The sequence below is a fragment of the Ornithodoros turicata genome, chromosome 7 (genome assembly GCF_037126465.1).
Source record: "Ornithodoros turicata isolate Travis chromosome 7, ASM3712646v1, whole genome shotgun sequence".
Classification (NCBI taxonomy): domain Eukaryota; kingdom Metazoa; phylum Arthropoda; class Arachnida; order Ixodida; family Argasidae; genus Ornithodoros; species Ornithodoros turicata.
Window position 1 is genome coordinate 20,307,213 of NC_088207.1, and position 71,023 is coordinate 20,378,235.

Here is a 71,023-nt window from a genome sequence, read left to right on the forward strand (position 1 = left end):
TAGCTTTCTTGACTGCGGGTTTCTACTCACGTTACAAGTACTATCATTTAGGGCGATCATTGCGGAGCCACTGCTGCAGTTAAATTGCGCAGCAAACTCTCTAATGTGACGCAACGAAATATTCACCATGTGTTCTGCGGAAAGGGGGAAATTACCCCTGCTGGCACGATAGGCGCTCCCTCCAGATTCGCAGTTGTCGAGAGCATAATACAGAAAGAACAGCATATCAGATGAGAAATCTGGAAGCGCATTGAAACGGAAGTCGATTTTCCATATCCTGCGGGCATGCAACAGTTCTTGGAAGGCTTGGAATGCTAAGTGAAGAGCTACAGTTTGAGTCAATGCAACACGACCAGCTGATGTCATATCAATGGCCGATGGGGTGGTCGATGTATTTTGCATTTGGCGAACTTCTCGCTCGAAGCAGCTCATTAAGTCGTCCAAAGTTTGACGGGAGGCTTCTGTAAAGAGAAGCGGCGTGCCTTTTACGTAAATCCCGTCCTCGACCAGAACTTGTGCTAGTGCGCGATAAACCCGAACAGCCACGCGCGCCAGGTGAAACGTGAATAACGTGCTGCTGATAGGCACGGAAACATTGATAACGCCAATGGGCACGTAGACCCGCTGTCGTCCGCGGTCGTACTTGGCCTGGGTACTAAATGCAGATGGCACTGACGTCGACATGTGGCTGCTGTTTTTAAGTAAGATATTTTGAATTTCTTCTTGGCGCTTGGAACGCGACAGCTGATAGTAAAGGGCGAATGGTGTGCTGGCCGTAGCCACAGGATTGTTGGACGAACAGCTGCTCGAGTCCCAGTGTGGTGTGTAGTGAATAAGACGCCATTGTTTCACGCGGTATTGAATCAGGAGAGCTGAGAACTCATCTATCCAAGTCAGCTGAGATATTTTGTTGACAAATACTTCTTCCAACTGCATCATCCACTCACGCGAGACGACGTTTGAGCCGGTTGACACCAAGAACTCGTAATATGCCTTGGCGACGCAAGAAGGCAGAATGCGATCCACTGCTCGAAGACACAAGTATTCCCTACTATCGTAATCCTTAATTACGTATCCAGCAACGATCTTGCTGAAGAGTTGTCTTAAGCGTTGAAGTGTACCAGGAAAAAACGGGGCCATTTCGACCAAAAAGAGAAAACCTAGGTAATCCATTACGGACCTGGGTGTCATGTCTTTCAGTGCATCAGGAAGAACAACTTGAACGAAGTTTTGCGATCTCACTACAACTGGCGTTGATAGTCCTACCTCGTACACATTCTGGAACACCACCTTTAGCAGAGTTCGCATGCCCATCTCGAGGCTCTTCACTTGCACATAGAGTGGTTGAGGTCCCCCGTTATTCACGACGGTATTTTTAACGGCGTGTGCTATCCTCTGAAAAACTGTCAGCATCTCATCAGCTAAGCTTTCTTGAGAATCAGGATCGACACCAAAGGTGCCTGCAGTTTGCATAATAGCCTCTCTAAAGAGGGACACCACTTCGTGCTGGAGCTCCTCGCCCTCGGTGAATATTAATTTTGGTTCAGCGAGTTCAATCACCGCACGATGCAACTGGGTAGGGTCGACTCCAATTTGCACGCGGACCAGCCCAGCGATGCCAAGGTCGCGAACCAATTCGCCCGCAAACTGCCAGACTTCGTTCGTGCTTGTGTTGACATCACGTTTCCTGGGCCAGCTCCCGATAGTCCATCGCCCAAAGACATCACGCGCAGACGAAACAGAGCTGTCGGCGCTTGTGCTGTCCGTGCATTTTTCGAAAACTTGACGGGCTACCCTCACATCGTTTCTTGTAGAGTTGAGGAGAAAAGGAAGTGCCTGTGCTGCCATCTCCGACTCTATAAGCGTGTCTGGTGACACAACGGATCCCATCATGGATGAATCGTACGGGTGTTGGTTCGACCAAGCATCGCAGACATACGCGTAAAAATCGCCACACGGTTCCACCTGGCTGCTCAGAAGCGACTTCAAATATTCACCTTCCTGAGAACAGAGTGTGGTTGAGCAGTAATAAACAGACATTTTACTCGTTGACGCCGAACTCTTTGTTGTCAACAGCGGCTTCGTTTTAGCCCCCGATTCCGAAAACGTATCGACGGAGTAGAAAATGATCACGACGAGAAGCAGTATCAGAAACGCACCGCAGCAGAGCCCACATATGACCGTTTCATTGGCACCTTGTCGTTGTTCTACTTCCTCGCTGTGTTTCCTCTCCAGAAGGAGGCTGTCCAATGGTGCATCATGCAGAGACGTTGACAGGGAAGATGTGAGCTCGTCGCTATTCGTGGCCTGCGTCATACCCGCGTGCTCACCGTACTTGCCGCCGGAGTGTGTTATGTAGTCAGCCGTGGCCACTGAAGACGTCCGCGTGCTAAAGTGAGCCTCCCCTTCAACATCGGACGAGACGCTACTCCCATTCCGGTCCTTTATCGTATTCCTCGGAACTGTATGTTGATACTCTGCATCAACTAGTGGTGATTCCGAAAAAACTGCCACCTCCCGTCCAGTGACGTTACCCGTCACTTCTGGAACACCTCTGAGAAGTGTGTGTGTCTCAGTGTTTGCAAGGGCGCCTTCCTTTGATGTCACGCCAGGGACTTGGCTGTTCCTTTTGCCGGACGAGCTTGTGCTCTTAGCCGTGGTTCCGTTTGAATCGCCGAGACCTTCGTGTGTGAACGGGCGAGTACTTTTCCTACGGAATTTGCTGGCTCGTTTCATTTTTGAACTTTGCAAATGGTCTAAGCTTTTTTTCTCGTGCAAGCTTAATTTGCGGGAGCTACGTCGACGAGAAGATCTCTGAGGAGTTGCGGATAACGGAATCGGCGCAAACAGGTCGACGGTAGACCACGTGATTGGGACCACATGCGAGATGGGCGTTTTCCAAGTAAAATCTGAATGTTTCGCCGGAGGGTCTTCCCGACAACTAACCTGTGATTCTTCCACTTTCTGCCCTTGCGTTTTGCCGCTAGATGCTACGGATACAGCTTCATCGTACGCAGGGCTTTGAGGAAAGGAAAGAAGCAGAGTTTCACCGGCTAGGTCACCTGCGATATCTTCGAGTATTTGAGGTGTAACGCCTTCTACATCATCAAGTTCGAATGGCGTTCCTGTGATATCGCCGCTCTGATCGCGGTCATGTAATAGGCTTGTTGACTTACTAGGGGAGTCGCTAACATCGGGTGGACTAGCGGAAACGAGTGTTGTAGTGCTTTTCCTTTTGGGAACCACAGATGGTGGCGGTGTCGATTTCGATGGCCAGCAGCACAGCTTACAGCTACTCGCCTGTGTCTCGGTATCAACGACGACTTCAGATACTTCAGATGTTTTCATAGACCTCTGTACAGTGCTTGGCCTCCTCGTCGTTGATGTTTTCACAATACTAGAATCAGCAAGGCGCTTCGGTACCATGTTGTTCTTCGTAACAACATTCTCCGCTTTCAGCTGTTCACTGTCAGAATCAGGCAGCGACTTCGTACGTATCTGCCTCCTTGTTTCACCATTTTGTGCGACGGGAACTGTGAGATCGGTGGAAGGCGCATCAGGCTGGGAAGGGCAACAGCAAAGTCTCCTGCAAAATGCCTGGTCCTCCCTCTTCATCTTTTTCTCCTGAATGGCTGTTCCAGTAGCTCTCGAAGTGAGTAGGCTACTTGTAGGCTCCTTTCCGAGCTTCTTCCTCTGCTCCTTGAGGCCCGTAATTCGTCCTTGAGTTTGAAGGGATTCATCTAGCTCGTCCCTCCTATGTCCCACTTTGGAGTCTCGCCGCACGTCTGTACCATATTTCTGACTGTTCTCAGAAGCTGGACCACGGCCATGTGTGCCGCTGAATTTTGTTGGAGAGTGCGCTTCCTCGTCCGGAAACATTTCGTAAGCCACTATTTGCCTAGACTTCGGTTCGCTGAGACCTGTGTTGGATACAAGAGCGACATGGAAAAAACCTCGTGGTTCCCCGCATCCATGTGGTACATTTGAATCTGTGGTAGCCATCGCTCTTGAATTCATCGTTTTGCGTTCTAGAAACAGGTCGCCTCCAGTAGGTTCGACAGTGCTTACATTATCTGAAACCATTGTTTCCTTTGAATTGCAGGAGTCAAACGGTTGGGCGCTTTCGCGCTCGATGTGCCAAGGAGGGCGAACTTCGTCTTCCATGATTACTTTGACCTTTCGTTCATTACGCTTCTTGTTTGTCCTAGAATGAGGTGCCCGTAATCCGAGTAGCACACGAGTTGGGCTAACGCTCCCATCTGCGCTTATTACCACCTTCTGAGATGGGTCTTCAGTGGATTGTGTCTCAAACTGTAACAGTGACATATCTTCATTCCTTTTGTGTTCTCTTGTCCATGGCAGTGTAAGCGTGGATATGGTTCCTTTTACTGAAGTTGGTGTAGGCTCAGACTGTCGTCTTTCGCGTTTGTCTTGAAGTTGGTGGCACCTCGCGAGGGGAGCAGTATTAACTCCACTATAGTTCGCATCTTCCGTTGGGCCGTGAGGCACTAGGGTGTCCGACATTGGCGACTGACCGTTTGTTTCAATAAGCATACGTTGATGACGTACGATGTGCTCGAAGCAACTCAAGCATTCCAAGTGCTGTGGCTTCTTGCTCCGATGGCTCTGTGGGGTCCTCAAAAGTTCACTTGATTGCTCATTGTGCATGCCTTCCTTGGATATCCGCTTGTGAACATTGGAAGTCTTGTCTTCGAAACCAAGAGATTGGCAGCTAGAATGGTTCCACATAGCTAGGTGCTTCTTCTTCTTCTTCTTCTTCTTCTACCAATGAGATAATGGCCGTGAGCCACTAAGGTTCTTCTTCTTCGTCCCACGGAGTCTTCTTTCTCTCCTTCATCTATTTCTTCTTGGCTTTTTCTACTTCTTCTTCTTCAGCCACAAAGCAACACGACCACGAAGTGACATTTCTTCGTCTTCCATTTTAAGTGATCAGTCGCCCTCGGACTTGGAATGAAGCAGCTCAGGCAAAGTAAAGGACGCTGATGTCGTGTACGATTGGTCGTCAGAGGATTGGATTGGATCATAGGATTGGTCCCGCTCAAAACCCTGACCATCGAGCACCTGCGGAATTTTCTGCACATTCAGGTGTGAGCAACGAAAAACTCTGAAAACTGGGATCTCGGGGGAAAAATGATTGCTGATGAATTCCTTACGACAATAACAAGGCCGTCTGAGGCCTCTTCGAGTCCCATGCATATACAAACAGCCAGAACTGCCTACGTAAACGTACTCGTGTCCAAACATAAAAGAACACCAGAAATAGATTCAAAATTTACCATGGGTGAACCACAGCGAGCACTTGCAAAAGCATCAAGAAAGAAAACAGACCCAGGACATGAAAAAATTACTTATAAATCGCTGGACTTCGGACTAATATAAAAAAATATAATAAAACTTCGGACCAACCGCCATCGAGCAACTACTTGACATATAACGTATTGTAAAAAAAGGATGCTTGCCAAAGGAATGGAAAATGACCCAGGTCGTACCAATCCTCAAACCAAACAAAACACCCACAGATATTCAATCCTATCGACCTGTCAGCCTCACCAGTTGTTTAGGCATGGTGATGGAACGCCTGGTACTTTGCAGGCTACATTGGTGGCTGGAGAAGCACAACGTCCCCGGACGAACTCACAGGTTTCGAAAAAGGCCGCTGCTCTACGGACTCCGTTATGGATCTCGTCCCTGAGGTTCAACTCAACATGGCCCTGTCTTACATAACAGTGGCAGTTTACCTAGATCTCAAAACGAGCCTTTGATACGATCAGCCATCAACATGTGCGTTGGGGACTCTTAAACGCTGCATGAGAGGCCATGCATACGACTGAACATATGAGTACCTCACTGACAGAACTATAGAAATGGTTACAATAGAAGGGAAAACAAGTGCGATTACAATAAGTACCACAAAGAGGTGTCATCAGCCCTACTCTCTTCAACTTCGCCATGTATGAGCTGATAAAGCTTCTTCCTAAACGTGTTAAAATAACCATGTATGCAGATGATATATTGTCACGAAGCGAAATGGGTCGGCGAGTCGTCGAATAAACAGCGAACGGTTTATTAGACTACTTGGTAGCAAAACACAAGAGTGATAGCTCTCTGAACACAACTGAGTCCAAAGAATGAATGCTCCAGCTTGAAGCGCACAAGCATTTAAGCGTCGCGCCGAAAAGTCTAGAAACAGCACGTGCGTTTGCCAGAGAGCAGGCGATGTGTCTGGAAGCTTCTTGCTTCTTCTTCAGCATGCGCCGGGATGAGATGTACCGTTTCGTGCCTGCCCTGGAAGTTTCGCGATGATGATTCATGGCATTGCCCCCTCCGTAGACGGGGCATCGTCTCGATGCCGTTTTTTCTTCTTTTTTTTTTTTTCATGTTGTTTCCTTCCAGCCAGTCTTCAGCGCTACCTGCTGTAGTACGGCTTCAGTCGAACGACGTGAACTATTTCAGTCCTCGGGGGTCGTCGAGAGGGAACGCTGCCCTCAGGTACCACTTCGTAATCCAGGTCTCCAATGCGTCGGAGTACTTTGTAGGGACCGAAGTACCGCTTCAGTAGCTTCTCGCTCAGGCCACGTCGTCGAATCGGCGTCCAAACCCATACCAAGTCGCCTGGACTGAAGCGTACGTCTCGTCGGCGCAAATTGTATCTTCTTTCATCGACGCGTTGTTGTTGACCAATCCGTAGTCTGGCCAGCTGGCGGGCTTCTTCTGCTCGCTGTGTGAAGTCCAGAGCGTCGTTTTCCACATCACTGGGTTCGTGGGGCAGCATCGCGTCCAGCATAGTCGTTGCGTCATGGCCGTGTGCAAGGCGGAACGGTGTGAATCCCGTTGTTTCCTGCACAGCCGTGTTATAGGCGAACGTGACGTAAGGCAGTATTTCGTTCCATGTCTTGTGCTCGACGTCGACGTACAACGAAATCATGTCGGCAAGGGTTTTGTTTAGGCGTTCGGTGAGCCCGTTCGTCTGCGGATGGTACGCCGTTGTCCTCCGGTGAGCGGTGTGGCTGAGTCGAAGGATTTCTTGTGTTTAGGGGGTTCTAATGGACTGAATTCTGCAGGCAGACCAAGCTGTCGTCTGCTTTGTCGCAGTTGGTCTTCCATGCCGTTGGACAAGGAATGCCCGGCACCTCCACCAGAAATGTCACGAAGCGAAATAGGTCGGCGAGTCGTCGAATAAACAGCGAACGGTTTATTAGACTACTTGGTAGCAAAACACAAGAGTGATAGCTCTCTGAACACAACTGAGTCCAAAGAATGAATGCTCCAGCTTGGAGCGCACAAGCATTTAAGCGTCGCGCCGAAAAGTCTAGAAACAGCACGTGCGTTTGCCAGAGAGCAGGCGATGTGTCTGGAAGCTTCTTGCTTCTTCTTCAGCATGCGCCGGGATGAGATGTACCGTTTCGTGCCTGCCCTGGAAGTTTCGCGATGATGATTCGTGGCAATATGTATATATGGGTCTCAGGACGGTACATCAGTTACATCAAGACAACACTCGAACATGCTTTGGAAACCACCGCTTGTTTTCTAGAAGAACGTGCAATAGACCTCTGTCCAGAAAAGACGGTTTACATTGCCTACACCCATAAGAAACTAAAGGACTTCAGTCTGGAAAAGATGCGAACAGATCTAGAGGACACGTAGCCACAGATTTCTGGGAATAGTCCTACACGAGAACCTCTCTTGACCCCAGAAATAAATAAACTACAACGGAATACTAAGACATACTCAAACGTCGTGAGGATGCTGGCTCGCGTGAACCGAGGAAACGGAACAGCCATCCGAAACGTTCATCAGGCCGTGATAAAACAAACACTAGCCTTCAGCATCCCGCATTTTCATGGCATAACTCATAAACAAAGAAACTAAGCTTAATAACTTACTGGAAAAATCCTCGGGATTTGCCTCGGGCTACCAAGAACAGCCAGAACGCCAATAGTCCTGGTAGAAGCACGCGAAACTCCAGTTGATGCTCTACGGTATCAAAAGACACAACTTCACATTATCCGGCTACTCACAAGGCACACAGATCATCAACTACCTAAAAAAATAGAAGTCCGTTACAAAAGCCAAACAGCTAAGACACTTCTGGAGTTAAACACAACACTTCCCAAGAAGAGAGTCCATGTCATCAGACGCATTAATTTTCCTGTTCAACACCGGATAATCAAGTGTGCCCATATTTTGCATATATCCCGATGGATGAATAGGGAAACAGGATGCGAACTTACATTGACAGAAAAAGCCTCCGAAACGCTGCTGCACAGATTAGAAGAAAAGGAACTACAGAAAATCGCGCTTTTTTGGTGGGTCTTTACATTCATGGCAGAAGTAGCCGATTTTTTTTCTCAACGCATACACGAATACGTACAATTCTCACATGCAATAAAGCGGACATGTAGAGCTACCTATGAGTAAAGTTTCAAGCGCATGCAGCAATGCGTCTCTGACACAGGCGGCGTCGAGCAAAAATGTCACGTCTTGCCCCTTGTCTCATCTTGCCCCACCTTACTCTAATCCACCAGAAGGTTGCCACATGTACTCCGGTTCTGTTTCAATGTTGCATATCACATGCAAGAGCCGCGTATTTGTTTTTTCAATCCTATAACTTTCCTACATACACCCTCAGTTTAAGCTTGCAAAAAGTTTACTTGAATTGTCATCCTCTCAACCTTATAAAGACGTGAGCGAGTTTCTTGCAGTGTTTCTGTCGGTCAGCACTTACATTTGTACGCATTTCGGCTAAGCGCTTGTCCCATCCTGCAATTTGCAATACACACTGTCCAGTAATGCTCGGGATAAACCTTTCTGCGCCTATTTGTCTAGGTTTCATTTCGGCAATATCCTTTCCTATAGCTTGATGTTGTTGCCCCATCCAGTAGACCCCCTGAGTGCACCTAGGTGGTCTTGCGTGATGGTCATCATGAACCATAATACTTACGCTTTCTTCCTGGCTCTTTGTCACAATGGTAGAAGTGCAAGGGTGCAGGCGAGCTCTTTGTCACACTTTGTCACGCACAGCCTGAAGTTTCGACGACGTATGTAAAATTGTCTGTGGATTCCATTGCAGAACAAAAGCTGAGAAACATCGATGCAGTTTGCTGAAAGCTGGCTGGAAAAATCTGAAAACGCTCGCTGAAAGCCTGTTCGACGGATTTTTCTGAAGCCGAACGAAGTACCAAGGACGCCCAGAAGAAGATATCATAAATACAATTTGATATTATAGCGGTGCATTATATAGCGGTGCCTTTTGCTTTACCGTCTCTTTCTTCTCAATGCTGCTGGCGGTGACGGTGGTGGTGCCGTAGTCGGCCACGCTTTTGCGGGCAACTACAGGACTATGGCGAGGGGGGGGACCGTGCGTCCTGGGCGGACTTCATTAGGAACTGTGCCGACATTTGTTTTAAAGTGTCTATGGAAAACCCAGGAAAAACGCCCAGACAACACAGCCTGCGCCGCCCGTTTCCGAATATTCTCAAGGCGTTCCCGATAACACTATTATATTAATACATCTGTCCAATCTACGTTTGTGGATCAGGAACAGTATCTGCGAGGAAGAAGAATAAGCTAGAAATAAGCAGAAATAAATTATCCCCATCAGTCGGTGGTGATGGTGAAAGGGCCCGCCGTTGTCGACCTCACAGATGTGGGCAACGTCACGACTGACGCCCTGGCGAATGCGCGTCCTGGGCCGACTTCTAAGGGAACGGGTGGTGGTGGTGGTGAAAGGGCTCGCCGTTTCTAAAGTGGTGGTGGTGGTGGTGATAGGGCTTGCCGTTGTCGGCCTCACGTATGTGGGCAACGTCACGACTCACGCCCTGGGGGAATGTGCGTCCTGGGCCGACTTCTATGGGAACTGTGCCGACATATGTCTGAAAGCGTCTGAGGAAAACCCAGGAAAAACCCCAGACAGCACAGCCGGCACCGGGGTTCGAACCCGGGTACCTCCGTTTCTAAGGGAACTCATCCTCATCAATCATAGTACCTAATAGCTTAGCCTTGGCGAATCTCCCTTGGATAACGGCCAGCGTCTGAGGTGGAAGAAGAAGCTCGCGCGTAAATGTCGCTCGCGACTTCTTCGAGAATGAGCATGAGTGATGCGGAACGGAGCAGACTCTCTCGAAGACTCGCTTCAAGTATCGTCGTCTACGTACGAAGTATCGTCGCCGTCTAACGGTAGCTTTCGAAGGCGGCTCAGCTTTCTGAGATCATCTGTGCCGTCCACAGGAAGGCTACGTTGCCCTTTGAAGGCGGCTGCGCGCACTTCACTTCTTCCAGGGCAAGCAGGATCTGTCGAATTTAGAAGTATACAGTATGGGGACGAAGAAGCTGCGCTGCTAACTTCTCCTCATCCAGCTTGTAAAGCCACCATCAGGCGCCCACCCCGCTATGGCGGACCGCCCGCAGCAAATACACGGAGGAGAAATTTAGATGCTCATCGAGCTTTTGACGATACAGCAATGTTCCAAGTCGACCATGTTCGGGATTATGCACGCAGCAAGCTCGAGGGACGTTGGGGCACTACACGAAACGGTGAGTATAGCAATTTTGCAGCATTCGGGAGAAGCAACTCCGTTTGCTATCTGCGCAGAAACGTTTCTGATCACATCACAGACGGTATAAGAGTTCTCGAAAGCACATACACCAACGAAAGAAGCAGCGAAGCCGTGCAGGAGTCAAAGGAACTGTATGGTCGGTGTCCCCTATGCAACGCTACCCCAGCCTCAGTCCCGAAACCACCAAAAGAAACTGCAAAGGACCATGTGCACGCCACAGCACCGGAAGATCGCGATAGGCTGAGACACAGTTGTGGTGCAGGTGTGGCAAAAGGAAAAACGGGGAACATTGTTGGTTCAACATGCAATCGCTATACCGGCGCCGTATCCTCGAATGTTCCGGAAAGACCCATAGAAGACACCAGGGTAACCAACCCTCACGACGCGCAAGGCTCTGGAAGTGGTTCTTTTGAAACTGTGCGAGACCTCTATGTGAGACCGACAGCGAATGACGAATGCCGCTCTTTGTCGCCATTACACGCTGACGACAGCGATTCAGATACTTCTGACGAAATTAGTTACGGAGTATGTAGTTTTCAACCGGCGTCCGGTGACATTTCCGAAGGCATGCAAAGGCGAAAGAGAAAGGTGCCTCTGAGCCAACTACTGCGGCGTGTATTACGGTCTAACCACAAAGGTGAGGAGTGTGCTATAGGCGACTCGACGTCTCTAAAAGCATTCACGTACCAAAGAGACATGATGAGGGAAAGCAGCTTTCACAAAGGAAATGAATGGCCACGAACATCTAAAACAGCCCTCGCTTCCAATGACCAGAGGAACGGCTTCATCCAGACCCTACAGGATAACGCATGCACATATACAGGGGCCACGAGCGGGAGTGCCACATTGGACGAGAGTGTCAATAAACAGAAGACTAATCCCGCCGGAGGGACGTTACAGCCTTCGTCAAACCCTTGCACGAATTCCGGAACGCGTTTGAACAACACTACTTCACTAGGCCTTGCGTGTATCTCCTCTGGAACGTTTGAAGTCAACCCAGAGACCGCAGAACCATTTCAACAAGCTTCTACCACGGTTTCGAACAGTCGTGATAAACTGGAACCATTCAAGCCAGAAACCGCAGACGTGCAGCTATCACCCAATGTTGATCAACGTCATCCTCGAGTACGCGCCATCGTGAACTATAAGTTTATTTTCTGTGTCATAGCCCTTCTAGTATCCATTGCATTCCTTCTGTGCATACATCTCGTGGACATCCCCGAAGATTCAACATCTATCTCAAAGACAAAGCTGGAAATTAGAGTACACAATGGTACCCCAGAGACATCGGGCAACAAAACAATGGAGTCGCTGCAAAGGCGCAAGGAAGGATACGAATTGTGCACTGCGGCACTATGTCGCCGTGATGGATTTTACCTCAAAGCACTCTTCTCCTGGAATACAGATCCATGCGATAACTTTTATAGGTTCGTTTGCGGTCGCTGGAAGAGCACTGTCGCCGCACATAAACACGGAAACGACACTTCCGTTGCGGCACACGAGGATTCAATCCACATACTCGAGGAGAGGATGAAAGTCATAGTTCGTCGGACTAATAGCCTGGAAGAATTGTTTCCACTGCGGGACGTCTTCAACGAATGTATGGATACGAAAAAGCTTGAAGATGAAAACTGGAATCCCATGCTTGAGTTGCTTTGGCAGGTAGCCCTGGATGGTTTTCCGTTTTCTTCCACGACCAGGAATCAGACCTCACTCTGGACTGTCTCAGCAGTCACTCTCAGGATGACTGGCGTTGAAACGTTGTTCAGTGTACGTAAGATGAGGGACTCTTCAGGCAAGGAAGAAATGCTGCTCCTTGGGCCTCCTGCCGTTCTTTCTTCGAATGCTGGCAACCGAGAAGCAACATTGAGGTTCTACAGTTCTAGCGCTTACGCTGCTTTCACCGCACTAAAGAAGAATGCAAACCCGTGGGATTGTTCCCAAGAAGTGGCTGGTTTTGCGTCGGAACTCGAAGGCCTCGCTTACAACAACACTGTCCTTACGGCGTCTCATTCACATCGCATAGATACGTTGATGCACCATCCACACCTACATTCCTTTCTGAGAGGGATATTTACCGGCAGCCCTTCTGCAGACTCTGTCGGACACAATTCCAAGTTTGCCGTCGAATCTTCAGAATTCGTAAACGGACTGTTATCGCTGGTGCGTAGGACGGAAAGACATATTGCGCTAAATTACGTAGGTGTTCGCTTGATGGTGGAAATGTCTGCATTCGTCCCATCTTCTGGACTGCAACTCACTCACAGCTTGATCCATAGTATGTATAAAAGGAAACGAGCCTGGCTACCGAGATGGAAGCTTTGCTTGAGAGTCGCGGAAAAAGCGATACCGATGCTCTTTTTGCATGCAAGCCGACTCGTTCATCAATCGCACTTTATCATTGATTCTGTTCAGCATCACATCGCCGCAATGTCTGAAGAACTGGCTTCCTCTCTGGACAAAGTAGCAGTTTTTGACAAGTTATCGATGCTTCAGGCGAAGAAAATACTCAATCAATCTCGAATCGCAATATTTTATCCCCGATGGATAGAGAACAAAGAAAGGATACTTAAACTCGTCTCGGCAGTTCCTAAAGTCAACCGAGGTCAAGGACTGCTATCTTTCTACACACTGCGCGGTCATCATTTTCGCGAGAGTTTGCACGAGGATCCCGAGGACCAGTGGGTAGGCTCGGCGTTTGATACCGACTGCCGATATAATGGGTACACGGTTTACGTACCGGCCCTGTTGTACAACTTCTCACTAGTAAACGTAGCTGGTGACGAAACGTTCCAGTTACCACATGCCGGAGTACGTATTATGCGCTGCGTGTTAGAAATGATCCTGCACGGCGTCTTTTCTGAAAATGCGACCGACCTGTTACCTTGGTGGCCCGATCTCACGGGCTCTTTCTTGGGAGGCTACAAAACCTGCCTCCGCGAGTATGGTATAAAACCCAGGGAAGCCCTCCAAGTGTTGGCAGGCACTGCGGCAATAAAACCAGTCTTCGAAGCCTACAAAGCAGAAAAAGGAGCGGATATCCGATTTGAAAACTTTCAGACGTACAGTAGTGACCGTCTATTCTTCGTGTACTACGCTGTCGGCTTCTGCTCGGGAAATTCTACGGGTACCAACATCGCAGGATCCGATGACGTCGAATATCTGACGAATCTACCCCTCTGGAACAGCAGGTCATTCCAAGAAACATTTCGCTGCCCTGTGGGCTCCCGAATGAATCCTCGCAGCAAATGCGTTATTTGGCATGAATAAAATTGAATAAAATTTGAACATACACATTTCCTCGAGGCTATCGATGCATAGCTAATAGGGTAGTGTCGCTCTATCCTATTATCCGTTTCTCTATAGGAAAAGAAGTAAAATGTACAGTAGCTACGCCCAGAAGCTCTCCTTAGTCGCTGCTAACATTGTGTCCGCGTTTAGGTAGTGACCGAATACTAGCCCTCTGTTTCCGCTAGCACAGAGGAGGGTCTGGATCTGTTACAATCACTGTCCTCGTGTCTTGTGTTCATCGTTATTTTTCATTCCTTATTAATTTAGCCAGTGACAACCCGCGGAGCCCCCCTCCCCCGATATGAAAAGGATGAGGCGCACCAGGGCCTTAACGTGATCCTAGCAGCTGGTGTTTCACCCTACTACACCCTGCTTGTAGGCTTCTACCAACGCCATCTAGCCTACTTAATGGCTTTTCACGTTGATCTTAACGAAGCGAGTCGACCTAACGAGTTGTTGAGCTTGCGAAACAAGTCACTTTATCGACCTCGCAACCACTGCTCCAGTGCTTGCTACGAGCCCTCTCGTGTTGTGACGTCACCGCACTGAACGAATCTCTGGTGGTGATGGTGGTGGCGATGGTACTGCTTTGCGTAGTCGGCCACACCCAGGAGGGCAATCTCACGACTACCGCTGAAAGGATCCTGCATGCTGGGCCGACTTCACACGGAACGTAATAATTCGGGGCTCTACGTCGCCAGACAACCACGATCACGAGCGCGCAGGGAACTGTGTCGACATTTGTCTTAAATCCGTCTGAGGGAAACCCAGAGAAAACACCCTGACAACACAGCACAGTTGGTGGTGGTGTGGTGGTGATGGTGAAAGGGCTCCCCGTTGTCGGCCTCACATAGATGGGCAACGTCACGACTGACGCCCTGGGGGAATGTGCGTCCTGGGCCGACTTCAAAAGGAACTGCGCCGACATATGTCTGAAAGCGTCTTAAGAAAACCCACGATAAGGCACAGACAGCAGAGCCGGCACCGGGGCCCGAACCCGGGTACCTCCCATTCTCGACGTTACATGGGGCTCAATCTTGATGTGCACATAGCGATCGTTATAGCTATTTTTCAAAATTTGCGCGCTCATTCCGGCACGCGCATTGGCCGTCAACCGGGGAGCACGAGCGTTTAGCAAGCGTTACGGGATAGCGAAAAGTTCAAAATCTAGCCCCATATGGCCAGCACGCTAACCACTGAGCCACGCGAGCTGCTAACTCAGCACAGCACAGTCACAGCAGCCTGCGAGCGCGGCTGTTATTTCTCCGACGAATAGGTTACTTTCTTCTTCTTCTTCTTCTCCCCAGGAAGATGGCCGCGATCCGCAAGGGAGATTGGCCAGGACTAATTCAGTATGATATGAGTGTGACAGTGACACTAAGGGCTAGAACCGGTTGGAGCCGGCAACGAATGAGATGAGATTATCTGCGATGACGGGATTCCATTTTCCGGTATGGGACGCACCGAACGAGAGTAATGCGCATAATGAGAGAGGCACGCTAAAGGTTACTTTTCTTGTGTAGTCTCCCCTTTTTCTTCTTCGTCTTCCTCACAGACACTGGCCGTGATCCACAAAACACGTTGAACTTCACAAAGGGAGATTGGCTAGAATTATGTGGAATGCAAAGGAGTATGAAAAAGGAACAGACCTTCTTATGTTAGGGGATCTGGCATGATCGTCTTCTTTTGTTACGTTTGTTTTGTTGGTCGTGTGTTATACCAAGCGATATGCCTCCGGTTTGTCTTGCTACGTAAGTTTAATCCATAATAGCCTCCTATACCCGCGTAGAAAACAATTCGAAATGAATAGGATCAGTATATGCACGGTCGTCGGGCAATACGAGATCATGGGAAATTCTCCACCCGCTTCGACGATAGTATGAGGTACAGCTTGGGACAAAAGTTTACGGAACAGGGCAGCTGCGTATTTCTTCATCGGAGTGGCCTCCTGCTAGCTGTTAGGAAGAGATCGAATAAGGAACGGGTGGTCGGCTATTCCACCCATCTCTCAGTATGTGTGTCCACTGCGGTTTGCTACTAGGTTGTCGCTCCATTGGAGCAATGCGACACCTTCGGGTGCGTGGTGCACAGGTAACCTATCCCTCCAGCGTTAGCCGTGAAGCTGCCCGCCTGGGCACGGCCGACTACAGCAAGCAGATCCACCACCACCACGTGACGTAGGTGTCATACCCGAAAAATAAAAGTCCGCCAAACACAGGCGTGCTTTCAGCGGCCGTGACCAGCGGGGTTACGGTGAGCCACATTCCCCGCTTTGAAAACTGTGGCCCTATAGTTGTTGTGTGCCCCCGGAGTACCGCATTTCATTTGACTGACTCCAGGCACTGATGTTATATGCAATATTGTTCAAGAGTACAACGACAGTCAAGGCGAAAAGGCTGTATTGTGAAAGAAAGACGGAAGTCTCTGAAAAGGTTAGCCAGCTGTAGGACCTTTTCAGTAACTTCATTCTTTCATTGTTCTTAGGCACTTGAGGCTTTGTGTGGTGGGTGTCCTTTCTCCTGTGTTCCAGCCTGAGAACGTCACTTTCCATCGCTATATTGTATTCGAAAGATCGCGACTGCCGTACTTCCGCACGACCATGCACGAAGTACACACTCCTATAAAGATCCTCACCTGTAGAAAGAACACGAATATCGCGCCTCCCATTCCCAGATTAGATTGATGTAAAATCTATACCAGTCCACATTTAGAAGCGGGTATTCAAATTTTATTCTTCATAAAATTGTTCAAAGTAGGGGCGCACACTACCATTCTGCGTAGAACTTTATTTCATTCGATTGCACTTCATTTTCGTTTGCGTGGTGCGACACAGTGGTGCGACACTTCAGCACCCCCACCACTTCAATCATCATTACTTTCTCCACCAACCTTCCCCACATTCCCCACCCAAATTGTCACGGTCAAGTTATAGTACCGTTGGACGTCCTCATAGCCCTGGCCGATCTCCCTTGGGGCTAATGGCCATTCTCCGTGGGACGAAGAAGAAGAAGAAGTCGAGTGGGGGCGCGGAGGGTCCCGGAATCCGTTCTTCTAGGCTGGCGTTAGGCATCGCTTCCCAGGGCGATTTATTATAGCTCAATTCCTTACAATCATTTCGAAATTGTAGTGCAGCGGTAGCTATGTCGTCTGTCGGTGGCAGCAGCACAGGTGAGTAATATCACTGGAGTATAATTGGAGGTCAATAGGTGTGGATGGATTTGGTTCGATCACTCGCAAACCTAACAGATCAGCATGTCTCCGAACCAGGCAGCGATTCGTCGATGCTGCCGATCGATTGCTACCCATTTCGCCGGCCTCGGTGGATAAGTTCGAAGTGTATCCGCCTACTGATCCCGAGCTTGCGGGTTCGATCCTGGTCGAGGATGCCAGCAACTTTGTGACAGGGTACAAGTTGCTTAGACACGCCGTCTTCCGCGAGGGACGTTAAATAGGGTGCGCCGCGAGCCGACCTTTCGGCACACGTAAAAGAACCCTCAGGTAGGCAAAATTAATTCACAGACCGACCACTGTGGCGTCGCAGTTGTCTGAAGACGTAAAGCTACGAATTACTGCTTAAAAAATACGAATTATTATTATCTACCCATTTCTTGTGAGGTACATGTATGGCTTAACTGAACAAGCAGGATGTAATTGAAGATGACATCTTGTGCTATTCGAAATGTTCTCTATGTAATGTGCTCGGGTGTAGTTCCGTATCGGGACCACTCGTTTTTAAAAATTAGTGAAAGGGTTAGGAAGGTAAATAATGCATAGAAGTGGAAGAAGTTCATATACTGAATCTAAAATTATAAGAATTCTGTGGACTAGAAGTTTTTTATGTGCATTTCAACAACCTCATCTGATTCTCTTTTAGCGGAGGAGAAACACGTGAATGCTAAGCCTAGCTGATTGGAAACTTGCCGTCTTGCGCAGGCTGTCGAACCGAAACGTTCTGTTCCGGTTTTCGTTCCGGTTCTGTCATAAACGGCCCGGTACCGGTTCTGCTCCGGAGCAAAAAAAAAAAAAATAACGGTTCATATCGGTTTTAACCGATTCCGCTTCTGGTGGGCATATTCATTCTCAGAAAAAAAAACAATATTGCTAAATGTAAACCCGTCTATTCCGAATTGGTAATCAATATTAATAGGCAGCTGTGAAATTGGTGGCTCCTGGTTCCTGTAGGTGACTCTCTGTTCAAATAGGCTTCTTCCTTTCTTGAAGCGCATGATACAAACGGACTTGTTTGTCGTGATGTCATACGTAAAGTGCTTTCTTGCTGGATTGGTGCGATCGCATCCCATCCGAATGTCTGTGGCTGCTCTCTAGCCAGCAAGCACCGCCGCACGAGCACGACGCGCTCGACGGCTTAGTGTTCTTTTCTTCGTGTCCTGTCCACAAAAGAGTCGCCACTTCGCACGCGCTTGCCCTCGCGGATACGGTGCATATGGTTTCAGCTTCGCGACGGTAAAGCTTCGCTTTCGGTAGACTTCGCTGCTCTCAGACAAGGGACACGTTGCGCGACACTACCGATAGAGAAGCCGTTACGTACCCCCTTGAGTTGTTGTTTAGTTGAGGAGAGTTTGGGCGGATGAAATTAAAACGAACACTACGGCACGTTGGTAGAGAGTCACAACCGGGCACATGTACCTCTATGTGCACGAACGATAAAACGTTACAAAGGGAGCATAAGGGTCATAGTATACCGACATACATTCCACCGTAATCGTAACACTCGTAAAGTATCCATGACATGACTTCAGAACACACGACGTCAGTTTCATTCGCCTACTCGTAGTCCAAACCGGTGAAGTTTTTTCTTGGACCGAAAACCGCTAAATAAATTTTTCTGAGCGAAAAAAAAACGTATACGGTTTCGATTCCGTTCCGGTTCGCACCAAAATAGCGTTTCTTTTTCAGTTTTCGGTTCGCTCCGACACCCTGGTCTTGCGAAAGGTAGGGTCGTTGAAATGGGCTAAATCACCTCACTTTAGTGAGGTTAGGTACTACACATTAGGGGAATCTGGGGGGCGCCGCCCCCCCTCCCCCCTCTCCCAGGCACGCACTAGGTGGTGCGGGCGTCGAGACTGTGCCTCGGGTTAGGTCAGGAGGTCCTCAGCTAAGATGGCGGATCGCCATCAAGAAACCGGCGATAAAATTTAATTCTTATACGTTTCACGCAATGTACGAAGGTCATTCCTGTTTAATTTGCTTACTAATTAGCTCCTCTTTCACGTAAAAGCGTTTGATTTTTGTTTTTATTCTTTTTTCCGTTGAAAAAGTCAGTTGTCCCGATACGAAGCTACATCCACGTGCTCTACTATGGCCTCCTACACTCTTAAAAAAAGGGTGTACTTTAACTCCTTTTTTTTTTTGCCACATATATAACACCCTTTTGGAGAGTACAATTGCGCTCAAAAGTGTGTCTGCTCACTACCTCAAGGGAGTAGCATAACACCTTTCTCCCTACTGGAGAGTAATATTACTCCCCGGCAGGGAGAAGGTGTTATGCTACTCCCTTGAGGGAGTGAGGAGACACCCTTTTGAGCGTAATTGTACTCTCCATAAGGGTGTTATATATGTGTCAAGGAAAGGAGTTACACCCTTTTTTTTAAGAGTGTATAGCTCTACCCAGTGGACATAGCATGCTTCTAAAATATCATAGTGTGACGTGTTTCTAAGAAAAGCGGATGCCTTCCTATAGGCGCGTAGGCCACCCATTCCTTCATTTCCCGCAGAACAATGAACCAATGGATGGCCAGATACTTGAAAGAAACGACAATGATGCTCGTGCTCTGTTTGCGCAATGTGATGATGATGACTGGAGTTTTGATGGCGCACAAGCAACGATTGCGCAATATGTTGACATACGATAGACATGGCCAAGCGATGAAATACCCGATACTTCGGCTATTAAGCTTGATTGGCTCCTAACAGCACTGGCATTTGTGGTTGAACCTTTTATACTAATCTGCCCACGATGTCATCATATCAGAATTCATCGTCATAAAAACACACGCGTGACGTGTTTCACTCTTCAGTCATGAGGCGTTTTTGTAATACGTTGAATAATTCCTTTCAGATGCCGAGGAACAGCCTGGGTAAGTTTAAGCTGCGTTATGTACTCACAGCGATATAATGCCCTGCAGGTCATCGGTGCAAAACACGTTATTTTAAAGGTGTAACTGAATGATGTTTGGGGCATGTCGCAACCCTACTTGCCCTATCATGCGGTCTATCAGAGGCCACCGTTCAAAATATTTTCGCTGGACGGTGCCACGCCACCACAAAATTTAAATCCCGAAAATTTAAGGATCCCTCTCCGCTGAATTGGCGCGTGGGGTTTCCGGCGTACCATTTACTTTGGTGGCCTTCGTAGTCATAATTGCCCTAATGGGTTGATGACTTTCGTGATAAAAAGAATGCGCCAGTTTTATGTCTGAGACATATGTACACAAAAAAAAGTTTCAGTGAAGTTTAAATAGATGTCGAGGGCGTTTCTTCATTGACGTTATCGTTGTCCTCATGATTAAGATCTAGTTCTGCGAGGATGGGTGGTGGGTGATAGTAGAAGTAAGATACGTAGCTTTGAACATCGGTGATCGAGGAGCACTTCGTGAAAACCACGTCGATAGTAGTGACACCTAAGATGGTCGGTATCAGATGAAGGTAGATATAATCCAAAGTCGTGTTGCTGGCGTCTCATGATTTCAATGAAACGCTTGGTCTGTCGTTTGGGAATGTCCAAGTTGAAATCACCAGTCAATGGGAATGGGTGTGTCGAGAAACCGTTTGGCAAATTCTTTGCCGGCCGCCGAACATTTTTACTGGTAAGTCTTAGCACAAGTTCACAGTTGTCAAACAGCTGAAGGACATCTTGCAGACGACAATGAAGGCCACTGTTTGGTGATCGAGCGCATTTTAAAGCGCTGAGACGAAAATGCTAGAGGAGCCGTACACGTCATAGGTTGCTCTGCGGACCTTCTGGCTATGTGCTGTCCAACTCGCTCAGCACTGGTTTTGCGAGCCTTAGGTATCTTAGAAGTTTCGGGCTGTACAAAGCTTTCCGTCTGCGGTGCGCTCTCGTTATGGAATTTATGCACCTTGCAGTACTTCGGCTTTCCTTGCGCTCATACTCTAGTAAAGCAATTGACTCTTTATGGACGACCTTCTGTTTACAAACATGTGAGGTCACGAGAACACTGGTTCGAGGTTATATTTTGCTTTGGGGGGGCAAGAAGCGGGACGAACGCGTCTGTTGATAGGTGCCCACCAGCATGGTTTGCGTGGCGGCGTTACGAAATCGATCACGTAGAGGTTCAGGTCGTCTATTCAATGGAATAAATTCGACCTCTCTATATGGCATGTAACTCCTCTTATCAGCACGGGCTCTCGTACCGGACCCAGATAACGAGCATCTATAATTCCACTTCCCGATGCACCGTTCGATCTCGCAGTGGCGCACGGCACTGAGTTTTCGTACATCGTACGATACCGCCTCTGCGTACGTAAGGGGCAGCGTTGGTGATTTTGCGCACGCGCAAGGCATAAGCAGGGCTTTGCGCGTTGCACAGAACCACCAACGCTATCCATTACGTACGCAGAGGCGATAGCGTACTATGTACTAAAAGTATCTATTGAAACTTGCGTTTCGGTATACACCCGTCCTTGCTCTCTGAAACCGTGAAGGTTTGCAAATTGTATCTGACCAAGTTACTACACAATGCTAAAATGTTACTTGAAATCTCGGAAGCCACGTAAAAGATACGATTCTTCGTCAACCAATTGAAGGGACGGTTACGCAATTTCAAGTCGCAAGTTTCAATGTCAGCTGTGTGTGAATCAATTACCTAATGGTTCTTATAATACAATGGTTGAAACGGTTCATGATTATACGACGTCCATCGATCAAATCCGCTCGTGCCTTCATAATGTCACCCCTCGCATCATACGCTGTCTCGCCAGTTGCCCACCAATTGAGTCTGTCCGTTGTTTCCTGTCCTTCAAGTCATGTTTTCGCACACTGGGTGTGATGGATGAACCAATTTCTTTTCTTTTCTCATGTTTTATCTTACGAGTACCAGTTAAAACGCTTTTTATTGCTGGTTGGATTTCTGCGGGAGTCACGTGACGCAGGTTTTCAGCACGTGACGCTGCAAAATATCACCCGCGTCCAGATTTCGAACAGTAGCTCCAGCGCAAATTGAGATAGATGTGTAAAAGTTAAATACATGATAGAGGAATAAATTTTCTATCGTTCGGTCCAGATTTTGTGGATATTACATGGTGGCGTGCCGTTCACTGTAAGCGTAGGACGTTGACGACAATTGACGAGATCAGAGATATTTCCAATCTGCGTACCAAATTTAATCTGCCAATAGCAAGAAGCGAGCGAGAAATGACAGTTCACGGTACTGGGAATTTCCATGATATCATGAGTTTCGAATGCTTCGATTACCCTCTGCTGGGGTCATGTGACGAGCCTTTGCTGCGGGCGCCGACCATGCGATATCTCAGGTTGGTCAGCTGGCGCTGCAAAATGCACAGCAAAGTCAGCCATGTGTGCAGCGGCGTGACCTGCGTGCGTACAGTGTGACGTCTCATCAGCGCAGCCAGCACCTGTGGTCAGCACTCCCTATCGAATCCTTTTACATCGCAAACTGACGTCAGCCTTACGGGATTTCTGAATGGGTTTTCTGAACGCTGAGCAAGATCAAGGCCCCCCGCTTGCGCTACAAGTCACTTAAGATTACCGTTTTTGTGCAAGAACGCACGTTATTTTATGTAGAAACCGCCGCAAATGAAAGATTATAGAATGGAACTTTCGCTGCTCCTTTAAGAAACGCAAACGCTTTGATCCAACTACGGAAGTTCAACTCCTGTGCGAACCTTACGAGATCAAACACAACTATCGGTTTGGGCGGCCTTATGCTGGAGGGGGTGCCTGTCGAGGTATTCGGCATTCGCTGCACCTATTGTCTACGCGTCTGTTACCTAAAACTTGGAACCGCATCGACGAAAATAGCTGTCTTTTTCATTTATCGGGCATTGTATGACGGGAAGCGTCACGACTCCTTTAATGTGCATGACACACGTGACTGTGCAGGGAGGCGGTAGGGTTCAGCAGCGTGAAACGAAGCGGCATCCTACGGATGGTCTTCGGCTTCGTTGCCATTGTTGTCGTCGTCGTGGTCGTCATTGTCCTGGCTGTGTTTGTCCCCAGATGGAATTCCACCTCAGGGGAAAGTAAGGCACATCTAGTTATTGTTCTGAGCAGAAGGACTCTTTGCAAACCACTTGGCTCTAAATGGTCCTAAAAGGCCTGAGGGCTTAATCGCTTCATCGTCGTTACGGTCGTTACAAGCTAACGAGTGGCGGGAAATTCAAAATAGCGGCGGGAAATTTAAAAAGGTGGGCACGTGATAAAACACGTGCACGGCGCTCTTCGCGCGATGCGTGAAAGACGTGGTACACGTCACGCGCAATGTGTCACGTGCCCACCTTTTTGAATTTCCCGCCACTCGTTAGCTTGTAACGACCGTAACGACGATGAAACGATTAAGCCCCCTGATACGACAGGCAGAATTAACTAAGAATTAAAGTAACTCGGGAAAAGTTTGTAACGTCATCTGAAACTGGATAAACTAACAGCTGTACATCTGAGTGCCGAGAATATCTTGTTAAAGGGAGACTTCGGAACTATCTCAGAAAAAAAAAAGTAAACGTTACACGACGTTCCTGGTACATATTGGCCTGCAAATACCGGCTATGGGCATGGTTTCCCTCTTACGCCATGTATTAGGCGGAAGTATCGGCTACTCTAACCCTAAACAACAGTCGGGGGGAGGAGGCGGCCAGAACTTCCGAGAGCGCCCCCACGAAGCTTACGCATGACGTCACAGGGTACGGAGAAGCAGCAGAACTACGCCTGAGTTGCGGCTAGTCCTATGGGTGTAGGAGCATGCATTGTTCTGTCATCGGTTCAGGTCCTTACGTCCCGGCATCCTTTTCGTCTGACTCGGACGGGGGCAATGAAGTTTCTTCCGAGCCACCGTTAGATGCAGACATCAACGTCCTTGTAGCACGGGTGTTGCCGCGGGTGTTGATGACGGGTCTTCCTTCAGAGTCTCATCTACAATGTATATATTTTTACTTTTATCAGACTTGTGTCGATTATCAAAGGATGTAATATTGGACCACCGTATATCCATAACTCTCTGAGTCCTCTTTTTGCGTACGTGCCCCGTTGAGTTAACATAGATCCGGGAAGAGCGTAGGAACAGCGTGGCTCCACAACACTTTTATTTCTTGGAACACAAATAGCTGGTGCATCAGACGTGCTCTGATGCCGAACATTTTAGATTCGAAATGGTCGAATGGTAGATTCGAAATGGTGTCGGATCATTGCACTCATTCCAGTCTTTCGGAGCACTGCCTCCCACTCACGGTGACGCGCTTTTCATCTCTGGAGAAGCCAACAGAAGCAACACCGGATGTAGAAATGTACTTGTTGCCGCAAGTTTTGAGGAAACCCCTCGCACCGCCCCTCTTCTCACTTATGGTTGCACAAAAACCGAAAAAAGCTACAAGGCGTTGAATGAATACAAGCACAGATCAAGCAGACGCGTACCCAGAGATGCAGGAGGACCGCCCAGTGTTGCTTGCAACATATTCTTGCTCCTCACAATTAAAAAATCATTTTTGTGACGTTTGCGCCGTTTTTATTCCGTAACTGATATTCCGTAACTGTGTCCGAACATTTCAATAATCGTAAAAGCAGCAGAAGAATGCAATTCGGAAGTATGCAGAATGATTTTCTTCCGAAGTCTCCTTTTAAGCTGCAAGCAAACAAGTGCACGCAAGCAAATGACATTACTGGCGATTTTTTTCCGCAGAGCTGCACATGCAAGACAGAGGGGCTACTGGTAAGTTCACTTTTCTCTCTCCAATACGCAACGCCCAATAGGTGATTTCAGATACTGCCCTTGAGCTCCGCACGGGGGCCCTCCGTCGCCCAAGTCACGCGCATCGCGCAATGCTTCGTGGGAAATGGTTTACATTCGTGCTCGTCTGCCTGTTGCTCGAAGGTGCGGGAGGTGAAGGAGAGAGAAAACCGAAACCGTTTGCGCTCTTCTTCTTCTCTCTGACTCATGAAAACTAAATCCCAAGGTGCACCGGGGCTTTCGCAACACTGCGCTCCCTGGTGGGCCATCCATGCAATTTCTGAAATCGTCTATTGAAGTACACTTTGCTCTTCGATGTCTGCTGGAACACCTGGAGTGGTACTTGGTGACGGCACTGTAAAGACAGAGGATAAACGCATAACACGCCGTATGCCAATCACTGCGCTGAACGGCACAGTAATCGCTTCTCAGTTGAGGAGAGAGTGGTGCCTCCGCATTTTGTGGTAGCATATCCAGGTTGCCACAAAGGCGTACGTCTTCGATTTTCAACATGACATGACATGACATGAAGTTAAGAGGGTTATGTGAATGGCAGTTTGTTCTGACCACATCATGTGCTGAAGTTCTATGTTTAGGGTGTATATCTATGGCATGTAACGTACCAAAAAGTACACATTGCGCGTACAGCGGAACACTGCGTTGTATAACCATGACAATTTAGCTGCAACGGTGACATGTGGTTCAACATAGAAGGTTGCAAGCGAGGCCATGGAGGTGACATGTTGAAAGTGGTGAAGAAAAAGAGTGAGGAAGGAAGGTGTCTGAAGGGTTGACCACGACGGGTGGGTTTAAAGGCAGTCTTGAATGTATCAATCCATATGAACTTTCTGTGATACATTCGTTTCCTGCTTCGGTTTCTTACACAGGCCACCTCCTTATGGAGTAGGACAGTGCATTTTTGCTACTGCTTTATCTACACTGCAAGCAGTTGCCTGTCAATGAAATAAACCTCGCAACAAATGTTTCTGAATCAGCCAAGCACGCATAACCATCAATAATCCCAAGCAGCACATTATACTGAAAGTGGAGCGCAATGAGGGGTATAGACGGCATGTGTCTTATCAATGTTCTTTAGTTCCACGGGTCTGTTCAAGGTCATCCACTTAGCCGTCCTCGACTCACCCATACACTCGACTTTCAGTATGTTGTGCCAATCCCAAAATTCGCGGTCACCCCCCAGTCGGCGCACTCCGTCACTATACTCAGCCGCTATGCGGGAAGCTGCCTTACAGGATGTTAATTCAATGGGAGACAGCGTTTATGCCAATAAACAGCAAAACAGAATAAAATTTTTAAGATGTCATCGCCTAATAGAGAAGAACACCATGTAAAGAACCCCTGGAGACATGAAAGGCACCAGCAGAATATAAGCGTAGTGCACCCTGGCCAAATGAATTTTACTGCATTGCGCCTATGGGGATTCCGTCGATTTTTGCACATCGCCCATGTTTAGACTGCGATTTTTCGACAAAGCCAGTCAAATTCTGCAAATGTCATCGCCTATTTTCGTTCAGTACGTCCTCCAGGCCACATACCAACCACGGCACGATGTGTGAGTGTTAATCCTGATGCACCCAGGGCCTTCAAAGTTGCGACTCAGACAGGGTTCCCCTCCTAGACGCTCGACGGACTAAGTCCCAGTATTATCGTAATAGGCATGCGCGAGACTGTACGGCCGGTCTGAAGGAGTTCGAAACGAGAACTGTCATGTTTTCCAGAACTCGAAGTGGATGACAGAACAGACAACTTTATTTTTAGTGAGTAATATAGAAATGATACCGTCTTGTATTTTATATCGCTTTTATATTAAACTATACAACTTGATAAAACTGTCCATTTCGAGTGCCGTTTTGGAAGTGATTTTGTCAAACGCGACCTTTCAGGGTGCAACAGGAGAACAAGGTACGGGGCTCAAACCCCGTGATCGTACTTTCAGATATACATACCCATATACATTACATTATATAATCAGCTTAGGATGATGAAATTCGCCATTTGGCCTTTTTGGAAGCCATTTTGTCAAACCCGACCTCTCAGGGTGCAACAGGGGAACAAGATACGTGGTTCAATCCCGTGATCTTCCTTTCACATATACATATTACGAAATTAGCTTTGGACATCTTTAATATTATTTTTATATCAAATGATATTAAGTCCCAAAGTTGACGAAATTGGCCACTTGGCCATTTCGAGTGCCGTTTAGGAAGCGATTTTGTCAAACACGACCTCTCAGGGTGCAACAGGGGACAAGATACGGGGTTCAAACCCCGTCATCTTACTTTCGCATATACATATTACGAAATCAGCTTAGGACATCTTTAATATTATTTTTATATCAAATAATATTAAGCCTCGAAGTTGACGAAATTTGCCACTTGGCCATTTCGAGTGCCGTTTTGGAAGCGATTTTGTCAAACGCGACCTCTCAGGGTGCAACAGGGGAACAAGGTACGGGGTTCAATCCCGTGATCTTACTTTCACATATACATATTACGAAATTAGCTTCGGACATCTTTAGTATTATTTTTATATCAAATGATATTAAGTCTCAAAGTTGACGAAATTGGCCACTTGGCCATTTCGAGTGCCGTTTAGGAAGCGATTTTGTCAAACACGACCTCTCAGGGTGCAACAGGGGACAAGATACGGGGTTCAAACCCCGTCATCTTACTTTCGCATATACATATTACGAAATCAGCTTAGGACATCTTTAATATTATTTTTATATCAAATAATATTAAGCCTCGAAGTTGACGAAATTGGCCACTTGGCCATTTCGAGTGCCGTTTTGGAAGCGATTTTGTCAAACGCGACCTCTCAGGGTGCAACAGGGGAACAAGGTACGGGGTTCAATCCCGTGATCTTACTTTCACATATACATATTACGAAATTAGCTTCGGACATCTTTAGTATTATTTTTATATCAAATGATATTAAGTCTCAAAGTTGACGAAATTGGCCACTTGGCCATTTCGAGTGCCGTTTAGGAAGCGATTTTGTCAAACACGACCTCTCAGGGTGCAACAGGGGACAAGATACGGGGTTCAAACCCCGTCATCTTACTTTCGCATATACATATTACGAAATCAGCTTAGGACATCTTTAATATTATTTTTATATCAAATAATATTAAGCCTCGAAGTTGACGAAATTGGCCACTTGGCCATTTCGAGTGCCGTTTTGGAAGCGATTTTGTCAAACGCGACCTCTCAGGGTGCAACAGGGGAACAAGATACGGGGTTCAAACCCCGTCATCTTACTTTCACATATACATATTACAAAATTAGCTTAGGACATCTGTAATACTATTTTTATATCAAATAATATTAAGCCCCGAAGTTGACGAAATTCGCCACTTGGCCATTTCGAGTGCCGTTTTGGAAGCGATTTTGTTAAACCCGACCTCTCAGGGTGCAACAGGGGAACAAGATACGGGGTTCAAACCTCGTGATCTTACTTTCACATATACATACTACAGAATCAGCTTAGGACATCTTTAGTATTATTTTTATGTCAAATGATATTAAGCCCCGAAGTTGACGAAATTGGCCATTTGGCCATTTCGAGTGCCGGTTTGGAAGCCATTTTGTCAAACCCGACCTCTCAGGGTGCAACAGGGGAACAAGATACGGGGTTCAAACCCTGTGATCTTCCTTTCACATATACATATTACGAAATTAGCTTAGGACATCTTTAGTATTATTTTTATATCAAATGATATTAAGCCCCGAATTTGACGAAATTGGCCATTTGGCCATTTCGAGTGCCGGCTTGGAAGCGATTTTGTCAAACGCGACCTCTCAGGGTGCAACAGGGGAACAAGGTACGGGGCTCAAACCCCGTGATCTTCCTTTTCACACATACATATTACAAAATTAGCTTAGGACATCTTTAATATTATTGTTATATCGAATGATATTAAGTCATGAAGTGGATGAAATTGGCCAATGGCCATTTCGAGCGCCGGTTTGGAAGCGATTTTGTCAAACTCGACCTGCCATGGTGCAGCAGGGGAACAAGGTACGTGGTTCAAACTCCATGATCTTAGTTTCAGATATACACATTAGAAAATCAGCCTTGGACAGCTTTAATATTATTGTTATATAAAAATATATTAAGCCCCGAAGTTGATGAAATAGGCCATTTGGCCATTTCGAGTGCCATTTTGGAAGCGATTTTTAAAACGCGCCCTCTCAGGGTGCAACAGGGGAACAAGATACGGGGTTCAAACCCCGTGATCTTACTTTCTCATATACATACTACAAAATCAGCTTAGGACGCTTTTTGCTTAGGGAGTGTCGTTTCGGAAGCAGTTTCTTCAAACGCGACCTCTCCATGTACGGCCTGGCACCAGGATTAAAGGGGCTTCCGTTTTAAAGGGCTCGATCTGCTGCCGAGCGTTGCGGTATCCTCTGTTACAATCCCAGTACAAGCCGTTCATAGTATCTTTTTGGCACAATGATACAAGTCATTTGAGTCATTGTAAAGGGCCCTGCTGCCGCCTTTTCCAAATTTTGCGGTAGTTTCCGATGCAATCACAGGAGAGGGGCATAACGTAAGCCGTCGCGTCTTTATAGGTGTGTAAAATGTCGGCCACCATGATTAAAGGGTTTTTTGTCCGTTTTAAAGGGCTCTGCTGTAGCCTTTTATGGAGTTTGCGGCCGCATCCGTTATAATTCCAGTAGAACGGCAATATCATGCATAACCCGTTGCGTATACTTATATGACTTTGGAACTATGATACAAGGGGTATCGACCGTTTTAAAGGGCTCTGCTGCCGCATTTTCTGTATTTTGCGGTAGTCTTTGTTACAATCCCAGTAGAACGGCATTGCACAAGCCATTGATGACATGTCATCGGCAGCATGATACAAGAAGTCTCGCCCGTTCTGAAGGGCTATGCTGCATCCTTTTCCCGATATTTGCGGTCGCCTGTGTTATGATCTCGGTAGAATGACATAGTATAAGTTGTTGATAATATGACTGTGACAGCATGACACAAGGGGTTTTGCTCGTTTAAGAGGGCTCTGCTGCCACGTTCGCCGAATTTGGCGATCGCCTGTGTTATAACTCCAGCAGAATAGGATTGCACAAGACACTGGTAACTTTCTTTCTTTCGCTCCATGATACAGGGAGTTTCGCCCGTTTTATAAGGCCTTGCTGCTGCCGTATCCAAATTATGCGGTCTCCTCTTGCGCAATTCCGGTAGAAAGGCACAGCGTAAGCCGTCATTAATATGCCTTTGGTACCATGATACAAGGGGTTTCGTACGTTTTAAAGGACTCTGTTGCTGCCTTTTCCGCATTTGGTGGTCGCTTCTGTTGCGATCCCTGTAGAAGAGCATCATAAGCCGTTGATAATATCTGTTTGGAACCATGATTAAAGAGGTTTTGCCCGTTCTAAAGGGCTCTGCTGCGGTCTTTTACGGATATTGCGGTCGCCTCCGTTACAATCCCAGTGGGAAGGGCAATAGCATAAGCCGTCTCGAATATGCCTTTGACACCATGATACAAAGGGTTTTGCCCGTTTTAGAGGGCTCTGCCGGCGCCCCTTCCAAATTTTGCGGTCACCACTGTCAAAATTCCAGTACAAGGGCCTAGTATAAGTCGTTGATAATGGCTTCGCTATGCAGAATACACCAGTGACTCTTTGTGGTGTATTCCATGGGTGCCCCTGCCATCATCGGGGTTGCAGAAAGGTTACTTTTTACTTTTCTCAAAGTTGGCAAGTGATGCAATGTTTCAGAAGGATACTGTGGTGGTGGTGGTGATGGTGAAAGGGCTTGCCGTTGTCGGCCTCACGTATATGGGTAACGTCACGACTGACGCCCTGGGGAAATGTGCGTCCTGGGCAGACTTCTAGGGTCACTGTGTGTCATTTCTTGCAGGTCGAGGTGTAAACATACCATGGACTTGTTTATGCGTGCTGCACTTCTAGAACAATTGGTTGATTACCATGAACAGTGAAATTCAAACGGCTTCGTAACGGATATGTTCTCAAGCGGTGAACCACCCCAGGCCATAGTCATGAACTATTTGTTGTTGTTGTTGTAACGGATATGTATTTTCATATATGATGTCTTTTCCTCAGACTTTAGCACCAGTGCTCGTAGGTGTCTGTTGCCGTGTAAATGTTCGGACTGCCGGCGATTTGCTGTGCAAGTTCACTTTTGTGCCCCGTTTTTTTCCTTGCCATCGCGGCTCTCTCACGCTGAATTCAAACGGAAGGTATCAGCCTTTGGTCCGTTGCGCAACTCGTATCAGCAGCGAAGAGGAACGACAATTTCTTCTTTGTCATTGCGGCTGGCACTATCATCAATGCGCATAGAAGCCAAGATGCGGTACCCGGCGTGATAAGATGTCTGCGTGATTTCGAGTGGAGAGAACCATAGGGTGGTATATCTATATGAATACATATCTATGCGTATATGCATTGGTGGCCAAGGTGTATCGGGAAATCTCATGAATTACAGGGGAGTGGTTGGAAAAATTCAGGGGGAGTGTACACCTCTCTGGGGGGGGGGGGTAATCACCCTGGAAAGGACCGCAATTATAGCAAAGTACCTTAGCGTAAACAGCTGAGCGGTATAGTTATTAGGCATTCGCATATACAATTCGTCAATGAGAAACTTCACTTGACACACCAGCAGAGACAAATGAGCTTCTTTTCCAAATTAGACATTGAAAATTTGAAAGGCGTTGCAAGTTCTTCGTACATAGTTCTTCACGAACGATTATCCCAACGTCCAGGAGCACTGAAATTGTCGGTTTACACACTGTATTGCTGATTTTGCTTGCATTTTCAACGTGAAAAAGAAAAGGGAAATCAGGGAAAGAGAAATAATTAAAAATATTCACACAATGACCCTCGAACATAACTACTCCATCTATTCTTTTAATATTTTTTTTCACTGCGCCTCTCTGAGCTGAGTATACAGTTTTTCGCGCATGATATCCGGAGAGGCTGCTGCTATGCTGTAAGCCCATAAACTTAGTGTAATAATTAAGATGATGTCATTCTCTGCACTTGTCTCCACTATAACTTCTCAATTATCATATTACTTACAGTGTAGCTTATCAAAATGCACGTTCAGACCAGATCGCTAATCGCTATAACTACTAGCTGAGGTTCATGAGTCACAAGAACTGCTCGAATATGAATGTCCTTCCTAACGTCGACAGGAGCAACACTACATCGAGCAAGGGTAAAAACAATGCCTGAAAACCTGGTTTCATTCCCACTTCTTCATTATTGGTGTGCGTGTGTGTGTGTGTGTGGGGGGGGGGCAGCTTTATTCTATTTAGTGGTCAAGAGCCCTCGGGACATAGAATAGCTGACTGCAAGCCATGCACATGCGGCCCGCGTGTGTGAGAGGCCTGCTTGCCCTGATCTAAGCATTACTTCATCTTAAGCGAGAAATAAATAATGTACTCGAGGGCGCGTAGCACTTGTTTAGCGTTATCTCCAAATCTGGTATTTAGTTCTGCTCCAAAATATCTGGTCCAAAGAAGTCGCGTTTGATCAAACTATTGCCACTCGCATCGCCACAGCACTCGCAGACGCCAAACTGTCCGTATCTTCCATTTCATTTAGTAATAATTCTGGATATAAACGTGATATCGAAGATGCATTCACTTAATTACGTAGTCTGTGTATCCATGCTTAATAGCTATGAGTCCGCGGCCCATACCTGATTCCCTTGCCAGAGCCCGCGAAGTAGCGTTTGGTCAAATCATTCATTTTCAAGCGACCAAAGAACAAACAGGAGACAAGATCAGACACAAGTCGCTCTGTTGTTGTTTCGTGTTTGTTCTTTGGTCGCTTGTGGATTTACACCAACCAGCCCAATCTATATACTTCAGACATTTTGCCAAATCGTCGCCCAAGAGGCACTCACTGGCACCAATTTGTCAGTTTCCTCTATTTTAGCTCGTAATAACTCTTGATACCAATTTGATACTGATGGTATCATCATAAAATTACGTAGTCTGTGTATCTTCTGCGGACCGTAGCTGCTGTCCTTGCTGCACTCTTAGAACTCGCACTTAGTGAATTTGTCGTCCAGAAGGCTATCACAGGCGCCAACCTGCCAATTTCATCCGGCAATCTCCCGATATCTGGAAAGTCTCATGCTCGTTCCCACAGTTATACATCACGTCTTATTCTTTATCTTATGCGAATGCTCCCGGGCGTGTTATCGGTGTTGTTATCAGGTCGGGGCGCGAAAAGGGAGTTGTTCGCCTCAGATATGTCCTCCTCTCCCTGCCCAGATCTGTTCCTCCTCACGTACTCACGCACCACCCTGTAAACTTAGCTTCCTTGCGTAGTCCTCTGCTATCAGGTCAAGCAGGGTTTCAGAGGGGGTGTCCCTGAATGCTGCTCTTGCTGCTTGGGATATGGCAAAAACGTTAGCGTAACAGTAGTAGCCTTATCGTTTTCACGTGGTCTTTCGTGGTTCTCCACCGCCCCCAACTCTCTCATTACTGTGATTAATCTCATGGACCACTGACTATTAAGAACTGACAAGCACTTGCATTCCCTTTTTCTCCTTCGCCAGCGCAAACTGTTTTTACTTCTTCGTGGGACGCTCACATGAACACAAGTTTAATGACAAAGTTTAACGACAACATAACGACTCGGGCGATCCCACCTCCAATCACCTCCAGCGTGCCACGATCCAGCAGTGCTTCGGATATGTCGTTAGGATTGACGACGACGGGAGGACCAGATCACTCGACAAGATCCGCGAAAGTTTCCGAAGCCTCGCCTTCGTCCAGAAAATCTTTTGCGTCCACCTCTGCCTCTGCTGTACTGACAACGCCTCGGTTTCCTCAAACGAGCATGACAAGGGCAAGCCTTTCCCCGGCGAAACCAACGGACCATACTACGTCAGGCAGGGGAAGGATTGCCGAGCCAGAGAACAGAAGTATGTCGATTCCCACATTAATTGATTGTCTGTAGACAGCTACCTCTGCGAAGCACGCCTGCATGCATGCATGGAAATTATAACGTGTACTGTGTATTGAAAAATAGGAAAATGTGTACCTAGAGGTTATCGATGTTTTATCGAATATCGATAAATAATAAACGACAGCGAAAGATGACTCCGCGGCAGAAGTAGAGGAGTGAAACAAATTGATAGTTTATTTTAAAATTTGGATGGAATTTTAATAAGTGCAAGTATGAGGAATTTACTCGACAAGAAACTCATTACAACTATGTAAACAGTAACAAAGTTACTAATGAGTTACAACTTATGAAAATGAACTACTAGGGTGTAAGGTGGGGCAAGATAAGACAGATGTGCAATTGAATATGAAATTTTTATTTTTCGCGTTTTTCAAAAAAAACTAGCCATAGGCAGAACGGATGTTGCCGGTCTAAAATAAGCATAGAACAAGGAATAGAAAAATGCAGATTGTCTCGAGGCATCGCGTGGGGCAAGATGAGAGACGCCATGGTAATGAACTATACAAATTAGTTTTCGCAATCCAAGTAAACCAAGTAAAGACCGTAGGCTCCTACGCAACCACCTTGAGCCCACCGCCCACATGATGTGCAATAAAACCACACAGAACCCGGTACTATTTTGCTCCACCGTTCTTTGCAAACAAGACACCGCCAGTCTGATGTGTCGCTGGTCGCTCACTTTTGCATGCGCTTCTCCTTTGCTGGAAATATCCTAGGAAACAGGAAAATTTTCTGGAAAATACTAGGCAATATGCAAAAAAGAAATCGCCGAGGAACAAGCATGCAGCCACCTAATAGTTGACATATAAGTTTCTAAGTTTCATTAAATTGTTGCGTCTTGCCCCGTGCATATCATCAGATGAATTATTTTTTCTGTCGAACATCGGATAACCAAGAGTGCTCATATTTTGCATATATCTAGATGAATGCATAAAGAAATAGGATGTGGACTTAGATTAAGCCAGCGAAACGCTGCTGCACAGATAACAAGAAAAAGGACTGCAGAAAATCCTTTTTTGCGGGTCCTGCGGGAAAATCCTGCCTTTTTTGCGGGTCTTTACATTTCAGGAAGAAGCAACCGATTCTTTTTCTCTTCAATCAGGACAATTCTAACGTGCAATAAAGAGGACATGCAGAGCCACCTATGAGTAAAGTTTCAAGCGCATGGAGCAACGCGTCTCTGAGACAGCCGACGTCGAGCAAAAATGTTGCGTCTTGTCCCGTGTCTCATCTTGCCCCTCTTACCCTACTACTTGTTCTAAAATGAACTTATTACTTTCAAGTCACTGGCTACGTAATGCGTACTCATTATGTCTTGAACCCTGTATAATTATTTCACATCTTGATGCCACAGTGTATAGCATAACACTTTTTATAATAGTTCGGATTTTACGGAAATTTATGCCAATCTTCCATATGACGAAAAAATCGTGATCTTTATGTGCGTTTTTTTAAGTTTGCGCTTGATGATTCTGGTGCCTTAATCAATTTTATCAGTGGAGCAAAAAGTTGTCAATTGTAGGTTCGATGGGTTGCCATCCTCTGCGCATATTTCGTAGGACCACGCCAAAGGCGACGTTTTAGATACACAGTGCACTCCGACATTAAAAATGCGCTATCTGCCGCTACCATGAGTGCCACCTCTGAATACACGATGCAAACTGAATTGGTAGCGTACAAAAGCAACTTTGAACCTGTTCCAAGTTAGAAGGTTAAGAAAAGGAACGAGCTCTTAGAGAAGTTACTAACGCAACGAGCTAAGTTACCCCCACTGAGTACACTAATGTGTTACCCACCCACACTGGTTACCTCAATAACGCTTAGCATGACAAATAGTGTCCACGTTACGAAGGATATCGTCATTATAAATCGTTATATTAACCTATGGTTATCGATATTGTGATTCGTATATCAGCATTTATTCACATTCAAGTCGTCAATATTTTCCACCTCTAATGGCCTGTAGCCACTGTGCCACAATGAGAATGCTGTTCTCGGTATGTCGAACGTACCTTGACCAGGAGTATTCACGAGCATTGACTTCTTAGGGCCGTAAAATCCTAAGAGCCGGGCTCCTCTACATACTGTTTCGTGAATACCTAAGCTACAGGCTCACGTTCTGGTGCTGGCCCAGCAAGCGTTATTCACATTGCAAATGCAGTTTTCAGATGCCGTTTTGCCGTTGGAGGTTTTCCTGTTAAGTCGTTTATGCTTGTAGCCTGCATCGAAGAATGCTGGTTGTTTTTATCCTCCCTCAGTTATGACCGGTTCTGAAATCAATTCGTATTATGTGTTCGTATATGTATGTTTGATAAAGCGGAGTGTCACTTTTCTTTCAAAATTCGAGCCGCCGATTTCGGTCAGCATTTATCTACAAACATCGAACGACAAACATCCGCCCTGTTCTTGTTCACGGTACACCGTTAATCTACCTATACTATATTTTCAGCTGACGAACCCGAACGTCCTGCCGTTTCGCCAGCAGACGGCAAACAGGTCAACAGAGGGCTCAGTGTCTCTGAAGGACCTCTGACGACGAAAGCTCACGGGAACTTGTCCTCCGCACGTAAGAAATCTGAACACATTAACCGTTTTATCGTGAACTTAGTTGCTCTTGCTCACTTTATACTGGGTATTCCTGGTTTTCTAAACATGCGTTTTTGTAGCAATTTGTAAGTGTGTAAATTGTCACAAAACGAGGTACACCCCGCTCTCCACTGAAATTATGATTGCATGCAGTTGTTGCCGCAGAACGCGTTATGCGGTGAAGTTTCTTTTTTTTAGAGAGTTTCGTAAGAACTTTTATATGAATGAATTTGGCAAATTGACCCAAGCAGCATACGATCTCGGTCTTATATTGGCCGGATATTGGAAATACTAGTTCAATATTGGACCATCATTTGACAAATATGGCCAATATTCAGTCACTATTTGGGCCATAATGTTGTGGTTCTTGTGGAAGACCACTGTCTTTTTTTTTTTGTTGTTGTTGTTGTTGTTTTCCGAATTCCTGAGGATAAATCTAGGCGTGCGGAGAACGAGTACGAAAAATCTGGCCACCTCTGAAACCTTGCTGTAGACCAGGGGCATGAACCTTGGATGGCCATGCGGAAAGACTACCGCAGAACGCCCCGAAATGCCATGAAAAACAAGTACAGTCGCAGCTCGTTAATGTGACACTCGTTAATACGACATACCCACTTTATGACCTATTTTCTTAAATTACTGCCCCGTTTCTTTAACTCATCATGCTCAATACTCAAAAGGCGCTCTAGAGATGCGAACGAATGCTCTACAGAACCGACAGACTTTACTGTCGTTTTTCTCCTTATCGTTGATTTAACCTCATAAAGTGTTATTAATATCTTAACGTGTCCCCTCTTGCTACGGCTTTCGGCACCGCCCTTCTACCCCGCATGATGGGGGTTTGAATGGGGCTCTTTTTACCCTTCAAGACAATACATCGCATGCATGTTTCCAAAACCGGAGCACTGTACGCTACTCCTTCCCAAGACGGACGGAGAAACTTCAAACTTGGAAAGAAAAAAGGACAGAGAAAAAAATCTAGATTCATATGACTGATATGACAATTAATATATGACTAGTAAAAAACTACCTTTGACTATAACTATTTCACCTCCATTTTTCACTTTGTTCCTTTCTAATTTCCCCTGGACGACACCTGAAGCTTGTAAGTTCCAGTGTTAGGTTACCGGCCAAAATAAGTGCTCATACCCGCACATGGTCCCTAACATGGACAGGAGCAGCACGACACAAGGCCGGGGGGGGGGGGGGGTAAAGGAATGCTTCAATATCTGGTTCCATTCCAAATGTCTCTCTTTCTTTTTTTTTTCTTTTTTTTCAGACGGCCAGTTTCCTTCTGTTCCGTGGTAAAAGTCCCTCATTACGCAGAATAGCTGAGTTTGGGTCACACGGTGTTTGAAATTCCTGCAACAGGCGAACGCTTGAGCAATGAGGTGGAAGAGGAGCAAAAAAAGAGGAAAAGAAGAGGTGTACAAATCAAATGCTGTCTGTTTCTGTGACCTTCTCACACCCAGAAGAACGTGATTTGTTGTTTTGTTTCCCTGTGAGCACATTTCAATATGGTGCTGATTCCTTCTTAATCAAGAGAAATGGCACTTTGTACAGCTTCCCCACCATCTCACCCAAAGCGAGTAGCGGCGAGCTTGCAGGGAGCACCACGCTCTAAAAACAAAAATTCATCGCATGACTCTTATCACCTCCAATTTATAGTAGAGAGCGGATCCTATGACTCTTTGTGACGACTATAATATAAACGTCATATGTCGTACAGTGGCGCACGCCTACCATTTTCAACAAACCAGCAGATTAACCTAACCAAAAACGAACGATATAATTTAATTTCCAGTGATGGTTGGCTGGGATCGTCCTATGCGTGCAGAAGGTCTGTTCCCAAGGTGTGGTTGTTGATGTGCGTTTTCTCAACACTCTTTTGAAGGGAACTATTAGCGAATTCCTATGGTCATGCCTTAGTGGCTGTTTTCGTTCCCCGGCAGAGGATACGTGCTTCAGAAGTCTCACCACCCAACTCGCTTGGAGCGATTGCTTTTCGCTCGTGGATTCAGATTGGGTTAGTCGGTAGCGGATTTCGCTGCTCTGGAGCGGGTTCAACTGCCCGCTCCAGATCGACGAGCGTCACTCGTTTCGTGAATAATGAAACCTTGCTTACATTTGAAAGTTTGTGGCGACGTCTTGACCGTCAGCTCCACAATCTTGGTGTTTGTTTCCAGGGGATGATAACAAAAATTCTACCGATGCAACGCCTGCCGAAAAGATCATAGAGACGGCGCACGGGGCGAGCTCAGTTAATCTCACAGCTACATTTAATGGTTCCGGAGACCCCCTGCCAACCACGAGGCCCCCTGCAGCTCTTCTCGGCAAGGGCGATACAGAGGACAATCGCCAGGCTACTTTGACGACATCGGCGATAAACGTCACAGAGCCGGTGCATAAGTCGAGGTCTGCTAATACTACCGAAGACCGCCCGGTGGCTATGGTATCCGTTGCAATGACCGACATAGGTAAGTCGTGTTGCAGTGGCAAAGCTGTCTGCACGAACAGCGGTATCATAGTCAGCATATTCATTGCGTCTACCGGTGGATGCACTGACTGATTGCATGGTCATACCTGTCGTTTGTATTTGGTGTGTTGACTCCATGGTTATTTTTACGCAATAAATTCCGTGACCCGATCGATAGCGTCGCACGGTTCGCTGTCATGACACAAGGGGAATCGTTCGCTTGCCTTTGATGTGCTACTTGAAACGGTCGTGCGCGTACGGTCGGATATATCATACGGATTCTAAACACGGCTTGCAAAAAGTATAAGATACAAAAAAACTCCCTAAGAATTTCCGGTTCACATTTTTCTGGAAAGTGTCCCGAGATGTACAAAGATGACCCAAGTAAGGACTGACAAAGCTTGTCACACGTTCGTCATACTTTCCGCTAAGATTCGACGATGAATTCACAGACATGGGCGTAATTTAACACCGGGAAGGAAAAGGCTAGTCACGAAATCCCGTCCACTGTCATTTTCCTATGGTTACACTTGAGCAAGTGGGGGACCACACAAGTTCGTTCTTGTCAGCCGGTAGCTTTCCAGACTACTCGGCCGTGGTTCGATGTGGTGTCGTACAGGACGTCGCTTCAATCCGTGCAGCACGCACATTTCCCTTACCGTAAGATGATAGAACGGCGGTGAGCGAAAAGAATGGCAGATATGCAGCAAGTTACACTAGCATCACATCAAAGACAGTACAGTACAGTTCTCCTGCTTGATGGCGATACAGAGACAGAACAGTATATTTTGTCCCGCCTGTCGCAAATGCGGGGTTTACATCGCTGTGTCTTATGGGAACCCATTCCCCAGGCCGCACTCGCCGATCCTGCCCGTGGAGGAACGCAAAAAAAGTACGTCAGTCAAATATCCAAACGTTTATTTCATACCTTGACAAACTAAGGCAGCTCCTTCGGCAGCACTCCCCTCGATCGTATGGCTCACCATGCCCCGTCCCAACTCTCGCCGTCCTTTTTTACCGGTTCCCGCGTCACTCCCTTTCCACCCTTGGGAAACCGAGTCCTCCCGCGGTGGCTTCTTTGTTGCCCGCTACTGACGTCCCTATAGTCTCCATAAGTTTCGGCTGTCCCGTGCTTGTGCAACGTGACGTGCCTGAAGCTCTTCAGAAGATGTACACTTCCTAGGACGGCACATAATGCCGCTATTCGACTCCGCACACACACGCGAACAACACCGTCTCCGTTGCTGCTATAGGCCCCGAGCAACCGCCATAGGTGGTGGCTTGCGTTCCGCGCCCTCTGCGGGATGTTTTGTCGTCAGCGGTAGGACGCTAAGTGACGAAGTCAGCGTGTGGTGTACGAATGTGTGAGATGGATAGTCGTATCGGAGCGCTTATTACACCAAACTGTCAGAAGTGGGAGTATGGAGCAACATTCTGACCGTGTGTTGCTGAAGACGCTATTTTGGATGAGGCAACTTAAAAATTGAACGTCGCGTGAAGCTTTGATCTGTCCTTGACAAAATACTTTCATGTTGAATACTTTCATGTTGAATACGTCTTTGGTGCTTGAATTTTCTTTTAAACTAAATCCGCGCTTTCTATGTTTTCAATGCAATCGGAGATATGCATAATTGTTCAGAAATCTGGCAACACTGAACTTTGACAGCCATGTGGCCCATGACAGTCCAGTAGCCCAACTCCCCCGCTTTATCTCTGTTGGTCGTTAGCTCGCCCGGTAACGTTGGTTTGCTGAATTGAAGATCGCTGGTTCCATTTCGGCCGATGACTGTGCCATCCTTATGCCAAGAAAGAGGGGTTTTGTCGATGCGACGTACGGAACAGGATCTTCACGAGATTGAGCCCTTAACGGGCGTCGCTGTAGAAGATCATCGAGATGCAACAGTTAGGTTCTATAACTGGGCTGGCCGGAATGTGAGCAGATAGGAAGTCTGTACCAAACAGGTGCCCAGAACAAGTATTTTTTGTGCGGCACTTCAGGAATTCAACTGACAATACGTTTAATTTAGACGATACGTAAGTACTCGTCATAATGTTTCACAACCTGTTTCAGGTACCGGCATCGCTGTAGATCTATCGCCAACAGCTACCCCGGTGAAGAGTGAAGAAGCCAACCCAGACGAAAAAAAATTGACCAGACAAGCCGCCAAGGATGTGACGAGTGCGTCAGAAATACTACCAGCGCGCACCGTATTCCACACAGATGGTAGCCCAATCATTGCAGAAGCTGCAATGAGTACTGGTGAGCTCACTACTTGACTGTTAAATGTGGTTATGGAAGGGCTAAAGGCAACGACAATTGCCAAATGTAAATAGCCTGGGCTTAGACAAATACGGATGTTTTATTATAGTGGTTTAAATGAATAACTGAACTGAACCTGAACTGAATATACCTAGAGTGGTCAAAGGGCCTACTCAGGCCGCAATGCATGGACGCCACAGTGCGCCCTGTCTGCACGTTGTTCTTCAGCTGGTCGTTGCAGCGCAGAAAAAGTTGCACTGGCTCGAGCGCGCATGTCGCACGGGCAGCCTCAATCTAACCATTGGTCCTTCTGTTCACTCTTCGTTCGTTTGTTGGCTGAACCCGCACTGGTATACCACACTGCGCTGCACGTAAACGATCACAATGAGGCTCTGACAGGCGGAGCCTCAGAGGCTTGTGCAGTGACGTCACGTTTGGTCACGTGGCATGGGAAAACATACTGCCGCACCGGAGTCATCGTAGACGGGTAGAAATCCAGCGAACCGGTTGGGAAGTAACGAAGCGAGTTGCCTCAAGACGAGAGCCGCCGATATTTCGAACATAGACTGTTCTTCTGGGCTCCGTCCTTAATCATTGGCATGGTATTTAAAGGGTTAGGTATGACGTGTTAAAGGTTCATGCGAAGTGGGTCAACAGCCCGGAGGGAAGAAAGGGTCCGTACAGGCTTTTACGGCCGAAGTGAATGGCCGCTTTATTAGAGTGTGGAGGGGAGGCACAGTATGGAGGGCACGGCTTTGGTTGTTGCGGTATGCGTGGAAGTACGAGAGGAAATTGTAAAAACACACGCTGCCGCCTCATTCGAATCCGAAGTATGACGCCTGTAACGCATTCCAATGTTTCCCCATGTCACGTGACTCAAAGGCTGCTGACGTCATGTGAACGAGCCTCAGTCAATATCGGGAGCTTTGGCTCTATGAACACATTTTCAATCAAGTGAACTTCGGTGGTATGCTCCATAGTAGAAGTTCAGATGCCAATATTGGCGAGAAGAACCTACTGGCCTTCGCCCCCATCTGTTCCGAAACTGTGGTGGAAATTTATTCCGCGTTGATCACTTACCGTGGTACCGATAATTCAACGCGAATTACTGGCATCCTTTTTGTGCAATTTTATGAAAGAAACTGCAAGAGCAGACTCCGAATGTTGAGAGAATGGCAGAATTGATTCGACCCCTGTGAAGGAACGGGAAAACGTCATACTGTGACGGACCAATGTCGACAACCATTTGACAAATAATCATCGACGGAAAGGCCGTCGCCTACAAAGCAGGGAGCAGGGGAGCTCGGAAACGATCGTCTGCGTCTGGGGCTCCCACGCCTGCAGCGGCAACGTTAACCTAAGAAAGCTCGTTTACTTAATATCTACGCACATTTCGGGAGCGAAAACTGGCCAAATATACTGTCGAACAATGTTAAGCATGCACGCGTTTCTGACTGTCGTGCGATATGTATAGGTATTCTAATCAAGGAATGGCTGCATGGTCGGATCTGATACGTGATCTCTCCATAAATCGGGGGATTCTTCCAATACAACTCAGCTTAGAAAATGATGTCAGAAACGGGCAAGGTAAATCCCGTCTTTTTCTATTTACATTCCAGGTCTATAACCGAGGTCACAAGAAAGAACTCCGTATGCTTGCTTTGCCGTGCCCTGCGAAGCCTTGCCAATGAAGCCTTCCTTCCATCCAATTCAAATTGCTGTGCAGATACTTTGAGCTATGCCCATAATAAACTAATACCTTTACGAGCCTGTGTTGGGTACAATACATAGTAGATATTAGCCCTTTAACCGACCTGCCGACCGATCTATCAGACGCGAGATGATCCGACATGACAAGATGCCCCCAGCCCCGACGAGAACCGACCTTCCGCGAGCAGCGACAGCGCCCATCATCGTCCCCCGTCGCCACTATCCTTCACGTCCCCTTCACCCTGCCTCCACGTGATCGTCACTCCCTTCAGTACACTAGAGCGGTGTAACGACAACTACGACCAGGCATGTCGAGGAGGAGGAGGAGGAGGAGGAGTGTCGTTGGGAGGAACCCGAGAGGTCTGCCTGCCTGATTAGGCGGCATGTTTCTCTGGAAGGGAAAGGTGGTGGAGAGGAGGAGAGGAAAGGGTGAAGTGGAAGACCGAGAGGAATCCGCTCGGGGGGAGGATAGCTGCGTCCATGGGCAGACTTCAGGGGAACTGTGCCGGCATACGCCTATTACACATCTGAGGGAAACCCAGGAAAAACCCCAGACGGCACAGCCGGCCCGCGGATTCGAACCGCGGACCTCCCAGTCTCCAAGCGCACGCGTTACCGCTGCGCCACCGGAGCTGGTACCCGGCATGTCACGGGATACAGCACGGGCATTCCATTGTCATTACATCATATCCACCATGACGCGGTGCTGCTCGTATCAGTAATACTAAGTAATCAGTATCAATGCATCAAACCGAACCGGAACACGAACCGAAAACCGTCAAGAACTGTTGTTTTTCGCCGGAACCGAACCGGAACTGAACCGAAAAGGCCGCGCCATCTTGGAGCTCAACCGGAACCGAACAGATTTAGGAAATTTCGGTTACCGTTTCAAAACCGGTTTGAAAGCATGAGAGTTTGAGACTGACCGTGGTTGGCCCCAACCACTTCCAAAAGTGACTGGTTCATGCGACATTTTTTTGCAACCTGGGTCTCCAATACAAGCGGGAATGCATAGCTGGACGCACTCATCGATGGAGACAACGTCGGACAACCGCGCTCTATAGTTTCGTTTGGCTGTGGACAAGGGTTCTTGTCACAGCTTTGCGGCCAGCTAGGATGCAAAGAGAAATAAGGCTTTCGAAATTTTCCGACCGTCTATTTTAGGACATATACGTAGATAGGTTCGTATCGTTGTTGAAGTAGTCCGCAGGGTTGTACGGTTGCGGATCCGACGCTACACCGACACGTTGCAAATGACGTCCACGGAGACTTAATGTGGAACACCAACTATATACATTTATTTACAAGTACATCTTAGTTACAAACGCTAGCCTGAGTGGCAGCGAAACCATCAGCAATCAACCCCAAGGATACTCGGGCGTGGCATTTTAACGGAAATGCCACCCTTTCTAAGCCAATCAGAAATTCACAAACTGACGTCAAGGGATGCACGTGCACAGCAGCTGATATGGAAACTTTCACTTTCAACAAGCTTTCTCCGAAAAGGGTAACAAAAGATCACCGGTCCGGTGACCCGCTTTCCACGACTGCCAGCCGGACGTCCCAAGGGTTTGAATGGGGTACAGGTTCCGAGCGACCTAGAAAGCGCTCTAATCCGCATTGAAAGGTCCAACAGCGAAGGTCGTCCCTCTAAGGTGCTTCCCTCGTGGCAGTCAACAGACAACAGTAAAAGTTAATTAACTGAAACACTTATGAGATTGCTCGGCTATTCGGCTAACATACGTTGTGCAATGAACCGGTTCGGAACTGCTTTAGAGCATCTCGAACCGGTTCGGAACCGATATATGTGTCCTCCTAGAGCTGAACCGGAACAGAACCATTACGGCTGTACCCGAGCCCGAACCCAACCGGAAAAAAGTTCGATTTCATGCTCTGATCAGTATAGGTGTGCATATGCACAGTAAATTTTTTTACGCCCTTCCCGGTGTGTAAAGGGTGTACTATGGGGACAAACCCGAATTACACTTATACTACACTCCACTAAGCACCCGTGTTGATGTAAAAGGGGTGTAATGTACCAATACACCCCGATCACACTTCCGTTACACACAATGCTAAATTTTGGAACACTCATATCAGTGCAAAACGGGTGTATGCCGCGCAATACTCATAGCTCACGTAGTTTTCTTTTTAATTGTGATAATGTTCGTAATATATATAGATAACTTAGTACAGATGGACGCGAAAAAGATATAGACTACAAGCAGAGTTGTGCCTAACTCGTTACAAGTAACTCGTTACTTGGTAACGGTTACTTTTTTCGGTAACGAAGTAACGATTTAGTTACTTCTTAAAATATGGTAATAGTAACGGAATCAGTTACAAAAATTGGTAACTCGTTACTGACGTTACTCGTTCCTTTTCTTCAGCGCGGGGCAGCACATTTCGGCACTCCGTGTGGCGCAATGCGTGCAGATCTGACCTGCGTGACCCACGACCACGTGTGACTCAAACTATTATTGCAATCCCTGGGTGGATGTGTTGTCTTTTCTCTTGTTTCCGTAATCTCCGACCATCACTTCTTCCCAAGAATGGGCACCAATTGTGTTATGACTACAAAAAACGCGTTTCGACTTCTAGCCTTTTCTTGTGTTTGCTAAGCTTCTGAGCGCCCTAAATTATGACGCAGCCCCTCGTCTGTTTTCGGGAACCGTTGGTGATCGGTGGCACGAAAACCGGTGTCTTTTCTTGTGTCTTCATAGTCTCCGATCACCCCCACTTCGGAAAGAAGGAAGGGTCCAGGCAAGCTGATATAGACTCATGGTAAGGGGCCGAGAGACACGGACCACGAAGGACGGACGACACATTATCAGACTCAGCAAAAGGTTAATTACAATGACCCATACCCAAGACGCGACGCAGAGGGGCAACAAGACAAAACGAAGGGTCACTAATCACGTTGACACGTGTGGCGGCTTGTCTGTTGGATGCTTTAACTATGCGCGGTAACGTAAAAGTAACTCGTTACCTGTGAGTAACGAGAACTCGTTACTTTTGTATGTCGGTAACGAGTAACGTATTTAGTTACTTTTTTCTGAAGTAACGGGTAACGGTATTTAGTTCCTTTTTTTGGGTAACGGGTAAGTCTGACTACAAGTAATGAAGAGACTTGGGAAGCCGTGTAAGGATTAGAAACAATTGCTACTTTTATTACATTAAATCTATTTCTAGTAATTCCCATTTAATTTTTTTTACAGTCGTGTTGCCAACTGTAAGGCAACTGTAGTTACAGTTAGGGGTCGACGTTTCGGCTGTCAGCGCTGCCTTCAACAGGACTAAACTTTAACATAGCTGACAGGGGCTTCACCCCTGGCTGAAAGGTTAACTGGTGCGCGTGATCACGAAATTGAAATACATATGTGTATGTAAGTAAAGGGCTAACTATTGTGGATGATTGTGAAATTAATATACGAAAAGAAAAAGTAGAAAGAACCAAATACCACGAACAGCTAGGAAAAAAACAAGGGAAGAACAAGGAAGACAGCAGCAGCCTTCAACAGGGCTTGCAAATGGCGAAGGCAGGCTGCTGTTGCAGTGTCGACTTGCCCCTTAATCTTTAATAAACCCCCCTTGCATTTTCTGTTTGTAATCTCGAATCCATTCTACCTTTTCCTTCGCATATATATGCAATATACCTATATATGTATACCTACTAGTACATTTAAGCAGTGTTCATGCGGGAAGAGCGTACATGTGACATAATGAATGCTAACTCAAGCTTCCACAAGAGGTTAAAGCGGAAGCAACTAGCTAAGCTCTTCTAACCTCCCGTGTCATGCTGGTTAAGATGATCGCTTTCCACGCCGGTGACACGGGTTCGAATCCTCACACCGTCTGTGTTGCCTGCGGTTTTCCCTGGGTTTTCCGAAGACTTTCCCGACGAATGCCTGCGCAGTTCCCCTGAAGTCGGCCCAGGATGCACACTAAGCCCCCCCCCCTCCTCCCTGCTGTCCTCTGCCCACGTCTGTACGCCGCTCATAGCCACAGTTGCTTCGTGCCGCTAACACGGAAATAAAAAAAAACTCAAAAAGTCTAGATAGGTAAGATGCTCACACTAGCAATTAAATGCAGAGCAAGTGTTTTTTTTTTTTTCAGAACCTGCCATTTTAGGGTCAATACACCCAATAAACACCCTTCTTTTGGGTGTAATATGTGACGCCTCTGTTACACCCATCACTGGGGTGTAGCATTTACACCCATAAGGGTGTGAGTTATCTAACACTCATTTTACACTCATAGGGGTGTAAATAAATTTACTGTGTGGTTCACTCTACTGAAGTGGGTTGGATCTAATTCTTTTCATCCGCATATTGAACCCGAAGTGTTTGACATTGATGGCTGACTGACGCATTCCCGGTGCTGCGACGGCTCTACGGTGCTCGCTGTGGTGGAGCAGGGGCTGGTGGTCAGAAAAGAAAACACAGCTGAGGAGAACGAAGAATACCAGTGAGGACGGAGCGCAAACTTTTCTCCCCAGGAAGACAGCTCGTGAAAGCAAGTTCGAGGCTCGTGGTCGATGATTTTACAGAGTCACACGGCTGCCGACAGCTACGACGGACTTCCCGGGTCTGCCTGATACTTCCATACCCTTGGGTGTGGAAGGCCGAAGCTACCTGCCCAACATTGCTGCTGACCCGTGCCGACTATCTGTGCCTATCACCCACTGGGTTCCCTAAACGTCAGCTCCAGGGAAAATTCGTTGTGACAGATCATAACAAAAACGAGCATGCACGAAGGTTGGTGCCTCCTGAAGGTACCTAAAAAAAAGTTCCCGAATACCCGTATCGATATTTTCCTTTGTCGTCCGATCGCCTGCAAGACCAACTGACATCATGGTCTGCTTTCGCTTTGGCTCTTATTTGCTTTCTACATGGACGGAGTAGCGGATCGCCCGTGGTGCCCTCGTTGTTTTCTACATGTGTACACATACCAATAGAGCACACGTGTGCGGTCCCATTGCCTGCTATGATTCGAAGCAAGCTCACGTGAAGCGAATACATTTTTGTTGTTCCCGATGAAGGTTGAAGCTGAGTTGAAGAGTAGAAATAAGTGATTCTCTATTTCCCAACAACGGACACCAACTGTACACGACGAGGAGGAAGTTGAGCAAAGGAATTGGCGGGGACTATACAAGGGGACCCATCCCCTCCAAAGCAAACATCTCGGCGTAGTACATATTTTGCTCGTGCTCCTTGTGTCGCGTGCCTACTGTTCCTGACAGTTTACCGAAAAACCCAAGCATGTGGGGGTGTTACAAAAAATGTGGAGGTGGGAGCAAGGTCCCCGTATTGCAGGCAGTACACAGGAAAAAGTTAGGGCTGTGTTGCATTTGGGGGTGTTGAGGGTGCAGGGGGTTCTGGATGTATCGCTGGTCTTTGGCTTCTCATACTTTCTGGTCCGAAACAGTCATTATGAGGTAACAAATTTATGGGACTCTTGAGATTAGCGTTTTCAGGAGCTTCATTATTATAGCCATCATAAGGAATGCTCAAGTGCACAGAGGTCTCTTTACAATGCATTCTTCTTGCTCAAGTGTCTCATCCAGTGTCGCTGTTTCCATTCATTTGATTTTTCAAACACGTTCCCCTCCCCAGCGGTGCGGTGCTGGTACGACCAATACAAGAAGCCCCATCCGAATAATGGTTGGACGAACCTCGCGGTGGACACGTGCTGGAAAATGACCTTTCCAGAATCGAAACCCAAGCAGCACAATGTACTGAAAGTCGAGTGCAATAGGGGTGGACGGTATGTGTCTTATCAATGTTCTTTAGTTTCATCAGTCTGTTCAAGGCCTTCCACCTACCCGTCCACCCCTATTGCACTCTACTTTCGGTACATTTTGCTGCTTGGGAATGCACTCAGTTGTTCGAGCAGGTCGCTGGCGCATTTTTATCTTTCCGAACAGGGAAGAGACTCCGCGATAGATTAACAGGCTATGATAAGCGCGGATGCGCGACCAAAGGCGGGCCAAGACAGCGCGCAGATTTTCTTTTTTTCGTCACTGATCATCCTCTTTCATTTCGAAGCCAACGACATCTTCTTTATCCCCTGAAGGGAAAAACCTCACCTGGGGCTTTAAAACCGTCGCGACTTAAGGCCCGATCCGTAGGTTGGACGTCTACAACTTCGCTCGCGTCGCGCACACAAGGTACATATACAAATGGGCACACGAACACATGCACAAAACATATGCACAGCATAGTGTTGTTTTCAATGTTTTACTCAATCACCAAATCTGCAAAGCACTTGTAAGGAGTTTAATAAACTTGGAATGTTCCCTGAGGGACATGCCATTGTCCCTCAATGTCGTCACAGATTCCTGGAGGAAACGACAGAAGCACATTGTGAGCTCACCGGTACTGACTTGCACCTCAGCGGAACTTCTGAAAATCGTCCCCCTATACGTTATGAATGCGCCTGCTTCCAAACTTTTGCTACTAGCATACTGAAAGAGAACCTGGTGACGGATAATTTCATCATGTGGTATGGTTCACTAAACATCTGCGAGGCAGGTATCTGAAAATGCATGAGTACGTGGTAACTACACCCACAAACAAACACGAGTTCTGGTAGACAAATCGCCTACAGTACAACTTGGATCATCAGCGCCAGTATACCTTCCTGCTCATCTCCAGGAACGTAGGAGAACCCAATCCTTCAGCACTACACGAATATCTATGAAAAAAAAAAAAAAAGAGAATACTACTGCGATTACCAGAGTTCGTCAAGTGGACTCTCTTCCCGACGCCTGGACATTGGCTTCAGATGACGATGCCTCCAAAAATGTCCCCCCACCCTAGTCGTCGTCCCTGCTCGCACTAGCTTCGTAGGCAACATTTCAAGCGCGTCCCTTCTCTTACCTGGGAAGAACGAACGAGAATGAGGTTCGAGCAGTGACGTCACGTTTGGTCACGTGACACTGGAAAACAAATTGCCGCGCCGGAGTCACAGTGGAAGGCCATGCCGTGAGTTGTTGCGGTATGCGTCAAATTACGAGAGGAAATTTTAAAAACTCGCTGCTGCCTCATTCGACCCGCAGTATGACGCCTCTGACGCATTCCTATGTTTTCCAATGTCACATGGCTCAAAGGCGCTAAAATGCTACGCTTGACCTCATGTGCACAAGCCTCATTGTGTCCATGAAGCTAAATATCCCAGCTCTTGGATATGAACCTTCATGGACACATCGGTGGGCACCGATGTTACCCTAGGAGTTCATGTACATCTTCAGACCCGCGTACTGGCCTTTCTTAGCCTCTTCGTACCTTCGGGTTCAGGACACTGAGTTTTGTGGAGAAGGGCCAACCAATTGCATTCGTCATAGAGGAAGGGTCATGTCGTATGTTTCATCACGTTCTAACATCGTATAGCCATAGGAAACTCGACAAAGCAACGATCTATTCACTTTCACTTTATCTGGGCTATAGCTATTCTTTTGTGTGTTTGTGTATGTTTTTGTGCATTATGCATTTATCATGAGCTGCTTTCGCACGTCTGGGAGGTAAACTTTTACTTCATCGCTCGCTTCGCTTCATTGTACTCGTATGTCTGTGGTGCTCTTTTAAACGACAACAGCAACTAATGCCCCTGCCGCACGGGCAATTTCCAATTATCATTGATACGAATGACCGTTTATTAGAAGAGTTTGGCCATCTGGAGGAGCCTGTCCCAAAACGCGTCGTTTGACGTCTCACGATGGGCAGCGCCAAGGCCAATGGCACAATTTTGGACCCGAGCTATCGCCTTGAAATGTCCCATTCTGCCATTTTGGAGCAGAGGCACTGCCTTCAAATCCCCCCCCCCCCCCCCCGTGCCGCCGCGGCTCGCCTTTCATCCCGGTCAATGGGGCGGAGCAATGACGGCTCTGACATCACGGCGGCTCCCCGCCTCAGGGAGGCAAAAGATGACAGAATGACTAAACTCTGCTCATAAACGGCTCTGCGTTGAACATCCCGTAGCGCCACAAAGCGTGTAACGTGCCAACTTCTCAAGGGACATCGGGTAAAATGTTCTCTGTAGCAGGTCGACACGCTACGTGCACGATGGCGTTACGCGCATATTCGATGAATTCGATGCCCATTCATTAGTTTTGGTTATCATTGAAGAGTGCCCGTGTTACAGGGGAATTGCGTATTTTAACAATGACTACGATTATCTTGATTATGATGATCTGCGTCTGTCATTGCAGGGACGGTACTCTACCGCGCATCGTCGACATTAGCTCCAAAGTGTGGACTTGACTTTGACTTGTGGAATGACTTTGAATTAACGCTAGCTATTGTCTACATGCTGACTGAATATCGATATATGATGCAGGGTATTCCGAGAAGCATCGATGAGGTATCGAATAAACATCCATGTACTGTATTTATATTCGCGCGAACAATGCAAACATTTACATATCGCTATCCGCGATAACAATATCCGTACGATGTCGTTTATTGATATTCTATTAGATATCGCTATCATCATCATTGCGTTTGCATGGTATAGAATTATTTATAAGGGTAAGATCGATTGGAATGAGGTTAATTTGGTGCTCCGGGAATGCTCCCTCTTACGGGAATCACGTAACACCTGCAAAGCGACTTCCGGTGCGCATTCCCGAGTGCGCCCTGCGCGCCTCTCGTCTCATGCCAGGGTAAAGCGGTACAGGTTGGGCCAAAAGTTTACGGAACACGCGAGCGGCGTACTTTTTCTTCACTGCGACACCCTAGCGGCTGCAGGAAGCGGGTGAGTTCACTGTTTCGGAGGGGTGGAAGGGTACGCTGTTAGCGACACACAGCGGTTGCTTCCACTTCCCAAACACAACCAGGCGATACCGGAACTACCGCTGTGTCTGTGGCATCGCACGCTTGCACCCATCCGAAGCAGTGAACTCACCCGCTTCCGCCAGCCGCTAGGGTGTCGTACCGACGAAAAAATACGCCGCTCGCGTGTTCCGTAAACTTTTGTCCCAACCTGTACCACTACCGACCCGTGACGCATGTTTCGGTGTAAGCGCCGTTCGGCGAGCTTGATTGGCGGTTTCAATTCTCCCGCGTTCGCCATATTTACAGAATGCAGACGACAGAAGAAATCCCAACATGTGGAGCGCCTGTGGAGCACTCGGCTTCCAGGTGGCCTGACAAGCACCTTTAGGCGGAGACAGAGTACGTACCCTAAGAACCCGGGAAAGGGCACGGAAGCCTGTTTACGCAAGTTTCTTATGCCGACTCGTGCTTCATGTTTCTCGGTTCTGTTTCCGGTAACAAACCATGATTTTAACCTTACAAAGCACTAAACGTGTTTGGTGCATTCCTCTCATTAACTATGTTGATTTCCTAAACCGGACTGAAAAGCTAGCTCATCAGAGGCATGTGTTTCTGCGTTCGTGACCTGTGTCTCCTCTGCCCTCCAAGTAGAATCATTACTACTATTGTATCGTCTCTTACCATGTGACTTCCCACCATAAACGACAATGTATATGACGGCGATGAGAATCAGGATGACGATGGCGGCTCCGACGAGTACCCAAGCAGGGTAGATAAAAAGGTTGCCCTGTTCCTCCTTGTCCCTGATGAAAAATTCAACTACTTTGACTATACGGGGGTCTCCGTGTCAGTGTTTCCAGCTTCAAGCATTTACCAGCAGCACTAGCGACCTACAGCTCTGACTACAAGCAGTTCATACATTTCGCATGGATAAAGCATGCAGCTCTGTTGAGGAAGATGGCAAAATGAAGATTCGCACCGATCTATACAAGTTAACCTATCCTGTTCTCACACGAAGAATACTCATAATAAAATATGGAAATCTGTAGCACCTTTTAGCTTTGATGGGAAATGCTGATGTGCTAATATACACGGTGTTTCAAAAAACGTGTTATTCGGACTTTATAAAGAAACGGGGCGACGGAAAAATACGGGGTAAACGGCACGTGTGGCAACTGAATTTGCTATCCTGCAAAAATATTTTCATTTCAAAATATTAAAATATATTGAATTTCCTTAATTTAACTCCAAAATTTCCTAAGTCAACCTAACGGTTTTTTTTTACAGAATTAGAGAGCCCGTAGCGAACTTAGTCAGATCCACCATGAAATCCGCTCGATATTACAAATGGAACTGCGCAGAAAAAGTCCCGAAATCGAGGCTTCAAAGTTTCGGGTATTCAACGGCGCACCAAATCAGATGCAAAGATTAGTGGAGAGGAGGACATGCTCCTGCCCCCATGAAAGACAGAAAGTCGAAAAAAGGGCGGGGAAAAAAGACGCGGAATCGTTGTTTGCCGCTTATCAACGTATGATGGAATGTCACCCGCCTTGTTATCGGCGCGTCTTGTGCTGCACGCCGGTCCGGCAATAAACTGTTCTAGCTTCATGGGGGCTGGAGCATCTCCTGCCAATCTGTCCGCGTCTGTTCACCACTATAATATAACCAGCCCTTACATCGCGTTTCACTTTCTGTTTCGTGCAGTTTGGTTTGCACACAGATTGTGGATCACTAACGATTTCGGACGTTCCTAAGCACACGCTACTTTATACCCTTGCCCTTGCCCTTCGCCCTCCGCGCATCTTTGCGACTGATTTGGTGCGCTGTTGAATACCCGAAACTCTGAAGCCTCAACTTCGGGACTTTTTTGGGGTAGTTCCCTTTGCAATATCGAGCGGATTTCTTGATGGATCTGACTAAGTTCGCTAAAGGCTCTCTAATTCTGTAAAAAAAAAAAAACGTGAGGTTGACTGAAATTTTGAAGTTCAATTCAAGAAATTCAATTTCCTTTAATTAAAATCAAATGAAAATATTTTTGCAAGATGGCAAATTCAGTTGCCACACACGTGCGGTTTAACCCGTATTTTTCCGTCGCCCCGTTTTTTTATAAAGTCCGAATGACACGTTTTTTGAAACACCCTGTATACTTATATGCACATATCTTTTCAGTGGAATCATTCCAAAGTGGCACAATGTACCAGAAGCGATAGGGCACAGGGGGTTAGGATATGTTAATATTTGATTCTTGAGTGAAGCTCTCATACTCTCTAATCTAATCTAATTGTGTGCCTACTAACCCTTGTTTATCAGCCGCACCTATGCACCTGAACTCTCTGATTCGAATGCCCTGGGCGAATTGAGAGACTTACTTCGCCGCATTCTCTTTCATGTTCGACGGGAGAGCTGCTGTCCCTTGAACAGCTTGACCAGGAGGCCCGGGCTGCATCTGTGGAGGTGAAGCAGTCGGCCGTAGAGGTACTGGAGGAAATGGCGGCAATACGGGCACTGCACCCGGATAAGGGGGCTGTTGGTAAGAGGTGACCAAATATTGAGCAGCGGCAGCACCATCCTGGCAAGGAACTACATCTGCATCAATATTCTCGACTCCATCCTCCTTGTTCTGCTCAGTAAGTGCGCTATCATCCTGCTCATCCTGCTTAGCAAATACGCCACCATATAATCCGAGCGGTTGTGCTTGTTTTTCATCATCGATGTCTTTAACCTGGTTACCCCCAAGTTGATTAGTTGGGTGATCCTGATCTGTGGTACGAGCAATTACCACACTTCGGTCATGCCCGTCAAAGTATTTCCCAGAAACCTGGATACTCGCGCGCTTACAGCCCTGGCAGAGCATGTCTTTGTCGTTCAGCTGTACCGGAGCCTCACTCATCTGACTGTCCGTAATGGGCTGGTCCTCTTGCTGTGCGGGAACCTTCATCAGCCGAAGGTTCCTGGTGAGCGCGTTCCCTTGCTGTCCGAGACTTTGACTTAGCCGACGGCCCTTTATCTGATTTTCTTGACCGCCAAAGTCACCTGACTCCTCGGTCCATGAAGCGGTCGCCCTACGAGCTGTTAGTTTTATGTCCCTAATGTACTGCTTGGGTCGAGTTGCTGGAGGAGTTGTGCTAGGATCTGCGCTTGGGGAACGTGATCCAAAATTAAATGGTCGACATGTACAGCCCGCGAGTTTTGTTTCGCTGTTTCCTCTGGGTGATTTGATCAAGTTATTCCTACGGTATTGAAAGTCAGCACCTGGGGCTTGTGGTTCTGGGCGTTCTCCGGCTTCCGATACAGATGGTGCGCGACACTTGGATGGAGGCGACCCGTTGAAAAGTTCTATTCGAACAGATTCTTCTTGAAGGTATCTCTCAGTCATGGGCGACACTGATTGTTTTCTCTTCGCTTTTGATTTTTCCTTTTTCGATTTCTTCTTATTCTTCTTCGGTTCTACCAGGTAGCCATGGAACAGCTGCCTGGAGTTGAAAACATACTGATGAATGCAAGCGGGATAAGTTGTTTCGCAAAGTAGACATGGGAGAATACACTACAGCGAGGTCTACCTTTACCAGGAACCAAACGATGGAATCTTGTTTTAATAGGAAATAGTTTCTTCGCATATCAGTGTTGTACCATTATGTATCACGTATCACAGTACTGCTACAAAGGAGAGCGGCGCCCGTTGTTGTTCACGAAATTGACATTGTTGCGAAAGGGATTCCAGCGAGGAAATTGTTGGCGATATTAAGGCGGCTTAGGGCGCACGTTCAAGTGGAATCTGGTACCAAATTGAAAGACCCAGCAGCCAGCAGTTTAATTGTACCTCTATGAAATGATATACAAGTGTACTGTCATGTACCGAGGAGCTTTTACTGAAAATTTACGAGCGAGAACGTTACAAAATAGTACTACCTTTCAATGGACCTGGAAAGTATATAGTCTGCGCAACGTTGTTTCGTCTAAAATGCAGCCAGCACACGTCTCGTTTGTACCATTCCAACGAAAGATGTATTTACTTTCTTATGGTTCATCTCTCTTTGCGCTGTGAAGAGATCCTTCGCCTCAGAAACAAAAGTGAGTGTTAAGATTGCAGCGCATAATCATCTGATCTGACCGCCATATTTTGTTGTGACCACGATGACTTGTTGTTACTCATCGCTTACGTGTTTCTTTGTTTTTCTTTTCTGTTTTGCTTCTGTGTTCCAGAAAATTACAGTGAACATCTAGTGAACTCTTGCGCGGACACCGATTTTTTCATTTTCAAGCGGAGTGCAATATAAAACTTAAGGTCCTTGTTGAATATTACCACAGACTAGATTCATCAGAACATCAACGGCTTCCGTTGAAATGGTAAAATCAACACGTGCAGTATTTTTTCTCGTTAGGAGAAGGCTTTGTTATTCTGCGAAATATTCGCGCCCCGACATGGTTCTCTCACTCACTCTTGTATTCCAGCTCCGATGAGTAATGGACCATGTGTCATGTTGATATTTGGCTGCTGTCGCGCTCCCTGGGTAGTCTGGCATGCGGCCAGTCCCTGCGCCAGAGAATACATAGACATGGCTTGATTATTTACTTGCAGCGTCTCCGCCATCTGTTGACCGATCAGGGGAGCTTGTTGAATCTGCTGTGGACCCACCGGCATTCTCTCACGGCTGACCGAGGTAACGATATGTCCCACACAAAGACCAACCGCGTCTACTTCCGTGCGCAGGACCGGTCCGTGGACGGGCTGACCCACTTGGCCCATCGGCTGAAACATCAATCCTCCGATATGCCGTTGCGCAACGGCCGGATTCATGAACTGCTGCGCCGGTTGCACCATGTGTGGGTTGATTGGTTCGTAAATATACTGCGGCGTCTGCTGGGCAACGCTCTGAATAAATGGTTCAGTCATAGGCTGCGGAATCATTTGTCCCAGTGGCTGGAAATATGGTTGCGCCAAAAACTGCTGAAATGGTCCCGGTTGCTGTAGCATGGAGGGGCCAATAGGTTGGAGCAAGGGTTGCTGGACGACTTGCTGCGCAGCCCTTTGGCCTGCTACCTGAAACGTTGGAGGCTGTGGCTGTATAGTCACTGGCGCGTTTATCTTTGGATATGTCATAGCGTTTCTCACCGGTCCCACGGAAAACGTGATCTGCTGTTGTTGGTGTTGGGGTTGTAGTGTCTGCTGGAAAGTCTGCTGTTGTCCTTGCTCACCAATCTGCACTCGTAGAGGGGTCCCAGTCTGCGCCGCTTGAATTGATTGCTGCGGCGTTGACTGTCCCATTTCTGGTGACAATGCTGGACGCGTTATATTTACAGAAATAGAAGCGGGACTTCGTTGGTTTGTCGTCTGCTGCGGAGGCACGCGCGCACCCTGCAGTCGCCTCTCATGCTCTTCGATTTGCCTTTCCAAGATTTCGCAGACAAGTTGGTCGATGTTGTTCTGATGCGTATGCGCGAGCATATCGGCAATTTCGCTTGTTACAGGAACGAGTAAAACATCTTGTTCCTCTTCATTGTCTTGGGGCGGGGATGACATGCTGACAGGAGGGCGTGTCCCTCCAGGATAGTTTGTAGCTGGCACGAGGGCGTAGGGGTATCCACCTAGACTAACCACCGGTTCTTGCTGCCGGACGTTTCGCGACGCATCTAAGCCAATATCAGGTTGCTGCTCAAGAGCTGTGTTGCCACCAGTTTTTCTCAGTTGACCGTTATGGAAGTCATACTTGGTACCGCCAGAATCAGCGAGGATATTGATGCGGGTGTTCAAACCAGCCTTCTTTCCTCGCTTCTTCTGTGCGTTGTTCTTCTGTTTCTTGTTTCCTCGAGATGCGCTATCCGTATCGTCGCTGCTGTCTGAGGACTGACTGCCATGTTCAAGAACCATCGCGGTTTGTTACGGTCTGAAAACAAGGAATGTGAACTAGTTAACGGAGCACCGAAAGAATGGCAAAGCCCGTGTCACGATCGCAGCTGCTACTTCTTCTTCGTCTTCGTCTTCCTTATAGTTTCTAGCCCGGATGTTGGATCCTCGCCTGGACGGCAAGGATATGTCGTGGGTGTGTGTACTTATTAGTGAAACGGGCCGATGATGATCAAGCAGTGATACAGTATACAATATGGAACAACAATGCAGTGTGTGCGAGAGCACGCCTGAAATGTAAGAGCACTACAACGCTGGGACTGAGTAACAAACGAAGTGACATAAGACGCTATACGGGCGAACTCCACTTTGCCGAATGTACCGCCACCAATGATAACAACGATGCCAATGGAAAAGGGGTGTCTGTCACACGCAAAGGTACTAACTAATTGCTCATGCAGAGGTGATCAGTGGCGACAGTGCAGCAAAAAACGTTCCACGGTCTCATTTTGACCACGTCACCTGCACACTGGGAATGTACAGATGAGGTAAGTAGGTATGGTGAAGCAGGAGCGGATACATGCCCCCAACTTGGGTGGGTGGGGGGGGAACAGTTTCTTTCTTGAAGCGCGTAACGTTGTGTTTTTTTTTGTTGTTGTTGTTTTTTTTGGGGGGCGGTTTCTGTGATCCCTCTCAAAAACATTTCCATATCACTCCACTTTCAACTTCACTGCTGTGGTGGATCCATTGGGCGGTTGGGCTATGCCCTGCCCCCTCCCTTCATCCGCCACTTCTACAATCGAGATCAGTGGGTTGTTGTTCTTCTTCTTCTTCTCCCCAGGAAGATGGCCGCGATCCGCAAGGGAGATTGGCCAGGGGTTGTTGTTGTTGTTGTTGAAAACGGAGTGGTTTTCTTCTTCTTCAAATGAAAGGATGGCCGTGAGCCACAAAGGACAAAAGGGCGTAATTATGTCTGTGTGGTAGCGATGGGATGGGATTTCTACGTGTATACATTTCCCCCATTTCTTCTGCTTCTTTTTGTGTACATTGTTTTAAGACAGTGGTCATACAACAGGACTACGTCCCAGTTCAAAAATATTTCTTAATATTTTCCTAAGAACCAACCTGTTTCGAAAATAAGGACAATCACATTTCAACGTCGAAGTCGATGAGGAGGTCGTTCATGTGTCAGGACTACGCAGGTCAATGGTCCAAATTATCCGCAGTTCTACCCTCGGTACGTGCAACATGTCGCCACTGCACAGACAAACCTTACGTGTAACCAGTGCCTCCTCTATTACTCAATGCCTGTCCATTTGCAGATGCGCAGAGTCGCTTCTCTTTCCCGCGGAGGGCACGTAGAGGGCGCCACTTCCCTATACGCCTTGTCGTCTGCTATGCGCTCTTATCTGATTTCGATAAGCGCGGTTTCGAACGTTTCGAAAAATGCGGTACTGCGTACTGCCTTCTGCCATTTTTGTACTTCTGGGACCAAGAAAAAGGAGCAAGGGGTATCGTTTCACGAGGTGCCTGCGGATTTCGCGTTACGAAAGTAGTGGTAGAAAGTGATAGCGAGGAAAGATTGGGAGCCGAAAACTACTTCCAACTGTTCCGTTGTGTGCAACAAGCACTTGCTTGCGAGTGATTACAAAGAAAACATCAAAACACGAACATGTGCGGCAGGTGAATTCAGCGCCCGTCGGACCTGGGTGTAGGGTAGTGGCGCCGTCAAACGATAGAACGTGAACTAATACGCATGCGCAGTACGGCAGCTCTGACCAAATGGAGAGGCATTGAGTAACAGAGGAGGCGCTGGTGTAACATCACAGTACCATTACCAATGAACGAGAAGGGGGAAGAAGAAGAAGGACCACGCAGCTCCAGTATAGCTCACCATAGCTCCAGAGTGTCAAGTATACGGCCATTATCTCATTGGTAGAAGAAGAAGAAGAAGTATAACAACGGTAACGTCGAACCATCAGCACAGGTCACAGCACAACTATGGTACGTCACATATTTCTAGTACTGTCAATAGGAAAGAGCAGATGACGCATTACCCGTAACATAAGCAATCCTGTCGGCAGAGCTAAGGATAGGGCATAATATACGAAAGTTTCTTCAGACTGCTCCTGTGGTTCTGTACGTGTAGCAAACAAGGCGGAGTCCTTCCTGGCACATGTTCGCCTTTTCAGAAATGAGTACAATGAAGTAGGAAATTCCGTTTTCAAGGCACTGAAATATGTGATTACTAATGTACAGCCATAGTGCGGCTCTCTTTCGAGAGCAAACCTAGGTTGCTCGAATTCAGAGAGGATCTTGCATCAACCTGTGGGTGCCTTGGAGACTAGATTCCGTAGGCAACAGCGAATATGTTATATGTCTATGAAGGGACTTCAAACACTTTCACATGAATTATCATGCAAAAATATCATCCCAAGACAAATACAATGCAAAACGTGCTTGCTTAATGTTGGAAGTGAGTATCCACTATGCCCAGGGTTGCACGAGCATCCCCTCACTATAAAGCGTACTTATGCTGCTTGTCTCTATTTTGCGTAATTTTTACCATCAGATGTCAGGCTACCCGATACACCATGTATGCGTAACATAATTCTTTTTCATCAGCATGAAGAAAACGGAGGCGAACCAAAGAATCGTAATATCTGCTGGCACCCTGAACTGATACCTGATCTTGTGTAACGCTCTCGTTTATGTATAGAGCTCGAGTTTGTCTGTTTTGTTATATTGTTTGTGTTTGTTGTGTTATGAACTCTCACCTGTCCTCGCTGGCACGTGTGGACAAGGCGAGGGGTGTCCCTACTTCAAATGCTCTTAATACTTTCAATACTTCTTTATTCAGGAATGCAGTACTTCTATGTACTTCATATTCAATACTTCCATGTTTTCAACGAGATGCAAGCCTATGGTACAAAAATTAAGGCACCGAGTGTAAGCACTCCCCACGGACTCCCCAGACGCCAATCCTTTCACCACCGTGTTCTAAATAGGAACAGTACAAGTCACGTGATGTCTAGAGCGCTGTTGCGTTGAGTCAACACAGCGTTTGTGTTGTCTGTCTCTCTCTTGTGATGTGTTCTGACGCTGTTTCATCCATTGGATCTAGAGCTATGTCTTTTTCTGTTTACGTGGGTGCGAGGGCAGCTATACCACACCAGGGCCTGCACGACACACGGTTAGCAGTACCTTTTTGCAGCTACACAGAAACTGTAGACTCGGATTAGTCAGAGCAAGATTAAGCTTGAAATAAGGTTGGAAATCTCAGTCATGCTCAAAGTCTTCTCCATATTTTGTGTTTCGTTTTTGACCGCGACGCGTCGGGGTTACAACTACCCCGCGTTCTTTCAGGAGAGCAAAAATCGCAATCGACCAGTAGCGCGCGAGAGGTACTATTTCATTCGTACGGCCCTCTAACCATTCGTCTCCTTCAGGAAGCCTGTAACAGATTGAGTGACATTGAGGTCACTCTGTGGCACCGGGAGGACGCGATGGGGAGTGCCGATCGGGTGGCTCCGTTTACGTCTCTGCTACGTCACCTGCTACGTCACCCTGCACTTCTTACGTCGCGGCAGCAGATCCGGCCACGCCTTCAGGGCCATGTTGCTCCGCACGAGGGGGACTTGTCGGGACATTCTTGTAACTTGGATTTCGTAGTAGTAATAAGATATCGCTCAGTGAAAATATTTTTCAGGGTGGACCCTATGAACTTGACCTATGACCCTCCTTTAGGAATTGAGCAGGGTTTCCAACAATCCTACATGTCGGCTCCCCGCTCTTTTGAAGCACTCTACTGCATCGTCCAGAGCTTCATAGAGAACATATTACGAACCCAAATCCTTGGGGACTGACATCATACAAATAACTCGATACGCGTACATTACAAAATATTAAAGGAGCATGGAAAGGAAATTTGAATGGCTGAAAACCGTTTTTAATTTGTCAAGCAGTGTGTAAAAATCGTTCTCGTAAAATATTTCGGCTGAACAATGTTTTGTTACAGCGCAATTCGATTTATAAAATCGCTTCCGTGGCGGGAGGCTCGCGCGCTCCAGCCACAAGCCACTTCCCACTGACTGTGACGTCAAACGTTAAAAGTGCTCTCATTCGCTACGGAAAATTCGTCTGCTTCGGACACGGCATGCTCCTAAAGACAGCGGTTCATTATGTTCTGTTGGTTTGAGGCATAAAACAGAACGCCATCGTGTGTCTTATAGTCATTGTTTTTGTTTATTATGTACGTCTCCAACTAACGAAAAGTGCCAGCGTCTCACATGAGGCAATACGCAGGGTGACGGTTCGTGCTGTTCGCGAAGCGATGCAACATAACGCGGCTCACTTCGTATTTGTTCCTGGGACACAAGACAAACAAAGTCCGTTCTTTCTGTTTGCAACCTATTCAACTATCCTATTGCAACCTATTGCAACTAGTTCAACGATCGCAACTTCCAGTCGCGCTGCACCTGCACGTCCCCATTCCCTTTTGGAGGAGTGCTGAACTTAATCCACACGCGAGTTCCCGATTTCGTTGCACTGCGTGTCTTCGCCGTGCAACCGAAAAGTATCGAAGAAAGTTCACTGGCGGCAGACTGATGAGACGACCAATGTTTCCGACGCCATGTTCTGTAAAAAAAAGAAAAGAAAAAAGAAAGGCAGCCGTGTCTGATGCGCATGCGTCTCTCGGCAGAACAACGCGCGCGAAAGGAGGCCGCCGTCACCTTGACAATTGTCGGTGCCAGATCGCAGCCGAGGTCACTTCCGAGCCCTAGGAGTGGACGCAACGTACAACGTCACGTCGTGACGGATGTGCCCGTCATTTCTCACGTGTCTTCCACAAGAGTAGGAGAGAGCTCTCCGCACTCGTGAGAATCAATCGACTGCTGCGCGCGATATTTTTGTGCTACGCTCATATTTCTTGCGTGAAAACGTTATTTAGTGATCGGACCTTCCAAACTATTTTTTTTCTCGGTCTTAGACTGTTCCTTTAAACGTGATAGAAAAGCGTTATTGGGTCGTTCGCCTTGAACAACCACAATGTAAGCGAACGTCATCAGTGTTGCTGGAGGACAGAAGCAGTGGGCGTTCTTCTTGCTTCTAATTGCTTCTTTTCTGCTTCTTATATTTTTATATACCTTGACTAGTATTGCAACTAGTAGAAGGTCCGGGATCCATTGGGGAACGTTGCAGTTTAAAGGGACCATGAAATGATTTTCGAGAATTCCGAGTACTCTGCCAGGAAACCGTTCGCATGATCCATCACTATCGTACACACATCGACTTTTAACTGTATTCAGTACAACGGGGGCGCAGTTGCCAGACAAAAATAACAGGGCGTGACCGCTGGATATATGCCTTCGAAGTGGGCTTACGTCATCGCTATCCAATCCTCTCAGCCAACTGTGAACGACGAGGAGGACACACCCCGCCGGACCACGTGGGTGCATGGTTTCGGTTTGGACAACAACGGCGTTGTATATCTCCCGTCGAAATCACTTAAAATATGTCGAAAGGCAAATTATCAGCAATGGAGGAAGAGGTTATGCGACACACACAGCGTCTATGGATCGTTCGGTACGCAGCACCTCGTAAAATGTCACCGACGAAGGTATGTTCCGACGAAGGTATGTTCCGACGAAGAAGAAGTTCAAAGGGGAAAAAGTGCTCCGGTAACCATGCTGACAGTCAACGGCTATATTACATTTCTCGTAGGATTCTGTGTAAACGGTTAGTTACAATCTTGTCTCCAAGTCAAATTAAAACATATTTCATTATGAAGTATGCAAGCTTGTTTGAAAATTCCGTTCACGCCTGTGGTAAATATAGAATATTTTCACAATTTGTACGATTTTCATCTTCATATTTCACAGAGTGAACAGGGGTACTAATTAAAAATGTTTGTGGGCTTGTCAAATATCGTTTCATGGTCCCTTTAAACTGCCACACGACATGAACACAAGCTCAGCCGCACGCGAAACTCTCGGAGAACGCATGAGACACGTCTGAACACATCCAGAGACGAGGCGCAACTGACCATTGACGTGTCGGTCGTGAATGAACAGTTCAGGCTGAATGAATCATGGGAATAAACTGAATGAAATAGTCCATTATCGTCGAACGTACTCGTTCACAACAGTTCACGCAAGAAAATTTCCAGTTCATTTTCGCGGCGTTTCACCATTTGTCTCGTTTCTCCAGTTGACGGTTTTGCCATCTAGTTCGCCGCTGTGAATCTAGTAAACCAGTGTCGAACGGTCCCAAACCTGCATTCGCTTGACGCTTATGACCACATGTGACCGGCATCTGACTATCAGAATCAGCTCAATATTGATTGAACGAACACGTCGGCGAGTGCTAGGCCATCAATCCAATTCACATGTATTACATGATATACACCTATCAATGACATGCCGGACTCGTTCAACCCTGTACATAGGCAAAAAAGCGGATGCCGTGAAAGCTTGAAAGGTGTAGCTGCTGTCACAATATAATTCCACAAAACATATGCGCAATCAGGTATCAGACGTCGTATTCCGAAATGGGCCGGCAAAATTTCACGTGACTTCAGCGAACTGGCTCTGGAGTCGGTCACATGATGTTATGACGTCACGGAGAGATGAAGGAATGAAAGATTCTTTTGAACGATTCAGTGAACCGAAGTGAACTGAATGAACAGAGTTCACCAAAGTGAACTGGATTGCCCATCACTACGAAATGACGACGGCCCCAGCTCCAGGTGACGAGCTGCGCCGCCACTCCGCGCTTCCGCGCTGCCACGTGACGGAGAAGAGTGAATCAGCTTGCGGAGCGCAGCCTGATTCGCTCTTCTCCGTCACGTGCTGCGCTGCACACGGACCCAACACTCACCCCGCTACGACGCCGGCGTTTCATCAAAGTGTGGCTTCTAATGCTGACGCATTAAAACGTCCTTTCGTTTGCAAGCCTTTCGATGTGCTGAAGGGAAACGGCAGCTACGGCAGCAACGGCACCTCGCCAGAAGCCTTCTTTCAATTTCCGAAGGTGCAGCTCATGGATGGGGAAGAAGGTGCTTCCGATTACGCAGTGTCATCGCGTTTAAGTTTCGTCATTCGGATGGGCGCGGTTATCGTAGCTACCAGTGCTGTGGCGATCGCGGCTGGATGCTTTGTGATTTCTAACATCATTAGCTGCTGTGGACGCCGTTTGCAACAGGTAAATTCGATTCTTCATTTCATAACGCTGTTTTTGGTCCTGCCGATCCAGAACATTCGGTCCAGTGCTTTGCAGGTCTGAATGAGTTGTTTGCTGCCAGCGATCTCATTTACAATTGCATTGCACTTTTTTGCTAAACTGTCTTGATTACGAATGGCAATGAACACAGATAGTGGCGCCGCATTAAAGTGCGAAAAGGAACAGGGTGATGAAAAAACGTAATATGAAGAAGCCAATTTTTTACTGACCTTGATATGACTCGGTCAAGGTGCAAAAGGAATGAACGTATGTGTTCGAAGGGTTGTGAGATTTCACACCACGTTAACACGGATTAGCGTGAAGGGCGGTTTCTTAATCGATGGGAACCTACATTACAAGTTTTACACAAAAGCAACAATAGCCTAAATGCGTAGAAAATCGGTACCGCGAACACTGACGATCATACGACTGCAACATCTCGCCAGTGGGATAGCCCCAGGAGAGGTCACGTGCTTCCCAGAACCAATAGGAATGGCCGAGGCTCTCGCTCCTCTAATACCGCGGTCACACGGGCACTCTTCAATGATCATCGAAACTAACGGCAATTGAACGTGCGCGCAGCGCTACCAAGCGTGCATTGCGTCAACTTCTCAAAGACCTTTGGATCCAATGCTTCCAGCCTGGTTGACATGTTACACGCTTGGTGGCCCTGCGCGCATGTTCAATGCAGAACCCTTTATAGAGAGAGTTTGGCCATTAGGAGGAGCCTAACTTGAACCGCGTCATGCGACGTCACGGCTGAATGACCGCCCTCGCCGCACTCTATTGTTGTCCTGTCGTCAACCTGTCGATGACGCCATGTTGACGCAAAGCGTTGGTCACGATGCAAGAAGGAAGACACGTGCATACATGTGCTTCGAGATCCCTTCGTCCTTGAATCTTTTCAGTTTGGTAACAAAGCCCCTATTTCACAGGCGCCAGTGGGTCATAAGCCGGTGACCCTGGTACATTGAGCGCGACAAAAGTACATGTTGACTAGTCGGTGAACTGCATCAGGATGGCGAGTACCTGTTGGTTAATAAGCGGATTTCGCTTGGATTCAGGCTTTTTGGGCGGTGCAACAGCGACTCTGCCGTCGAAACAGGGGGCTTAATCGCTTCATCGTCGTTACGGTCGTTACAAGCTAACGAGTGGCGGGAAATTCAAAAAGGTGGTCACGTGACACATTGCGCGTGACGGGAACCACGGCCTTCACGTATCGTGTGAAGAGCGCCGTGCACGTGTTTTATCACGTGCCCACCTTTTTAAATTTCCCGCCCGCCTTTTTGAATTTCCTGCCACTCGTTAGCTTGTAACGACCGTAACGACGATGAAGCGATTAAGCCCCCAGGCTCCGCCCGTGAAGCGGCGAAAAGTCAAAAGATGGCCAAACTCTACCTATATATACGGCTCTTGTTCAATGATCATTGAAGAGTGCCCGTGTATTACTTCGGTGCTCGACCACGAAGTTTCTTCGAGGTTTTGTATCTCGCCAATTACGGCATGTCGAAACATAAATATTTTTCCTCCGGTGCCTGGCACAATTCGTGCATGACCTTCTGAACGACATATATCGAAGTGTCGCAACGCCTTTGAAGTGTTGAGAACCATGGCAGTCTCAGTATTACATAGTACTTAGTAGATCATAATAAAATGTTGTTGTGCTGTTGAGTGCGATGAAAATGAAGTGGGTCCTTCGTGTCAGCTCGGATCTACAGTCCTCAGATACCAGTGCTGATGATTCCCACCAAACGCAAGAGTGCTACGCTCACGAACCACGAACAACTCCATTTCGTATACGAGTATATTGTATAGGGATGGAATGAGGTCGATATTTTTATCGATATTTTCCCAAATTTTCGATGTTATCGACGCTTTAAAACTATCAATACTTTATCGGACATCGATAAATAATCGAATACAGTATAGCGTACCGCAATATATTTATGAATATTCATACATGTTTCAATTGGTATTTTAGATGGCGTCTGATATTCTCTCTAGGATATCGACGTTGAAATTTCATAGTTTTCTACTTTTAGTAGGTTGGCTTTGTTGAGACCGAATTTCCTATGCGGTGCTGCTGAATGCATTCTTAATGCACAGGTATGGTCAGCATGACCTGAAGTCCTCTGCAAATTATTTACTGTTCACACAGTAGGCATGGACTGCGCGACATTCTGTTGACCATTTGTTTGTCACATTGGTTACGATTTACTCTCAAAATGCAGATTACTCGAAGGACGCTCAGGAGCAGCAGGGACACGGTAGACCTTCTACACGGTGGAAACACGGCCTCGAATTCTGCTGCAGTGGATCATCATAAATTAGGAGGAACGCAGAAATGGCTTTCCACTTGCGCATAATCCTTTCGTTGCCATGGAAAACATTAACTCAATTGCTCAAATAATCTAAGTCACTAAGTAAATGTTACAACACAAACCGTCGTTGGAGGTCTGTTTCCAGCCCGACAGCAGGAAGCGGAAAAATATTTATTCCTAATTCGACCATCCTGATATTACGACTACCCAAAATAAACACATTTTTCCTCTTTGATTTGAATTGTTCGTCTAATGATTAACCTGACCATTCACATCTGATTCATGTCATCCGCCTTTAGATCAAAACAAAACATCCCGTGTCATCGGCTGCTGCCGCTGTTCGGTGCGTGGCGACACCACGGCCCCAGTTCCCAGTCCCATTGTGTTATCTGTACCGTGCCGTAGAGGTGACAGACTATAATCGGTAGAAGTCTCAAAACTGTGGCGGTCGTGCTCTTGGTCGAGCCCCGGTCGATGGCTTCTTTCAACTTACGCTCCTTCGGATACGTAGGGACGTAAAGAGTGAGTGACGTTTCAGAACGTCCACTGTTCTAACTATGTATGATGAAATCATCAAGTTGATCTAGGGTCAGGGTTGCTAACCGTCCCCGGACCACAGTTTTCTAAACGAAGTCCAAAAGTTTTCTTTCCACATGTTTTAATGTCGGCTACCGACAAACAAAAAGTGTACCTGTAGGCAAAATCTCATGACCGTTCATTAAAAATATGACGAATGAGACCAGGACAGGTTTTATGAACGCGCACGTTCAAAACGAACTGAGAGATCCTAACCCCGATCCCGGGTCTAACTGGGGCATCCTAAATGTGCCGCGAAAGAATGCAACATCGTCTCCACACAATTTATTTGGTAAAAACTTTTAAAAAAAACTAGTGCCGGGGAACACAGAAAAGACAACACGAACACAGCACTGACACAACACACTCTAGACACAACACTCTACACAAAACGAGAGGATAGAGAGGTACCAAGCGTGCTGGTGGCATAGATTCATAACATTCATAAATTCACGGAGACCTTGTCTGTGCTGTCGTTTCTTGTCCCCCCAGTCTCGATTTTTAAGTTATGGAACTCGACACAAGACACACAAAACATGCCGGGATGGAAATTGGTGTTCTGAGGCTGAAACACAGAAGAAAGGACGAACACGCGAAGCCTCAAGTGCCTAAGGACGATGAATGAAGAAAAGGACGAAGTCGCTGAAAACGTTCGTCAGCTGCAGCTGCTGATGTTATGGCCCTTTCTGAATCCGTTGACTGGTGGCGTACAATCTGGTTAGGTATAGGTGCACCAGTAGTCTTCAGCTTTTCTTTTTTAATGCCTTACCTTCGTGTAGTGTCTCTCATTTTCGGAAGGCAATTCGTGAGTGAAGCTGGATCGTTGTGGCGTTTTCTGTGAAGATATCTAATATACCTTGATGGTTGACGCCTGCGGTTAACTCGAAACGAATAGTGGCGTTACATAAAGAGAGTGCTTCCAAACAAGGTTTTATTCGCATTATTTATTGCACAGAGCACTATGTGCATAGACATGGAGTAAGTTTTTCATTCAAGATGGACTCGATACATGCCGCCATAGTTCCTGTAATATCCTGTAGAAGAAACCGTAACAGACAGTAACCGTAACTTTTCAGGTCCCAAATATGATCAGCAAATGAGATCACCCTATAGCTGGAGTTCTTTCTCAGCCTCTTTCACAGGTATATGCGTACTTCCTTCAAGAGTCGGGTTTTCCCCCATGTAGTATGGTACCATGGTATGTGACAGCGCTGCACGTATGACAGACTATGGTCCCACGACAACCATCACCTGCAGTCGTGCTTTAACACCTCTTGTTTTACCATGAGCCAATATTAACACCGTTTGTACACAAGTTCGAAGAAACGTCCCCTGCTATGAAAACAACGCCTAATGAAAAATACGGGCAAGTGCCTTTCCCAAAGAAAGCGCTACATTCCTATCCTTCAACCACCACTCATTCCCAAACTGTCGCGAAGACCACGATGTACACTGCCTGTCTAGACAGTTTACTGTCTACGATCTACAGTTAAAGTGATTGGTGTGCGCCGCGCGAGCTGTGGTGTCTGACGAATTCGATCACCTAATGACGAATTATGAGGCTGATCGGATCAGTCTGTATGTGCTGGTGTAAGCTCATGCACAGGAACTAGGTGATACCTTGGTGGGACCGTAGTATCTAGGTGAAACCGAAAACCAGAACTGCTTCCATGTGTGCGTGTGTATGCCCACCGATCAGATGGTGTTTTGTCCAGTCAGCTTCATATATCACCATATGTCAGAATCGCGATGGAGAGAACAGGCGCGATGCACGCGAGTATGGTTTTGGCTGTTGGCCGGAGCACAAGGAGGTTCCGTGGGACACTTCATGCTGCCCCTTACGCTACACGCATCTTTTCTTTTGATTCGGATGCAGAAGCTCCTCCCTGGGCAGGAAAGTGGGAGAACTATACAGGCAAGACTCAAGACGCGTCTTGGGCATGTGGTACACGTCGTGAAGATGCGTCATTTCGTTCCAGATTGTACAACTTTATCGCACATGATTTCTCCAGTCTTGCAGACACTATACCAGAGGTGGATGCTATAATCCGTATAGTGAGAGCGAGTATAGTGTGAATTATTGTGACATGTAGGTCAGGCGTTCTATACTGACGTAAACTATGCACGATGGTCCGTAATAACAACAGACTACTTTTCTTTCTTCTTCTATTGTTTTTCTTTTTCTTTCATTTAAGATGTTTGACTACATGCGACTTGTCTGTCACATGGAAAACGAGTTTGTTAGGGTTATCATTCTATGATAGGGCCAACCAGGACATTACAAATGACAAATATGAAAAAAGAAACATTGTGTGAAATATTAAATAGTATTTCTTATCCACTCAGAATACAAAGCCAGGAGGCCGGGTCTAGTAGGATGGAGTCACTGTCTCTGTGTACTCGTGTTGATAGAATGTCCGCACTGAGTAGGAGAACGACTGTTTTACTAAACCGAGAAATCTATCTGCAGGGCACTTTGAGCTTGATAAACTCGGAAAAGTTCACAGAATGACCTGTCACTGTCTTGCCATGTCGTCAGGAATTCCTGAAAAAATTACAGAAGCGCATGGTGAGCTTACGGTCTGATAGTCGCACTTCACAAAATCTTGAGCAGAACTTTCGTTTTGATTGAGACATCTAGGAAGCAACTGCGCGAATAAACAAGACTACTGATAGAAAAACTCATCCAGGGCGTCTTACGAATGCGTACTGGACAAATGTTGCCCGAGCTGACTGTCTTGAGTTGCGGTAGCAGTGGGATTTCGTTTCAGGATTAATGTAAAGGACGAGTTTTAGCATAACTACACTCTTAAAAATGAACTTCACCGCATAGCACGTTCCTAGCCCACAATCATCTCAAATGATATCGTTATCTGCCCTGATTTGTTGAAAACGGGAGGCGTACGCCTTTTCTGTGACACTTATGCTGTTCATAATTGTCACAGAAAAGGCGTACGCCTCCCGTTTTCAACAAATCAGGGCAGATAACGATATCATTCGAGATTATGGTTGGCTAGGAGCGTGCTATGCGGTGAAGTTCATTTTTTAAGAGTGTATAACTCCCCTCCGTAGGTTAGCCAACAACTATACAATTATTTTACCTAGTATTTTGAACAAAGCAATCTCAGGGAAATTAGCACAAATTCAATTCGCGTGTAAATCACTGCGAATGACCTTTTGTCACAAAGACGTGCCTATAAAATAGCAATAACTATTGAAGCCGCTGCGATACTTTACTTGTATACGAGCACCAATTTGTAAATTATGTAGCCCTTCCTCCAAAGGCAATAAAGCTTCGCTTTTACGCCAAAACATAAAGCTACATTCTTAAAAATTAACTTCATCTCATAGCGCGCTCCTAGCCAACCATCATCTCGAATGATATGGTTATCTGACCTGATTTGTTCAAAACGGGAAGCGTACGCCTTTTCTGTGACAAGTGTGACCAGCACAAGT

General features: G+C 47.0%; 4 protein-coding genes and 1 long non-coding RNA gene across 9 annotated transcripts in view; 3 read left to right on the forward strand and 2 right to left on the reverse strand.

Annotated features, from left to right (window-relative positions):
• The first annotated feature begins 10,491 nt into the window (after positions 1 to 10,491).
• LOC135399652 (neprilysin-1-like) lies at positions 10,492 to 13,876 on the forward strand. Its single transcript, XM_064631384.1, has 2 exons — positions 10,492 to 10,554; positions 10,613 to 13,876. Exon 2 carries the CDS (start codon positions 11,145 to 11,147, stop codon positions 13,845 to 13,847), a length of 2,703 nt encoding a protein of 900 aa, XP_064487454.1. The 5' UTR covers positions 10,492 to 10,554; positions 10,613 to 11,144; the 3' UTR covers positions 13,848 to 13,876.
• Positions 13,877 to 16,861: 2,985 nt separating this feature from the next.
• Positions 16,862 to 42,887, forward strand: LOC135399653 (mucin-2-like). Of its 3 annotated transcripts, XM_064631386.1 has the most exons (9): positions 16,862 to 17,036; positions 19,948 to 19,966; positions 22,972 to 23,111; positions 24,761 to 24,790; positions 33,386 to 33,754; positions 36,248 to 36,364; positions 38,571 to 38,861; positions 40,932 to 41,120; positions 42,740 to 42,887. In XM_064631386.1, the coding sequence occupies exons 1-9, from the start codon at positions 17,009 to 17,011 to the stop codon at positions 42,745 to 42,747; spliced, it is 1,191 nt and encodes a 396-aa protein (XP_064487456.1). In that variant the 5' UTR covers positions 16,862 to 17,008; the 3' UTR covers positions 42,748 to 42,887. The 3 variants fall into 3 exon arrangements, with proteins under 3 accessions (XP_064487456.1, XP_064487458.1, XP_064487455.1); XM_064631388.1 differs by lacking the exon at positions 22,972 to 23,111; XM_064631385.1 differs by lacking the exons at positions 16,862 to 17,036; positions 19,948 to 19,966 and adding an exon at positions 20,553 to 20,695.
• Positions 42,888 to 49,053: 6,166 nt separating this feature from the next.
• Positions 49,054 to 57,564, reverse strand: LOC135399654 (uncharacterized). 3 transcript variants are annotated; one of them, XM_064631390.1, is made up of 6 exons: positions 56,241 to 57,564; positions 56,044 to 56,138; positions 53,974 to 55,077; positions 52,286 to 52,407; positions 49,567 to 49,711; positions 49,054 to 49,170 (listed from the first exon to the last, which is right to left on the reverse strand). In XM_064631390.1, exons 1-6 carry the CDS (start codon positions 57,471 to 57,473, stop codon positions 49,161 to 49,163), a joined length of 2,709 nt encoding a protein of 902 aa, XP_064487460.1. In that variant the 5' UTR covers positions 57,474 to 57,564; the 3' UTR covers positions 49,054 to 49,160. The 3 variants fall into 3 exon arrangements, with proteins under 3 accessions (XP_064487460.1, XP_064487459.1, XP_064487461.1); XM_064631389.1 differs by having other exon boundaries at positions 56,044 to 57,564; XM_064631391.1 differs by lacking the exons at positions 49,054 to 49,170; positions 52,286 to 52,407 and having other exon boundaries at positions 49,645 to 49,711; positions 56,044 to 57,564.
• A 1,818-nt stretch (positions 57,565 to 59,382) lies between these two features.
• On the forward strand, positions 59,383 to 67,226 carry LOC135399655 (uncharacterized). The gene is made up of 3 exons (XR_010424376.1): positions 59,383 to 59,453; positions 64,404 to 64,652; positions 66,902 to 67,226. It is a non-coding gene; the product is annotated as an uncharacterized LOC135399655 (long non-coding RNA).
• Positions 67,227 to 69,990: 2,764 nt separating this feature from the next.
• Positions 69,991 to 71,023, reverse strand: part of LOC135399656 (uncharacterized) — a 15,747-nt gene continuing 14,714 nt past the window's right edge. The window contains exon 5 of the mRNA XM_064631392.1: positions 69,991 to 70,112. Within this exon, the coding sequence (XP_064487462.1) occupies positions 70,103 to 70,112 (10 nt within the window). The 3' untranslated portion in view covers positions 69,991 to 70,102. The remainder of the gene's footprint in view (positions 70,113 to 71,023) is intronic.

Bases quoted from the DNA above. Each gene is read 5' to 3' on its own strand.
- LOC135399653 (XM_064631385.1), top strand. From the start codon at position 20,631: ATGGGAATGGGTGTGTCGAGAAACCGTTTGGCAAATTCTTTGCCGGCC. The intron at 24,791-33,385 runs GTAAGTTCACTT...CTCCTTCGCCAG, and splicing joins GCAAGACAGAGGGGCTACTG to CGCAAACTGTTTTTACTTCT. The intron at 38,862-40,931 runs GTAAGTCGTGTT...AACCTGTTTCAG, and splicing joins CGTTGCAATGACCGACATAG to GTACCGGCATCGCTGTAGAT.
- LOC135399654 (XM_064631389.1), bottom strand. From the start codon at position 57,473: ATGGTTCTTGAACATGGCAGTCAGTCCTCAGACAGCAGCGACGATACG. The intron at 52,408-53,973 runs GTAAGTCTCTCA...ATTTTTCATCAG, and splicing joins ATGAAAGAGAATGCGGCGAA to GGACAAGGAGGAACAGGGCA. The intron at 49,712-52,285 runs GTAAGAGACGAT...CGTTCTTCCCAG, and splicing joins TTATGGTGGGAAGTCACATG to GTAAGAGAAGGGACGCGCTT.
- LOC135399652 (XM_064631384.1), top strand. From the start codon at position 11,145: ATGCAAAGGCGAAAGAGAAAGGTGCCTCTGAGCCAACTACTGCGGCGT.